This window comes from Pristiophorus japonicus, chromosome 23 (assembly GCF_044704955.1).
Source record: "Pristiophorus japonicus isolate sPriJap1 chromosome 23, sPriJap1.hap1, whole genome shotgun sequence".
Lineage (NCBI taxonomy): Eukaryota > Metazoa > Chordata > Chondrichthyes > Pristiophoridae > Pristiophorus > Pristiophorus japonicus.
The window spans coordinates 1-72,089 of record NC_091999.1 but is presented as its reverse complement, the minus strand read 5'-3'; the positions used below and the strand labels follow the sequence as shown (position 1 = coordinate 72,089).

Here is a 72,089-nt window from a genome sequence, read left to right as displayed (position 1 = left end):
ACATGAACAGGAGGAGGTCATTCAGCTCCTCGAGGATGTTACACAGGAACAGGAGAAAGCCATTCAGCCCCTCGAATCTGTTACACAGGAACAGGAGGAGGCCATTCAGCCCCTCGAGCCTGTTACACAGGAACAGGAGGAGCCCATTCAGTCCCTCGAGCCTGTTACACAGGAACAGGAGGAGGCCATTCAGCCCTTCGAGCCTGTTACACATGAACAGCAGGAGGCCATTTAGCTCCTCGAGTATGTTACACAGGAACAGGAGGAGGCCATTCAGCCCCTCGAGCCTGTTACACAGGAACAGGAGAGACCATTCAGCCCCTCGAGCCTGTTACACAGGAACAGGAGGAGGCCATTCAGGCCCTCGAGCCTTTTACGCAGGAATAGGAGAAGGCCCATTCAGCCCCTCGAGCCTGTACGCAGGAACAGGAGGAGGCCATTGAACCCTTTGAGCCTGTTACACAGGAACAGGAGGAGGCCATTGAACCCCTGGAGCCTGTTACACAGGACAAGGAGGAGGCCATTCAGCCCCTCGAGCCTGTTACACAAGACAAGAGGAGGCCATACAGGCCTTCGAGCCTTTTACGCAGGAACAGGAGGAGGGCATTCAGCCCCTCGAGCCTGTTACATAGGAAGAGGAGAAGGCCATTCAGCCCCTCGAGCCTGTTACATAGGAACAGGAGGAGGCCATTTAGCCCCTCGAGCCTGTTGCACTGGAACAGGAGGTGGCCATTCAGCCCCTCGAGCCTGTTACATAGGAACAGGAGAAGGCCATTCAGCCCCTCGAATCTGTTGCACAGGAACAGGAGGAGGCCATTGAGGGCCTCGGGCCTGTTACACAGGAACAGGAGAAGGCCATTCAGCCCCTCGAGCCTGTTACATAGGAAGAGGAGAAGGCCATTCAGCCCCTCGAGCCTGTTACACAGGAACAGGAGGAAGCCATTCAGCCCCTCGAGGATGTTACACAGGAACAGGAGGAGGCCATTCAGCCCCTCGGGCCTGTTACACAGGAACAGGAGGAAGCCATTCAGCATCCTCGAGCCTGTTACACAGGAACAGGAGAAGGCCATTCAGCCCCTCGAGCCTGTTACACAGGAACAGGAGGAGGCTATTCAGCCCCTCGGGCCTGTTACACAGGAACAGGAGGAGGCCATTCAGCCCCTCGGGCCTGTTACACAGGAACAGGAGGAGGCCATTCAGCCCCTCGAGCCTGTAACATAGGAACAGGAGGAGGCCATTCAGCCCCTCGAGCCTGTAACATAGGAACAGGAGGAGGCCATTCAGCCCCTCGAGCCTGTAACATAGGAACAGGAGGAGGCCATTCAGCCCCTCGGGCCTGTTGCATAGGAACAGGAGGAGGCCATTCAGCCCCTCGAGCCTGTTTCAAAGGAACCGGAGGAGGCCATTCAGCCCCTCGAGCCTGTTACACAGGAACAGGAGGAGGCCATTGAACCCCTGGAGCCTGTTACACAGGACAAGGAGGAGGCCATTCAGCCCCTCGAGCCTGTTACATAGGAACAGGAGGAGGTCATTCAGCCCCTCGAGCCTGTTACACAGGAACAGGAGGAGGCCATTCAGCCCCTCGAGCCTGTTACGCAGGAACAGGAGGAGGCCATTCAGCCCGTCTTGCCTCTTACATAGGAACAGGAGGAGGCCATTCAGCCCCTCGAGCATGTTGCATAGGAACAGGAGGAGGCCATTCAGCCCCTCGAGGTTATTACACAGGAACAGGAGGAGGCCATTCAGCCCCTCGAGGATGTTACACAGGAACAGGAGGAGGCCATTCAGCCCCTCGAGCCTGTTACACAGGAACAGGAGGAGGCCATTCAGCCCCTCTGGCCTGTTATGTAGGAACAGCAGGAGGCCATTTAGCTCCTCGAGAATGTTACATGGGAACAGCATGAGGCCATTCAGTCCCTCGAGCCTGTTACACAGGAACAGGAGGAGGCCATTCAGGCCCTCGAGCCTGTTACATTGGAACAGGAGGCCATTCAGCCCGTCGAGCCTGTTACACGGGAACAGGAGGAGGCCATTCAGCCCCTCGAGCCTGTTACATAGGAACAGGAGGAGGTCATTCAGCCCATCGAGCCTGTTACATCGGAACAGGAGGAGGTCATTCAGCCCCTCGGGCCTGTTACACAGGAACAGGAGAAAGCTATTCAGCCCCTCGAGCCTGTTACACAGGAACAGGAGGAGGCCATTCAGCCCCTCGAGCCTGTTACACAGGAACAGGAGGAGGCCATTCAGCCCCTCGAGCCTGTAACATAGGAACAGGAGGAGGCCATTCAGCCGCTCGGGCCTGTTACATAGGAACAGGAGGAGGCCATTCAGCCCCTCGAGCCTGTAACATAGGAACAGGAGGAGGCCATTCAGCCGCTCGGGCCTGTTACATAGGAACAGGAGGAGGCCATTCAGCCCCTCGAGCCTGTTACATAGGAACAGCATGAGGCCATTCAGCCCCTCGAGCCTGTTACTTAGGAACAGGAGGAGACCATTCAGCCCCTCGAGCCCGTTACACAGGAACAGGAGGAGGCCATTCAGCCCATCGAGGATGTTACACAGGAACAGGAGGAGGCCATTCAGGCCCTCGAGCCTGTTACACAGGAACAGGAGGAGGCCATTCAGCCGCTCGAGCCTGTTACACAGGAACAGGAGGAGGCCATTCAGCCCCTCGAACTTGTTACACAGGAACAGGAGGAGGTCATTCAGCCCCTCGAGGATGTTACACAGGAACAGGAGGAAGCCATTCAGCCCCTCGAATCTGTTACACAGGAACAGGAGGAGGCCATTCAGCCCCTCGAGCCTGTTACACAGGAACAGGAGGAGCCCATTCAGTCCCTCGAGCCTGTTACACAGGAACAGGAGGAGGCCATTCAGCCCTTCGAGCCTGTTACACATGAACAGCAGGAGGCCATTTAGCTCCTCGAGTATGTTACACAGGAACAGGAGGAGGCCATTCAGCCCCTCGAGCCTGTTACACAGGAACAGGAGAGACCATTCAGCCCCTCGAGCCTGTTACACAGGAACAGGAGGAGGCCATTCAGGCCCTCGAGCCTTTTACGCAGGAATAGGAGAAGGCCCATTCAGCCCCTCGAGCCTGTACGCAGGAACAGGAGGAGGCCATTGAACCCTTTGAGCCTGTTACACAGGAACAGGAGGAGGCCATTGAACCCCTGGAGCCTGTTACACAGGACAAGGAGGAGGCCATTCAGCCCCTCGAGCCTGTTACACAGGAACAGGAGGAGGCCATTCAGGCCCTCGAGCCTGTTACATTGGAACAGGAGGCCATTCAGCCCGTCGAGCCTGTTACACGGGAACAGGAGGAGGCCATTCAGCCCCTCGAGCCTGTTACATAGGAACAGGAGGAGGTCATTCAGCCCATCGAGCCTGTTACATCGGAACAGGAGGAGGTCATTCAGCCCCTCGGGCCTGTTACACAGGAACAGGAGAAAGCTATTCAGCCCCTCGAGCCTGTTACACAGGAACAGGAGGAGGCCATTCAGCCCCTCGAGCCTGTTACACAGGAACAGGAGGAGGCCATTCAGCCCCTCGAGCCTGTAACATAGGAACAGGAGGAGGCCATTCAGCCGCTCGGGCCTGTTACATAGGAACAGGAGGAGGCCATTCAGCCCCTCGAGCCTGTAACATAGGAACAGGAGGAGGCCATTCAGCCGCTCGGGCCTGTTACATAGGAACAGGAGGAGGCCATTCAGCCCCTCGAGCCTGTTACATAGGAACAGCATGAGGCCATTCAGCCCCTCGAGCCTGTTACTTAGGAACAGGAGGAGACCATTCAGCCCCTCGAGCCCGTTACACAGGAACAGGAGGAGGCCATTCAGCCCATCGAGGATGTTACACAGGAACAGGAGGAGGCCATTCAGGCCCTCGAGCCTGTTACACAGGAACAGGAGGAGGCCATTCAGCCGCTCGAGCCTGTTACACAGGAACAGGAGGAGGCCATTCAGCCCCTCGAACTTGTTACACAGGAACAGGAGGAGGTCATTCAGCCCCTCGAGGATGTTACACAGGAACAGGAGGAAGCCATTCAGCCCCTCGAATCTGTTACACAGGAACAGGAGGAGGCCATTCAGCCCCTCGAGCCTGTTACACAGGAACAGGAGGAGCCCATTCAGTCCCTCGAGCCTGTTACACAGGAACAGGAGGAGGCCATTCAGCCCTTCGAGCCTGTTACACATGAACAGCAGGAGGCCATTTAGCTCCTCGAGTATGTTACACAGGAACAGGAGGAGGCCATTCAGCCCCTCGAGCCTGTTACACAGGAACAGGAGAGACCATTCAGCCCCTCGAGCCTGTTACACAGGAACAGGAGGAGGCCATTCAGGCCCTCGAGCCTTTTACGCAGGAATAGGAGAAGGCCCATTCAGCCCCTCGAGCCTGTACGCAGGAACAGGAGGAGGCCATTGAACCCTTTGAGCCTGTTACACAGGAACAGGAGGAGGCCATTGAACCCCTGGAGCCTGTTACACAGGACAAGGAGGAGGCCATTCAGCCCCTCGAGCCTGTTACACAAGACAAGAGGAGGCCATACAGGCCTTCGAGCCTTTTACGCAGGAACAGGAGGAGGGCATTCAGCCCCTCGAGTCTGTTACATAGGAAGAGGAGAAGGCCATTCAGCCCCTCGAGCCTGTTACATAGGAACAGGAGGAGGCCATTTAGCCCCTCGAGCCTGTTGCACTGGAACAGGAGGTGGCCATTCAGCCCCTCGAGCCTGTTACATAGGAACAGGAGAAGGCCATTCAGCCCCTCGAATCTGTTGCACAGGAACAGGAGGAGGCCATTGAGGGCCTCGGGCCTGTTACACAGGAACAGGAGAAGGCCATTCAGCCCCTCGAGCCTGTTACATAGGAAGAGGAGAAGGCCATTCAGCCCCTCGAGCCTGTTACACAGGAACAGGAGGAGGCCATTCAGCCCCTCGGGCCTGTTACACAGGAACAGGAGGAAGCCATTCAGCATCCTCGAGCCTGTTAGACAGGAACAGGAGAAGGCCATTCAGCCCCTCGAGCCTGTTACACAGGAACAGGAGGAGGCTATTCAGCCCCTCGGGCCTGTTACACAGGAACAGGAGGAGGCCATTCAGCCCCTCGGGCCTGTTACACAGGAACAGGAGGAAGCCATTCAGCATCCTCGAGCCTGTTACATAGGAACAGGAGGAGGCCATTCAGCCCCTCGAGCCTGTTACACAGGAACAGGAGGAAGCCATTCAGCATCCTTGAGCCTGTTACATAGGAACAGGAGGAGGCCGTTCAGCCCCTCGAGCCTGTTACATAGCAACAGGAGGAGGCCATTCAGCCCCTCGAGTCTGTTACACAGGAACAGGAGGAGGCCATTCAGCCCCTCGGGCCTGTTACATAGGAACAGGAGGAGGCCATTCAGCCCCTCGAGCCTGTTACACAGGAACAGGAGGAGGCCATTCAGCCCCTCGAGCCTGTAACATAGGAACAGGAGGAGGCCATTCAGCCCCTCGAGCCTGTAACATAGGAACAGGAGGAGGCCATTCAGCCGCTCGAGCCTGTAACATAGGAACAGGAGGAGGCCATTCAGCCCCTCGGGCCTGTTGCATAGGAACAGGAGGAGGCCATTCAGCCTCTCGAGCCTGTTACACAGGAACAGGTGAAGGCCATTCAGCCCCTCGGGCCTGTAACATTGGAACAAGAGGAGGCCATTAACCCCCTCGAGCCTGTAACATAGGAACAGGAGGAGGCCATTCAGCCGCTCGAGCCTGTAACATAGGAACAGGAGGAGGCCATTCAGCCCCTCGGGCCTGTTGCATAGGAACAGGAGGAGGCCATTCAGCCTCTCGAGCCTGTTACACAGGAACAGGTGAAGGCCATTCAGCCCCTCGGGCCTGTAACATTGGAACAAGAGGAGGCCATTAACCCCCTCGAGCCTGTTGCATAGGAACAGGAGGAGGCCATTCAGCCCCTTGGGCCTGTTACATAGGAACAGGAGGAGGCCATTCAGCCCCTCTGGCCTGTTATGTAGGAACAGCAGGAGGCCATTTAGCTCCTCGAGAATGTTACATGGGAACAGCATGAGGCCATTCAGTCCCTCGAGCCTGTTACACAGGAACAGGAGGAGGCCATTCAGGCCCTCGAGCCTGTTACATTGGAACAGGAGGCCATTCAGCCCGTCGAGCCTGTTACACGGGAACAGGAGGAGGCCATTCAGCCCCTCGAGCCTGTTACATAGGAACAGGAGGAGGTCATTCAGCCCATCGAGCCTGTTACATCGGAACAGGAGGAGGTCATTCAGCCCCTCGGGCCTGTTACACAGGAACAGGAGAAAGCTATTCAGCCCCTCGAGCCTGTTACACAGGAACAGGAGGAGGCCATTCAGCCCCTCGAGCCTGTTACACAGGAACAGGAGGAGGCCATTCAGCCCCTCGAGCCTGTAACATAGGAACAGGAGGAGGCCATTCAGCCGCTCGGGCCTGTTACATAGGAACAGGAGGAGGCCATTCAGCCCCTCGAGCCTGTAACATAGGAACAGGAGGAGGCCATTCAGCCGCTCGGGCCTGTTACATAGGAACAGGAGGAGGCCATTCAGCCCCTCGAGCCTGTTACATAGGAACAGCATGAGGCCATTCAGCCCCTCGAGCCTGTTACTTAGGAACAGGAGGAGACCATTCAGCCCCTCGAGCCCGTTACACAGGAACAGGAGGAGGCCATTCAGCCCATCGAGGATGTTACACAGGAACAGGAGGAGGCCATTCAGGCCCTCGAGCCTGTTACACAGGAACAGGAGGAGGCCATTCAGCCGCTCGAGCCTGTTACACAGGAACAGGAGGAGGCCATTCAGCCCCTCGAACTTGTTACACAGGAACAGGAGGAGGTCATTCAGCCCCTCGAGGATGTTACACAGGAACAGGAGGAAGCCATTCAGCCCCTCGAATCTGTTACACAGGAACAGGAGGAGGCCATTCAGCCCCTCGAGCCTGTTACACAGGAACAGGAGGAGCCCATTCAGTCCCTCGAGCCTGTTACACAGGAACAGGAGGAGGCCATTCAGCCCTTCGAGCCTGTTACACATGAACAGCAGGAGGCCATTTAGCTCCTCGAGTATGTTACACAGGAACAGGAGGAGGCCATTCAGCCCCTCGAGCCTGTTACACAGGAACAGGAGAGACCATTCAGCCCCTCGAGCCTGTTACACAGGAACAGGAGGAGGCCATTCAGGCCCTCGAGCCTTTTACGCAGGAATAGGAGAAGGCCCATTCAGCCCCTCGAGCCTGTACGCAGGAACAGGAGGAGGCCATTGAACCCTTTGAGCCTGTTACACAGGAACAGGAGGAGGCCATTGAACCCCTGGAGCCTGTTACACAGGACAAGGAGGAGGCCATTCAGCCCCTCGAGCCTGTTACACAAGACAAGAGGAGGCCATACAGGCCTTCGAGCCTTTTACGCAGGAACAGGAGGAGGGCATTCAGCCCCTCGAGTCTGTTACATAGGAAGAGGAGAAGGCCATTCAGCCCCTCGAGCCTGTTACATAGGAACAGGAGGAGGCCATTTAGCCCCTCGAGCCTGTTGCACTGGAACAGGAGGTGGCCATTCAGCCCCTCGAGCCTGTTACATAGGAACAGGAGAAGGCCATTCAGCCCCTCGAATCTGTTGCACAGGAACAGGAGGAGGCCATTGAGGGCCTCGGGCCTGTTACACAGGAACAGGAGAAGGCCATTCAGCCCCTCGAGCCTGTTACATAGGAAGAGGAGAAGGCCATTCAGCCCCTCGAGCCTGTTACACAGGAACAGGAGGAGGCCATTCAGCCCCTCGGGCCTGTTACACAGGAACAGGAGGAAGCCATTCAGCATCCTCGAGCCTGTTAGACAGGAACAGGCGAAGGCCATTCAGCCCCTCGAGCCTGTTACACAGGAACAGGAGGAGGCTATTCAGCCCCTCGGGCCTGTTACACAGGAACAGGAGGAGGCCATTCAGCCCCTCGGGCCTGTTACACAGGAACAGGAGGAAGCCATTCAGCATCCTCGAGCCTGTTACATAGGAACAGGAGGAGGCCATTCAGCCCCTCGAGCCTGTTACACAGGAACAGGAGGAAGCCATTCAGCATCCTTGAGCCTGTTACATAGGAACAGGAGGAGGCCGTTCAGCCCCTCGAGCCTGTTACATAGCAACAGGAGGAGGCCATTCAGCCCCTCGAGTCTGTTACACAGGAACAGGAGGAGGCCATTCAGCCCCTCGGGCCTGTTACATAGGAACAGGAGGAGGCCATTCAGCCCCTCGAGCCTGTTACACAGGAACAGGAGGAGGCCATTCAGCCCCTCGAGCCTGTAACATAGGAACAGGAGGAGGCCATTCAGCCCCTCGAGCCTGTAACATAGGAACAGGAGGAGGCCATTCAGCCGCTCGAGCCTGTAACATAGGAACAGGAGGAGGCCATTCAGCCCCTCGGGCCTGTTGCATAGGAACAGGAGGAGGCCATTCAGCCTCTCGAGCCTGTTACACAGGAACAGGTGAAGGCCATTCAGCCCCTCGGGCCTGTAACATTGGAACAAGAGGAGGCCATTAACCCCCTCGAGCCTGTAACATAGGAACAGGAGGAGGCCATTCAGCCGCTCGAGCCTGTAACATAGGAACAGGAGGAGGCCATTCAGCCCCTCGGGCCTGTTGCATAGGAACAGGAGGAGGCCATTCAGCCTCTCGAGCCTGTTACACAGGAACAGGTGAAGGCCATTCAGCCCCTCGGGCCTGTAACATTGGAACAAGAGGAGGCCATTAACCCCCTCGAGCCTGTTGCATAGGAACAGGAGGAGGCCATTCAGCCCCTTGGGCCTGTTACATAGGAACAGGAGGAGGCCATTCAGCCCCTCGAGCCTGTAACATAGGAACAGGAGGAGGCCATTCAGCCCCTCGGGCCTGTTGCACAGGAACAGGAGGAGGCCATTCAGCCCCTCGAATCTGTTGCACAGGAACAGGAGGTGGCCATTCAGCCCCTCGAGGATGTTACACAGGAACAGGAGTCGGCCATTCAGCCCCTCGAGGATGTTACACAGGAACAGGAGGAGGCCATTCAGCCCCTCGAGGATGTTACACAGGAACACGAGGAGGCCATTCAGCCCCTCGAATCTGTTGCACAGGAACAGGAGGTGGCCATTCAGCCCCTCGAGCCTGTTACATAGGAACAGGAGGAGGCCATTCAGCCCCTCGAGCATGTTGCACAGGAACAGGAGGAGGCCATTGAACCCCTTGAGCCTGTTACGCAGGAACAGGAGGAGGTCATTCAGCCCCTCGAACCTGTTACACAGGAACAGGAGGAGGCCATTCAGCCCATCGAATATGTTACATAGGAACAGGAGGTGGCCATTCAGCCCCTCGAGCCAGTTACGCAGGACCAGGAGGAGGCTATTCAGCCCCTAGCGCCTGTTACACAAGACAGGAGGAGGCCATTTAGCCCCTCGAGCCTGTTGCATAAGAACAGGAGGAGGCCATTCAGCCCCTCAAGCCTGTTACGCAGGAACAGGAGGAGGCCATTCAGCCCCTCGAACCTGTTACACAGGAACAGGAAGAGGCCATTCAGCCCCTCGAATCTGTTACACAGGAACAGGAGGAGGCCATTCAGCCCCTCGAGCCTGTTACATAGGAACAGGAGGGGGCCATTCAGCCCCTCGAGCCTGTTACACAGGAACAGAGGAGGCCATTCAGCCCCTCGGGCCTGTTACACAGGAACAGGTGAAGGCCATTCAGCCCCTCGAGCCTGTAACATAGGAACAGGAGGAGGCCATTCAGCCCCTCGAGCCTGTAACATAGGAACAGGAGGAGGCCATTCAGCCCCTCGAGCCTGTAACATAGGAACAGGAGGAGGCCATTCAGCCCCTCGGGCCTGTTGCATAGGAACAGGAGGAGGCCATTCAGCCTCTCGAGCCTGTTACACAGGAACAGGTGAAGGCCATTCAGCCCCTCGGGCCTGTAACATTGGAACAAGAGGAGGCCATTAACACCCTCGAGCCTGTTACTTAGGAACAGGAGGAGGCCATTCAGCCCCTCGAGCCTGTTACACAGGAACAGGTGAAGGCCATTCAGCCCCTCGGGCCTGTTACATAGGAACAGGAGGAGGCCATTCAGCCCCTCGAGCCTGTAACATAGGAACAGGAGGAGGCCATTCAGCCCGTCGGGCCTGTTGCACAGGAACAGGAGGAGGCCATTCAGCCCCTCGAATCTGTTGCACAGGAACAGGAGGTGGCCATTCAGCCCCTCGAGGATGTTACACAGGAACAGGAGTCGGCCATTCAGCCCCTCGAGGATGTTACACAGGAACAGTAGGAGGCCATTCAGTCCCTCGAGGATGTTACACAGGAACACGAGGAGGCCATTCAGCCCCTCGAATCTGTTGCACAGGAACAGGAGGTGGCCATTCAGCCCCTCGAGCCTGTTACATAGGAACAGGAGGAGGCCATTCAGCCCTTCGAGCATGTTGCACAGGAACAGGAGGAGGCCATTGAACCCCTTGAGCCTGTTACGCAGGAACAGGAGGAGGTCATTCAGCCCCTCGAACCTGTTACACAGGAACAGGAGGAGGCCATTCAGCCCATCGAATATGTTACATAGGAACAGGAGGTGGCCATTCAGCCCCTCGAGCCAGTTACGCAGGACCAGGAGGAGGCTATTCAGCCCCTAGCGCCTGTTACACAAGACAGGAGGAGGCCATTTAGCCCCTCGAGCCTGTTGCATAAGAACAGGAGGAGGCCATTCAGCCCCTCAAGCCTGTTATGCAGGAACAGGAGGAGGCCATTCAGCCCCTCGAACCTGTTACAGAGGAACAGGAGGAGGCCATTCAGCCCCTCGAATCTGTTACACAGGAACAGGAGGAGGCCATTCAGCCCCTCGAGCCTGTTACATAGGAACAGGAGGAGGCCATTCAGCCCATCGAGGATGTTACACAGGAACAGGAGGAGGCCATTCAGCCCCTCGAGGATGTTACATAGGAACAGCATGAGGCCATTCAGTCCCTCGAGCCTGTTACATAGGAACAGGAGGAGGCCATTCAGCCCCTCGAGCCTGTTACATTGGAACAGGAGGAGGCCATTCAGCCCCTCGAGCCTGTAACATAGGAACAGGAGGAGGTCATTCAGCCCGTCGAGCCTGTTACACAGGAACAGGAGGAGGCCATTCAGACCCTCGAGCCTGTAACATAGGAACAGGAGGAGGCCATTCAGCCCCTCGAGCCTGTTACACAGGAACAGGAGGAGGCCATTCAGCCCGTCGAGCCTCTTACATAGGTACAGGAGGAGGCCATTCAGCCCCTCGAGCCTGTTACACAGGAACAGGAGGAGGCCATTCAGTCCCTCGAGCCTGTTACACAGGAACAGGAGAAGGCCATTCAGCCCGTCAAGCCTGTAACATTGGAACAAGAGGAGGCCATTCAGCTCCTCGAGCCTGTTACACAGGAACAGGTGAAGGCCATTCAGCCCCTCGAGCCTGTTACACAGGAACAGGAGGAGGCCATTCAGCCTCTCGAGCCTGTTACACAGGAACAGGTGAAGGCCATTCAGCCCCTCGGGCCTGTTACATAGGAACAGAAGGAGGCCATTCAGCCCCTCGAGCCTGTTACACAGGAACAGGAGGAGGCCATTCAGCCCCTCGAGCCTGTAACATAGGAACAGGAGGAGGCCATTCAGCCCCTCGAGCCTGTAACATAGGAACAGGAGGAGGCCATTCAGCCCCTCGAGCCTGTAACATAGGAACAGGAGGAGGCCATTCAGCCCCTCGGGCCTGTTGCATAGGAACAGGAGGAGGCCATTCAGCCTCTCGAGCCTGTTACACAGGAACAGGTGAAGGCCATTCAGCGCCTCGGGCCTGTAACATTGGAACAAGAGGAGGCCATTAACCCCCTCGAGCCTGTTGCATAGGAACAGGAGGAGGCCATTCAGCCCCTTGGGCCTGTTACATAGGAACAGGAGGAGGCCATTCAGCCCCTCGAGCCTGTAACATAGGAACAGGAGGAGGCCATTCAGCCCCTCGGGCCTGTTGCACAGGAACAGGAGGAGGCCATTCAGCCCCTCGAATCTGTTGCACAGGAACAGGAGGTGGCCATTCAGCCCCTCGAGGATGTTACACAGGAACAGGAGTCGGCCATTCAGCCCCTCGAGGATGTTACACAGGAACAGGAGGAGGCCATTCAGCCCCTCGAGGATGTTACACAGGAACACGAGGAGGCCATTCAGCCCCTCGAATCTGTTGCACAGGAACAGGAGGTGGCCATTCAGCCCCTCGAGCCTGTTACATAGGAACAGGAGGAGGCCATTCAGCCCCTCGAGCATGTTGCACAGGAACAGGAGGAGGCCATTGAAACCCTTGAGCCTGTTACGCAGGAACAGGAGGAGGTCATTCAGCCCCTCGAACCTGTTACACAGGAACAGGAGGAGGCCATTCAGCCCATCGAATATGTTACATAGGAACAGGAGGTGGCCATTCAGCCCCTCGAGCCAGTTACGCAGGACCAGGAGGAGGCTATTCAGCCCCTAGCGCCTGTTACACAAGACAGGAGGAGGCCATTTAGCCCCTCGAGCCTGTTGCATAAGAACAGGAGGAGGCCATTCAGCCCCTCAAGCCTGTTACGCAGGAACAGGAGGAGGCCATTCAGCCCCTCGAACCTGTTACACAGGAACAGGAGGAGGCCATTCAGCCCCTCGAATCTGTTACACAGGAACAGGAGGAGGCCATTCAGCCCCTCGAGCCTGTTACATAGGAACAGGAGGAGGCCATTCAGCCCCTCGAGCCTGTTACACAGGAACAGAGGAGGCCATTCAGCCCCTCGGGCCTGTTACACAGGAACAGGTGAAGGCCATTCAGCCCCTCGAGCCTGTAACATAGGAACAGGAGGAGGCCATTCAGCCCCTCGAGCCTGTAACATAGGAACAGGAGGAGGCCATTCAGCCCCTCGAGCCTGTAACATAGGAACAGGAGGAGGCCATTCAGCCCCTCGGGCCTGTTGCATAGGAACAGGAGGAGGCCATTCAGCCCCTCGAGCCTGTTACACAGGAACAGGTGAAGGCCATTCAGCCCCTCGGGCCTGTAACATTGGAACAAGAGGAGGCCATTAACCCCCTCGAGCCTGTTACTGAGGAACAGGAGGAGGCCATTCAGCCCCTCGAGCCTGTTACACAGGAACAGGTGAAGGCCATTCAGCCCCTCGGGCCTGTTACATAGGAACAGGAGGAAGCCATTCAGCATCCTCGAGCCTGTTACATAGGAACAGGAGGAGGCCATTCAGCCCCTCGAGCCTGTTACACAGGAACAGGAGGAAGCCATTCAGCATCCTCGAGCCTGTTACATAGGAACAGGAGGAGGCCGTTCAGCCCCTCGAGCCTGTTACATAGCAACAGGAGGAGGCCATTCAGCCCCTCGAGTCTGTTACACAGGAACAGGAGGAGGCCATTCAGCCCCTCGGGCCTGTTACATAGGAACAGGAGGAGCCCATTCAGCCCCTCGAGCCTGTTACACAGGAACAGGAGGAGGCCATTCAGCCCCTCGAGCCTGTAACATAGGAACAGGAGGAGGCCATTCAGCCCCTCGAGCCTGTAACATAGGAACAGGAGGAGGCCATTCAGCCCCTCGAGCCTGTAACATAGGAACAGGAGGAGGCCATTCAGCCCCTCGGGCCTGTTGCATAGGAACAGGAGGAGGCCATTCAGCCTCTCGAGCCTGTTACACAGGAACAGGTGAAGGCCATTCAGCCCCTCGGGCCTGTAACATTGGAACAAGAGGAGGCCATTAACCCCCTCGAGCCTGTTACTTAGGAACAGGAGGAGGCCATTCAGCCCCTCGAGCCTGTTACACAGGAACAGGTGAAGGCCATTCAGCCTCTCGGGCCTGTTACATAGGAACAGGAGGAGGCCATTCAGCCCCTCGAGCCTGTAACATAGGAACAGGAGGAGGCCATTCAACCCCTCGGGCCTGTTGCACAGGAACAGGAGGAGGCCATTCAGCCCCTCGAATCTGTTGCACAGGAACAGGAGGTGGCCATTCAGCCCCTCGAGGATGTTACACAGGAACAGGAGTCGGCCATTCAGCCCCTCGAGGATGTTACACAGGAACAGGAGGAGGCCATTCAGCCCCTCGAGGATGTTACACAGGAACACGAGGAGGCCATTCAGCCCCTCGAATCTGTTGCACAGGAACAGGAGGTGGCCATTCAGCCCCTCGAGCCTGTTACATAGGAACAGGAGGAGGCCATTCAGCCCCTCGAGCATGTTGCACAGGAACAGGAGGAGGCCATTGAACCCCTTGAGCCTGTTACGCAGGAACAGGAGGAGGTCATTCAGCCCCTCGAACCTGTTACACAGGAACAGGAGGAGGCCATTCAGCCCATCGAATATGTTACATAGGAACAGGAGGTGGCCATTCAGCCCCTCGAGCCAGTTACGCAGGACCAGGAGGAGGCTATTCAGCCCCTAGCGCCTGTTACACAAGACAGGAGGAGGCCATTTAGCCCCTCGAGCCTGTTGCATAAGAACAGGAGGAGGCCATTCAGCCCCTCAAGCCTGTTACGCAGGAACAGGAGGAGGCCATTCAGCCCCTCGAACCTGTTACACAGGAACAGGAAGAGGCCATTCAGCCCCTCGAATCTGTTACACAGGAACAGGAGGAGGCCATTCAGCCCCTCGAGCCTGTTACATAGGAACAGGAGGGGGCCATTCAGCCCCTCGAGCCTGTTACACAGGAACAGAGGAGGCCATTCAGCCCCTCGGGCCTGTTACACAGGAACAGGTGAAGGCCATTCAGCCCCTCGAGCCTGTAACATAGGAACAGGAGGAGGCCATTCAGCCCCTCGAGCCTGTAACATAGGAACAGGAGGAGGCCATTCAGCCCCTCGAGCCTGTAACATAGGAACAGGAGGAGGCCATTCAGCCCCTCGGGCCTGTTGCATAGGAACAGGAGGAGGCCATTCAGCCTCTCGAGCCTGTTACACAGGAACAGGTGAAGGCCATTCAGCCCCTCGGGCCTGTAACATTGGAACAAGAGGAGGCCATTAACACCCTCGAGCCTGTTACTTAGGAACAGGAGGAGGCCATTCAGCCCCTCGAGCCTGTTACACAGGAACAGGTGAAGGCCATTCAGCCCCTCGGGCCTGTTACATAGGAACAGGAGGAGGCCATTCAGCCCCTCGAGCCTGTAACATAGGAACAGGAGGAGGCCATTCAGCCCGTCGGGCCTGTTGCACAGGAACAGGAGGAGGCCATTCAGCCCCTCGAATCTGTTGCACAGGAACAGGAGGTGGCCATTCAGCCCCTCGAGGATGTTACACAGGAACAGGAGTCGGCCATTCAGCCCCTCGAGGATGTTACACAGGAACAGTAGGAGGCCATTCAGTCCCTCGAGGATGTTACACAGGAACACGAGGAGGCCATTCAGCTCCTCGAATCTGTTGCACAGGAACAGGAGGTGGCCATTCAGCCCCTCGAGCCTGTTACATAGGAACAGGAGGAGGCCATTCAGCCCTTCGAGCATGTTGCACAGGAACAGGAGGAGGCCATTGAACCCCTTGAGCCTGTTACGCAGGAACAGGAGGAGGTCATTCAGCCCCTCGAACCTGTTACACAGGAACAGGAGGAGGCCATTCAGCCCATCGAATATGTTACATAGGAACAGGAGGTGGCCATTCAGCCCCTCGAGCCAGTTACGCAGGACCAGGAGGAGGCTATTCAGCCCCTAGCGCCTGTTACACAAGACAGGAGGAGGCCATTTAGCCCCTCGAGCCTGTTGCATAAGAACAGGAGGAGGCCATTCAGCCCCTCAAGCCTGTTATGCAGGAACAGGAGGAGGCCATTCAGCCCCTCGAACCTGTTACAGAGGAACAGGAGGAGGCCATTCAGCCCCTCGAATCTGTTACACAGGAACAGGAGGAGGCCATTCAGCCCCTCGAGCCTGTTACATAGGAACAGGAGGAGGCCATTCAGCCCATCGAGGATGTTACACAGGAACAGGAGGAGGCCATTCAGCCCCTCGAGGATGTTACATAGGAACAGCATGAGGCCATTCAGTCCCTCGAGCCTGTTACATAGGAACAGGAGGAGGCCATTCAGCCCCTCGAGCCTGTTACATTGGAACAGGAGGAGGCCATTCAGCCCCTCGAGCCTGTAACATAGGAACAGGAGGAGGTCATTCAGCCCGTCGAGCCTGTTACACAGGAACAGGAGGAGGCCATTCAGACCCTCGAGCCTGTAACATAGGAACAGGAGGAGGCCATTCAGCCCCTCGAGCCTGTTACACAGGAACAGGAGGAGGCCATTCAGCCCGTCGAGCCTCTTACATAGGTACAGGAGGAGGCCATTCAGCCCCTCGAGCCTGTTACACAGGAACAGGAGGAGGCCATTCAGTCCCTCGAGCCTGTTACACAGGAACAGGAGAAGGCCATTCAGCCCGTCAAGCCTGTAACATTGGAACAAGAGGAGGCCATTCAGCTCCTCGAGCCTGTTACACAGGAACAGGTGAAGGCCATTCAGCCCCTCGAGCCTGTTACACAGGAACAGGAGGAGGCCATTCAGCCTCTCGAGCCTGTTACACAGGAACAGGTGAAGGCCATTCAGCCCCTCGGGCCTGTTACATAGGAACAGAAGGAGGCCATTCAGCCCCTCGAGCCTGTTACACAGGAACAGGAGGAGGCCATTCAGCCCCTCGAGCCTGTAACATAGGAACAGGAGGAGGCCATTCAGCCCCTCGAGCCTGTAACATAGGAACAGGAGGAGGCCATTCAGCCCCTCGAGCCTGTAACATAGGAACAGGAGGAGGCCATTCAGCCCCTCGGGCCTGTTGCATAGGAACAGGAGGAGGCCATTCAGCCTCTCGAGCCTGTTACACAGGAACAGGTGAAGGCCATTCAGCGCCTCGGGCCTGTAACATTGGAACAAGAGGAGGCCATTAACCCCCTCGAGCCTGTTGCATAGGAACAGGAGGAGGCCATTCAGCCCCTTGGGCCTGTTACATAGGAACAGGAGGAGGCCATTCAGCCCCTCGAGCCTGTAACATAGGAACAGGAGGAGGCCATTCAGCCCCTCGGGCCTGTTGCACAGGAACAGGAGGAGGCCATTCAGCCCCTCGAATCTGTTGCACAGGAACAGGAGGTGGCCATTCAGCCCCTCGAGGATGTTACACAGGAACAGGAGTCGGCCATTCAGCCCCTCGAGGATGTTACACAGGAACAGGAGGAGGCCATTCAGCCCCTCGAGGATGTTACACAGGAACACGAGGAGGCCATTCAGCCCCTCGAATCTGTTGCACAGGAACAGGAGGTGGCCATTCAGCCCCTCGAGCCTGTTACATAGGAACAGGAGGAGGCCATTCAGCCCCTCGAGCATGTTGCACAGGAACAGGAGGAGGCCATTGAAACCCTTGAGCCTGTTACGCAGGAACAGGAGGAGGTCATTCAGCCCCTCGAACCTGTTACACAGGAACAGGAGGAGGCCATTCAGCCCATCGAATATGTTACATAGGAACAGGAGGTGGCCATTCAGCCCCTCGAGCCAGTTACGCAGGACCAGGAGGAGGCTATTCAGCCCCTAGTGCCTGTTACACAAGACAGGAGGAGGCCATTTAGCCCCTCGAGCCTGTTGCATAAGAACAGGAGGAGGCCATTCAGCCCCTCAAGCCTGTTACGCAGGAACAGGAGGAGGCCATTCAGCCCCTCGAACCTGTTACACAGGAACAGGAGGAGGCCATTCAGCCCCTCGAATCTGTTACACAGGAACAGGAGGAGGCCATTCAGCCCCTCGAGCCTGTTACATAGGAACAGGAGGAGGCCATTCAGCCCCTCGAGCCTGTTACACAGGAACAGAGGAGGCCATTCAGCCCCTCGGGCCTGTTACACAGGAACAGGTGAAGGCCATTCAGCCCCTCGAGCCTGTAACATAGGAACAGGAGGAGGCCATTCAGCCCCTCGAGCCTGTAACATAGGAACAGGAGGAGGCCATTCAGCCCCTCGAGCCTGTAACATAGGAACAGGAGGAGGCCATTCAGCCCCTCGGGCCTGTTGCATAGGAACAGGAGGAGGCCATTCAGCCCCTCGAGCCTGTTACACAGGAACAGGTGAAGGCCATTCAGCCCCTCGGGCCTGTAACATTGGAACAAGAGGAGGCCATTAACCCCCTCGAGCCTGTTACTGAGGAACAGGAGGAGGCCATTCAGCCCCTCGAGCCTGTTACACAGGAACAGGTGAAGGCCATTCAGCCCCTCGGGCCTGTTACATAGGAACAGGAGGAGGCCATTCAGCCCCTCGAGCCTGTAACATAGGAACAGGAGGAGGCCATTCAGCCCGTCAAGCCTGTAACATTGGAACAAGAGGAGGCCATTCAGCTCCTCGAGCCTGTTACACAGGAACAGGTGAAGGCCATTCAGCCCCTCGAGCCTGTTACACAGGAACAGGAGGAGGCCATTCAGCCTCTCGAGCCTGTTACACAGGAACAGGTGAAGGCCATTCAGCCCCTCGAGCCTGTTACATAGGAACAGAAGGAGGCCATTCAGCCCCTCGAGCCTTTTACACAGGAACAGGAGGAGGCCATTCAGCCCCTCGAGCCTGTAACATAGGAACAGGAGGAGGCCATTCAGCCCCTCGAGCCTGTAACATAGGAACAGGAGGAGGCCATTCAGCCCCTCGAGCCTGTAACATAGGAACAGAAGGAGGCCATTCAGCCCCTCGAGCCTTTTACACAGGAACAGGAGGAGGCCATTCAGCCCCTCGGGCCTGTTGCATAGGAACAGGAGGAGGCCATTCAGCCTCTCGAGCCTGTTACACAGGAACAGGTGAAGGCCATTCAGCGCCTCGGGCCTGTAACATTGGAACAAGAGGAGGCCATTAACCCCCTCGAGCCTGTTACTTAGGAACAGGAGGAGGCCATTCAGCCCCTCGAGCCTGTTACACAGGAACAGGTGAAGGCCATTCAGCCCCTCGGGCCTGTTACATAGGAACAGGAGGAGGCCATTCAGCCCCTCGAGCCTGTAACATAGGAACAGGAGGAGGCCATTCAGCCCCTCGGGCCTGTTGCACAGGAACAGGAGGAGGCCATTCAGCCCCTCGAATCTGTTGCACAGGAACAGGAGGTGGCCATTCAGCCCCTCGAGGATGTTACACAGGAACAGGAGTCGGCCATTCAGCCCCTCGAGGATGTTACACAGGAACAGGAGGAGGCCATTCAGCCCCTCGAGGATGTTACACAGGAACACGAGGAGGCCATTCAGCCCCTCGAATCTGTTGCACAGGAACAGGAGGTGGCCATTCAGCCCCTCGAGCCTGTTACATAGGAACAGGAGGAGGCCATTCAGCCCCTCGAGCATGTTGCACAGGAACAGGAGGAGGCCATTGAAACCCTTGAGCCTGTTACGCAGGAACAGGAGGAGGTCATTCAGCCCCTCGAACCTGTTACACAGGAACAGGAGGAGGCCATTCAGCCCATCGAATATGTTACATAGGAACAGGAGGTGGCCATTCAGCCCCTCGAGCCAGTTACGCAGGACCAGGAGGAGGCTATTCAGCCCCTAGCGCCTGTTACACAAGACAGGAGGAGGCCATTTAGCCCCTCGAGCCTGTTGCATAAGAACAGGAGGAGGCCATTCAGCCCCTCAAGCCTGTTACGCAGGAACAGGAGGAGGCCATTCAGCCCCTCGAACCTGTTACACAGGAACAGGAGGAGGCCATTCAGCCCCTCGAATCTGTTACACAGGAACAGGAGGAGGCCATTCAGCCCCTCGAGCCTGTTACATAGGAACAGGAGGAGGCCATTCAGCCCCTCGAGCCTGTTACACAGGAACAGAGGAGGCCATTCAGCCCCTCGGGCCTGTTACACAGGAACAGGTGAAGGCCATTCAGCCCCTCGAGCCTGTAACATAGGAACAGGAGGAGGCCATTCAGCCCCTCGAGCCTGTAACATAGGAACAGGAGGAGGCCATTCAGCCCCTCGAGCCTGTAACATAGGAACAGGAGGAGGCCATTCAGCCCCTCGGGCCTGTTGCATAGGAACAGGAGGAGGCCATTCAGCCCCTCGAGCCTGTTACACAGGAACAGGTGAAGGCCATTCAGCCCCTCGGGCCTGTAACATTGGAACAAGAGGAGGCCATTAACCCCCTCGAGCCTGTTACTTAGGAACAGGAGGAGGCCATTCAGCCCCTCGAGCCTGTTACACAGGAACAGGTGAAGGCCATTCAGCCCCTCGGGCCTGTTACATAGGAACAGGAGGAGGCCATTCAGCCCCTCGAGCCTGTAACATAGGAACAGGAGGAGGCCATTCAGCCCGTCGGGCCTGTTGCACAGCAACAGGAGGAGGCCATTCAGCCCCTCGAATCTGTTGCACAGGAACAGGAGGTGGCCATTCAGCCCCTCGAGGATGTTACACAGGAACAGGAGTCGGCCATTCAGCCCCTCGAGGATGTTACACAGGAACAGGAGGAGGCCATTCAGCCCCTCGAGGATGTTACACAGGAACACGAGGAGGCCATTCAGCCCCTCGAATCTGTTGCACAGGAACAGGAGGTGGCCATTCAGCCCCTCGAGCCTGTTACGTAGGAACAGGAGGAGGCCATTCAGCCCCTCGAGCATGTTGCACAGGAACAGGAGGAGGCCATTGAACCCCTTGAGCCTGTTACGCAGGAACAGGAGGAGGTCATTCAGCCCCTCGAACCTGTTACACAGGAACAGGAGGAGGCCATTCAGCCCATCGAATATGTTACATAGGAACAGGAGGTGGCCATTCAGCCCCTCGAGCCAGTTACGCAGGACCAGGAGGAGGCTATTCAGCCCCTAGCGCCTGTTACACAAGACAGGAGGAGGCCATTTAGCCCCTCGAGCCTGTTGCATAAGAACAGGAGGAGGCCATTCAGCCCCTCAAGCCTGTTACGCAGGAACAGGAGGAGGCCATTCAGCCCCTCGAACCTGTTACACAGGAACAGGAGGAGGCCATTCAGCCCCTCGAATCTGTTACACAGGAACAGGAGGAGGCCATTCAGCCCCTCGAGCCTGTTACATAGGAACAGGAGGAGGCCATTCAGCCCATCGAGGATGTTACACAGGAACAGGAGGAGGCCATTCAGCCCCTCGAGCCTGTTACACAGGAACAGAGGAGGCCATTCAGACCCTCGGGCCTGTTATGTCGGAACAGCAGGAGGCCATTTAGCTCCTCGAGGATGTTACATAGGAACAGCATGAGGCCATTCAGTCCCTCGAGCCTGTTACATAGGAACAGGAGGAGGCCATTCAGCCCCTCGAGCCTGTTACATTGGAACAGGAGGAGGCCATTCAGCCCCTCGAGCCTGTAACATAGGAACAGGAGGAGGTCATTCAGCCCGTCGAGCCTGTTACACAGGAACAGGAGGAGGCCATTCAGACCCTCGAGCCTGTAACATAGGAACAGGAGGAGGCCATTCAGCCCCTCGAGCCTGTTACACAGGAACAGGAGGAGGCCATTCAGCCCGTCGAGCCTCTTACATAGGTACAGGAGGAGGCCATTCAGCCCCTCGAGCATGTTGCATAGGAACAGGAGGAGGCCATTCAGCCCCTCGAGGATATTACACAGGAACAGGAGGAGGCCATTCAGCCCCTCGAGCCTGTTACACAGGAACAGGAGGAGGCCATTCAGCCCCTCGAGGATGTTACACAGGAACAGGAGGAGGTCATTCAGCCCCTCGAGCCTGTTACATAGGAACAGGAGGAGGTCATTCAGCCCCTCGAGCCTGTTACATCGGAACAGGAGGAGGTCATTCAGCCCCTCGGGCCTGTTACACAGGAACAGGAGAAAGCTATTCAGCCCCTCGAGCCTGTTACACAGGAACAGGAGGAGGCCATTCAGCCCCTCGAGCCTGTAACATAGGAACAGGAGGAGGGCATTCAGCCTCTCGATCCTGTTACACAGGAACAGGAGAAAGCTATTCAGCCCCTCGAGCCTGTTACATAGGAACAGGAGAAAGCTATTCAGCCCCTCGAGCCTGTTACATAGGAACAGGAGGAGGCCATTCAGCCCCTCGAGCATGTTGCATAGGAACAGGAGGAGGCCATTCAGCCCCTCGAGGATATTACACAGGAACAGGAGGAGGCCATTTAGCCCCTCAAGCTTTTTACACAGGAACAGGAGGTGGCCATTTGGCCCCTCGAGCCTGTTACACAGGAACAGGAGGAGGCCATTGAACCCCTCGAGCCTTTTACGCAGGAACAGGAGGAGGTCATTCAGCTCCTCGAACCTGTTACACAGGAACAGGAGGAGGCCATTCAGCCCCTTGGGCCTGTTACATAGGAACAGGAGGATGCCATTCAGCCCCTCGGGCCTGTTACATCGGAACAGCAGAAGGCTATTCAGCCCCTCGAGCCTGTAACACAGGAACAAGAGTCGGCCATTCTGCACCTCGAGCCTGTTGCATAGGAACAGGAGGAGATCATTCAGGCCCTCGAGCCTTTTATGCAGGAACAGGAGAAGGCCATTCAGCCCCTCGAGCCTGTTACGCAGGAACAGGAGGAGGCCATTCAGCCCCTCGGGCCTGTTACATAGGAACAGGAGGAGGCCATTCAGCCCCTCGAGCCTGTTACATAGGAACAGGAGGAGGCCATTCAGCCCCTCGAGCCTGTAACATAGGAACAGGAGGAGGCCTTCTGCCCCTCGAGCCTCTAACATAGGAACAGGAGGAGGCCATTCAGCCCCTCGGGCCTGTTACATAGGAACAGGAGGAGGTCATTCAGCCCCTCGAGCCTGTTGCACAGGAACAGGAGAAGGCTATTCAGCCCCTCGAGCCTGTTACACAGGAACAGGAGGAGGCCATTCAGCCCCTCGAGCCTGTTACACCGGAACAGGAGGAGGTAATTCAGCCCCTCGGGTCTGTGACACAGGAACAGGAGGTGGCCATTCAGCCCCTCAAGCCTGTAACATTGGAACAAGAGGAGGCCATTCAGCTCCTCGAGCCTGTTACACAGGAACAGGTGAAGGCCATTCAGCCCCTCGAGCCTGTTACACAGGAACAGGAGGAGGCCATTCAGCCTCTCGAGCCTGTTACACAGGAACAGGTGAAGGCCATTCAGCCCCTCGGGCCTGTTACATAGGAACAGGAGCAAGCCATTCAGCCCCTCGAGCCTGTAACATAGGAACAGGAGGAGGCCCATTCAGCCCCTCGAACCTGTAACATAGGAACAGGAGGAGGCCATTCAGCCCCTCGAGCCTGTAACATAGGAACAGGAGGAGGCCATTCAGCCCCTCGGGCCTGTTGCATAGGAACAGGAGGAGGCTATTCAGCCCCTCGAGCCTGTTACACAGGAACAGGAGGAGGCCATTCAGCCCCTCGGGCCTGTAACATTGGAACAAGAGGAGGCCATTAACCCCCTCGAGCCTGTTACTTAGGAACAGGAGGAGGCCATTCAGCCCCTCGAGCCTGTTACACAGGAACAGGTGAAGGCCATTCAGCCCCTCGGGCCTGTTACATAGGAACAGGAGGAGGCCATTCAGCCCCTCGAGCCTGTAACATAGGAACAGGAGGAGGCCATTCAGCCCCTCGGGCCTGTTGCACAGGAACAGGAGGTGGCTATTTAGCCCCTCGAGGATGTTACACAGGAACAGGAGTCGGCCATTCAGCCCCTCGAGGATGTTACACAGGAACAGGAGGAGGCCATTCAGCCCCTCGAGGATGTTACACAGGAACAGGAGGAGCCCATTCAGCCCCTCGAATCTGTTACACAGAAACAGGAGGTGGCCATTCAGCCCCTCGAGCATGTTGCACAGGAACAGGAGGAGGCCATTGAACCCCTTGAGCCTGTTACGCAGGAACAGGAGGAGGTCATTCAGCCCCTCGAACCTGTTACACAGGAACAGGAGGAGGCCATTTAACCCCTCGAGCCTGTTGCATAAGAACAGGAGGAGGCCATTCAGCCCCTCAAGCCTGTTACGCAGGAACAGGAGGAGGCCATTCAGCCCCTCGAACCTGTTACACAGGAACAGGAGGAGGCCATTCAGCCCCTCGAGCCTGTTACATAGGAACAGGAGGAGGTCATTCAGCCCCTCGAGCCTGTTACACAGGAACAGGAGGAGGTCATTCAGCCCCTCGGGCCTGTTACACAGGAACAGGAGAAAGCTATTCAGCCCCTCGAGCCTGTTACACAGGAACAGGAGGAGGCCATTCAGCCCCTCGAGCCTGTAACATAGGAACAGGAGGAGGCCATTCAGCCCCTCGAGGATATTACACAGGAACAGGAGGAGGGCATTCAGCCTCTCGATCCTGTTACACAGGAACAGGTGAAGGCCATTCCGCCCGTCTAGCCTCTTACATAGGAACAGGAGGAGGCCATTCAGCCCCTCGAGCATGTTGCATAGGAACAGGAGGAGGCCATTCAGCCCCTCGAGCCTGTTACACAGGAACAGGAGGAGGCCATTTGGCCCCTCGAACCTGTTACACGGAACAGGAGGAGGCCATTCAGCCCCTCGAGGATGTTACACAGGAACAGGAGGAGGCCATTGAACCCCTCGAGCCTGTTACGCAGGAACAGGAGGAGGCCATTGAACCCCTTGAGCCTGTTATACGGAACAGGAGGAGGTCATTCAGCTCCTCGAACCTGTTACACAGGAACAGGAGGAGGCCATTCAGCCCCTTGGGCCTGTTACATAGGAACAGGAGGAGGCCATTCAGCCCCTTGGGCCTGTTACATCGGAACAGCAGGAGGCCATTCTGCACCTCGAGCCTGTTGCATAGGAACAGGAGGAGATCATTCAGACCCTCGAGCCTTTTACGCAGGAACAGGAGAAGGCCATTCAGCCCCTCGAGCCTGTAACATAGGAACAGGAGGAGGCCATTCAGCCCCTCGAGCCTGTAACATAGGAACAGGAGGAGGCCATTAACCCCCTCGAGCCTGTTACTTAGGAACAGGAGGAGGCCATTCAGCCCCTCGAGCCTGTTACACAGGAACAGGAGGAGTCCATTCGGCCCCTCGGGCCTGTTACATAGGAACAGGAGGAGGCCATTCAGCCCCTCGAGCCTGTAACATAGAAACAGGAGGAGGCCATTCAGCCCCTCGGGCCTGTTGCACAGGAACAGGAGGTGGCTATTTAGCCCCTCGAGGATGTTACACAGGAACAGGAGTCGGCCATTCAGCCCCTCGAGGATGTTACACAGGAACAGGAGGAGGCCATTCAGCCCCTCGAATCTGTTACACAGGAACAGGAGGAGGCCATTCAGCCCCTCGAGCCTGTTACATAGGAACAGGAGGAGGCCATTCAGCCCCTCGAGCCTGTTACACAGGAACAGAGGAGGCCATTCAGCCCCTCGGGCCTGTTACACAGGAACAGGTGAAGGCCATTCAGCCCCTCGAGCCTGCAACATAGGAACAGGAGGAGGCCATTCAGCCCCTCGAGCCTGTAACATAGGAACAGGAGGAGGCCATTCAGCCCCTCGAGCCTGTAACATAGGAACAGGAGGAGGCCATTCAGCCCCTCGGGCCTGTTGCATAGGAACAGGAGGAGGCCATTCAGCCCCTCGAGCCTGTTACACAGGAACAGGTGAAGGCCATTCAGCCCCTCGGGCCTGTAACATTGGAACAAGAGGAGGCCATTAACCCCCTCGAGCCTGTTACTTAGGAACAGGAGGAGGCCATTCAGCCCCTCGAGCCTGTTACACAGGAACAGGTGAAGGCCATTCAGCCCCTCGGGCCTGTTACATAGGAACAGGAGGAGGCCATTCAGCCCCTCGAGCCTGTAACATAGGAACAGGAGGAGGCCATTCAGCCCCTCGGGCCTGTTGCATAGGAACAGGAGGAGGCCATTCAGCCCCTCGAATCTGTTGCACAGGAACAGGAGGTGGCCATTCAGCCCCTCGAGGATGTTACACAGGAACAGGAGTCGGCCATTCAGCCCCTCGAGGATGTTACACAGGAACAGGAGGAGGCCATTCAGCCCCTCGAGGATGTTACACAGGAACACGAGGAGGCCATTCTGCCCCTCGAATCTGTTGCACAGGAACAGGAGGTGGCCATTCAGCCCCTCGAGCCTGTTACGTAGGAACAGGAGGAGGCCATTCAGCCCCTCGAGCATGTTGCACAGGAACAGGAGGAGGCCATTGAACCCCTTGAGCCTGTTACGCAGGAACAGGAGGAGGTCATTCAGCCCCTCGAACCTGTTACACAGGAACAGGAGGAGGCCATTCAGCCCATCGAATATGTTACATAGGAACAGGAGGTGGCCATTCAGCCCCTCGAGCCAGTTACGCAGGACCAGGAGGAGGCTATTCAGCCCCTAGCGCCTGTTACACAGGAACAGGAGGAGGCCATTCAGCCTCTCGAATCTGTTACACAGGAACAGGAGGAGGCCATTCAGCCCCTCGAGCCTGTTGCATAAGAACAGGAGGAGGCCATTCAGCCCCTCAAGCCTGTTACGCAGGAACAGGAGGAGGCCATTCAGCCCCTCGAACCTGTTACACAGGAACAGGAGGAGGCCATTCAGCCCCTCGAATCTGTTACACAGGAACAGGAGGAGGCCATTCAGCCCCTCGAGCCTGTTACATAGGAACAGGAGGAGGCCATTCAGCCCATCGAGGATGTTACACAGGAACAGGAGGAGGCCATTCAGCCCCTCGAGCCTGTTACACAGGAACAGAGGTGGCCATTCAGCCCCTCGGGCCTGTTATGTCGGAACAGCAGGAGGCCATTTAGCTCCTCGAGGATGTTACATAGGAACAGCATGAGGCCATTCAGTCCCTCGAGCCTGTTACATAGGAACAGGAGGAGGCCATTCAGCCCCTCGAGCCTGTTACATTGGAACAGGAGGAGGCCATTCAGCCCCTCGAGCCTGTAACATAGGAACAGGAGGAGGTCATTCAGCCCGTCGAGCCTGTTACACAGGAACAGGAGGAGGCCATTCAGACCCTCGAGCCTGTAACATAGGAACAGGAGGAGGCCATTCAGCCCCTCGAGCCTGTTACACAGGAACAGGAGGAGGCCATTCAGCCCGTCGAGCCTCTTACATAGGTACAGGAGGAGGCCATTCAGCCCCTCGAGCATGTTGCATAGGAACAGGAGGAGGCCATTCAGCCCCTCGAGGATATTACACAGGAACAGGAGGAGGCCATTCAGCCCCTCGAGCCTGTTACACAGGAACAGGAGGAGGCCATTCAGCCCCTCGAGGATGTTACACAGGAACAGGAGGAGGTCATTCAGCCCCTCGAGCCTGTTACATAGGAACAGGAGGAGGTCATTCAGCCCCTCGAGCCTGTTACATCGGAACAGGAGGAGGTCATTCAGCCCCTCGGGCCTGTTACACAGGAACAGGAGAAAGCTATTCAGCCCCTCGAGCCTGTTACACAGGAACAGGAGGAGGCCATTCAGCCCCTCGAGCCTGTAACATAGGAACAGGAGGAGGGCATTCAGCCTCTCGATCCTGTTACACAGGAACAGGAGAAAGCTATTCAGCCCCTCGAGCCTGTTACATAGGAACAGGAGAAAGCTATTCAGCCCCTCGAGCCTGTTACATAGGAACAGGAGGAGGCCATTCAGCCCCTCGAGCATGTTGCATAGGAACAGGAGGAGGCCATTCAGCCCCTCGAGGATATTACACAGGAACAGGAGGAGGCCATTTAGCCCCTCAAGCTTTTTACACAGGAACAGGAGGAGGCCATTTGGCCCCTCGAACCTGTTACACGGAACAGGAGGAGGCCATTCAGCCCCTCGAGGATGTTACACAGGAACAGGAGGAGGCCATTGAACCCCTCGAGCCTGTTACGCAGGAACAGGAGGAGGCCATTGAACCCCTTGAGCCTGTTACACGGAACAGGAGGAGGTCATTCAGCTCCTCGAACCTGTTACACAGGAACAGGAGGAGGCCATTCAGCCCCTTGGGCCTGTTACATAGGAACAGGAGGAGGCCATTCAGCCCCTCGGGCCTGTTACATCGGAACAGCAGGAGGCCATTCTGCACCTCGAGCCTGTTGCATAGGAACAGGAGGAGATCATTCAGACCCTCGAGCCTTTTACGCAGGAACAGGAGAAGGCCATTCAGCCCCTCGAGCCTGTAACATAGGAACAGGAGGAGGCCATTCAGCCCCTCGAGCCTCTAACATCGGAACAGGAGGAGGCCATTCAGCCCCTCGGGCCTGTTACATAGGAACAGGAGGAGGCCATTCAGCCCCTCGAGCCTGTAACATAGGAACAGGAGGAGGCCATTCAGCCCCTCGAGCCTGTAACATAGGAACAGGAGGAGGCCATTCAGCCCCTCGAGCCTGTAACATAGGAACAGGAGGAGGCCATTCAGCCTCTCGAGCCTGTTACACAGGAACAGGTGAAGGCCATTCAGCCCCTCGGGCCTGTAACATTGGAACAAGAGGAGGCCATTAACCCCCTCGAGCCTGTTACTTAGGAACAGGAGGAGGCCATTCAGCCCCTCGAGCCTGTTACACAGGAACAGGAGAAGTCCATTCAGCCCCTCGGGCCTGTTACATAGGAACAGGAGGAGGCCATTCAGCCCCTCGAGCCTGTAACATAGAAAGAGGAGGAGGCCATTCAGCTCCTCGGGCCTGTTGCACAGGAACAGGAGGTGGCTATTTAGCACCTCGAGGATGTTACACAGGAACAGGAGTCGGCCATTCAGCCCCTCGAGGATGTTACACAGGAACAGGAGGAGGCCATTCAGCCCCTCGAGGATGTTACACAGGAACAGGAGGAGGCCATTCAGCCCCTCGAATCTGTTGCACAGGAACAGGAGGAAGCCATTGAACCCCTTGAGCCTGTTACGCAGGAACAGGAGGAGGTCATTCAGCCCCTCGAACCTGTTACACAGGAACAGGAGGAGGCCATTCAGCCCCTCGAATATGTTACATAGGAACAGGAGGTGGCCATTCAGCCCCTCGAGCCAGTTACGCAGGACCAGGAGGAGGCTATTCAGCCCCTAGCGCCTGTTACACAAGACAGGAGGAGGCCATTTAGCCCCTCGAGCCTGTTGCATAAGAACAGGAGGAGGCCATTCAGCCCCTCAAGCCTGTTACGCAGGAACAGGAGGAGGCCATTCAGCCCCTCGAACCTGTTACACAGGAACAGGAGGAGGCCATTCAGCCCCTCGAATCTGTTACACAGGAACAGGAGGAGGCCATTCAGCCCCTCGAGCCTGTTACATAGGAACAGGAGGAGGCCATTCAGCCCATCGAGGATGTTGCACAGGAACAGGAGGAGGCCATTCAGCCCCTCGAGCCTGTTACACAGGAACAGAGGAGGCCATTCAGCCCCTCGGGCCTGTTATGTCGGAACAGCAGGAGGCCATTTAGCTCCTCGAGGATGTTACATAGGAACAGCATGAGGCCATTCAGTCCCTCGAGCCTGTTACATAGGAACAGGAGGAGGCCATTCAGCCCCTCGAGCCTGTTACATTGGAACAGGAGGAGGCCATTCAGCCCCTCGAGCCTGTAACATAGGAACAGGAGGAGGTCATTCAGCCTGTCGAGCCTGTTACACAGGAACAGGAGGAGGCCATTCAGCCCCTCGAGCCTGTTACATAGGAACAGGAGGAGGTCATTCAGCCCCTCGAGCCTGTAACATAGGAACAGGAGGAGGTCATTCAGCCCCTCGAGCCTGTTACACAGGAACAGGAGGAGGCCATTCAGCCCGTCGAGCCTCTTACATAGGAACAGGAGGAGGCCATTCAGCCCCTCGAGCATGTTGCATAGGAACAGGAGGAGGCCATTCAGCCCCTCGGGCCTGTTACATAGGGACAGGAGGAGGCCTCCTCATGTTCCTGTGTAACAGGCTCGAGGGGCTGAATGGCCTCCTCCTGTTCCTGTGTTCCTATTTGTCGCGATCCACTTGCTACACCTGTGTTGACATTCCCAGTGGCGTCAAGGTGTCTGCGTATTGCACATTGGTGGGGGCGGGCGTGGAGGGGGGTTAGAGACAACACATTATAAATATATATGGGATGTTAGGTGTTAACGATGCCTGCAATAACACCCTTGTAATCTCTGCAGTGTCCGGATGTGGAGAATGAGCATTAAATGCTGTTGCCTGGGAAGAGCCAATGGTCACCGTTTATCCTGAATTTCACCGCAGATAACAGGAGCAGTGTGAGCTTTTTCAATCTTTCCTCTTCATAGAATCGTAGAAACATTGAAATTTACAGCACGGTGGGAGGCCATTTCGACCCATCGTGTCCGTGCCGGCCGACCAAGGGCTACCCGGCCTGATCGCGCTCTCCAGCTCTCGGGGCTCAATTTTCCCCGGTTATTTTCGCCATTGAGTTGGCGTGCGCCGCTTTTTTCGGCCTAAATTTAAATCTCCAAGTTTCCCCAAAGTTTGTGCGCCAGCGGTTTGTTGAGGTTTTTTAAAGGTTTTTTTTTTTGACCTGCCACCCACGCCAATTCTGGCCACATCAGCAAGTTTGGCCTGCTCCGATTCACTCCAATTCTTCTTAGATGACACAAAGATTCGTGGGAAAGTGGGTTGTGTAGAGGACACAGAGAGGCTGCAAAGAGATTTAGATAGGTTAAGCGAATGGGCTAAGGTTTGGCAGATGGAATACAATGTCGGAAAGTGTGAGGTCATCCACCTCGGGGAAAAAAACAGTAAAAGGGAATATTATTTGAATGGGGAGAAATTACAACATGCTGCGGTGCAGAGGGACCTGGGGGTCCTTGTGCACGAATCCCAAAAAGTTAGTTTGCAGGTGCAGCAGGTAATCAGGAAGGCGACTGGAATGTTGGCCTTCATTGCGAGAGGGATGGAGTACAAAAGCAGGGAGGTCCTGCTGCAACTGTACAGGGTATTGGTGAGGCCGCACCTGGAGTACTGCGTGCAGTTTTGGTCACCTTACTTAAGGAAGGATATACTAGCTTTGGAGGGGGTACAGAGACGATTCACTAGGCTGATTCCGGAGATGAGGGGGTTACCTTATGATGATAGGTTGAGTAGATTGGGTCTTTACTCGTTGGAGTTCAGAAGGATGAGGGGTGATCTTATAGAAACATTTAAAATAATGAAAGGGATAGACAAGATAGAGGCAGAGAGGTTGTTTCCACGGGTCGGGGAGACTAGAACTAGGGGGCACAGCCTCAAAATACGGGGGAGCCAATTTAAAACCGAGTTGAGAAGGAATTTCTTCTCCCAGAGGGTTGTGAATCTGTGGAATTCTCTGCCCAGGGAAGCAGTTGAGGCTAGCTCATTGAATGTATTCAAGTCACAGATAGATAGATTTTTAACCAATAAGGGAATTAAGGGTTACGGGGAGCGGGCGGGTAAGTGGAGCTGAGTCCACGGCCAGATCAGCCATGATCTTGTTGAATGGCGGAGCAGGCTCGAGGGGCTAGATGGCCGACTCCTGTTCCTAATTCTTATGTTCTTATGTTGGGACGGCCCATGTCACCGCTGCGGAAAAACCTTGCGCTGATCTCCTGACCGCTGCAGGTCAGGGGATCAGCGCAACAGATGCAGTTTCTGGGCTCGGACAGCAGCAGCAGAGAGCGGGGGAGACGGGAGGGCGGGTGGGGGAGGCCTTTCGGCCTAGGATAGGAGCAGGGGGCGGGGGGGGGGAGAGAGGCGGAGATCGACTTTGGTCATAAACACTTCAATAATGTAATGGTGGTAAGTTGCTGCAATGTATAAGCTGCTTGTGCAGGTTGCTTTGAGCTGGCTGTTGCATGTGTCGCTTTTTCCAGCCTCGGCCGGCCGTGTGTCCCTGGTTACCCTGGCAACCCCATCTATTTGCCGCACATCTTTGGCTCCACCCCCCCCCCCCCCCCCCTAAAGGGCAGGCCCGGTGGCGGCAAATTTAACCATGCAAATGGGGAAAATTGGATGTTTTTTTTTGGCGTGGTTGGGCCCCAAGAAAACGGACGTAACTCTTCAAGTACGCAAAGAAAACAGCTTTGGCGAAAATTGAGCCCTCGGTCCGTAGCCCTGTGGGTTACGGCACTTCAGGGGCACATCCAGGTACTTTTTAAATGTGGTGAGGGTTTCTGCCTCTACCACCCTTTCAGGCCGTGAGTTCCGCCCCAGACCCCCACCACCCTCTGGGTGAAGACATTTCCCTCAAATCCCCTCTAAACCTCCCCCCAATTACTTTCAATCTATGCCCCCTGGTTGTTGACCCCACTTCAAGGGAAACAGGTCCGTCCTATCCACTCTATCCAGGCCCCTCATCATTTTATACACCTCAATCAGGTCTCCCCTCAGCCTCCTCTGTTCCAAAGAAAACAACCCCAGCCTATCCAATCTTTCCCCATCGCTAAAATTCTCCAGTCCCGGCAACATCCTCGTAAATCTCCTCTGTACCCTCTCCAGTGCAACATCCTGGTAAATCTCCTCTGTACCCTCTCCAGTGCAACATCCTGGTAAATCTCCTCTGTACCCTCTCCAGTACAAACATCCTGGTAAATCTCCTCTGTACCATCTCCAGTGCAACATCCTGGTAAATCTCCTCTGTACCCTCTCCAGTGTAACATCCTGGTAAATCTCCTCTGTACCCTCTCCAGTGCAACATCCTGGTAAATCTCCTCTGTACCATCTCCAGTGCAACATCTGGTAAATCTCCTCTGTACCCTCTCCAGTGCAACATCCTGGTAAATCTCCTCTGTACCCTCTCCAGTGCAACATCCTGGTAAATCTCCTCTGTACCCTCTCCAGTGCGACATCCTGGTAAATCTCCTCTGTAACCTCTCCAGTGCAACATCCTGGTAAATCTCCTCTGTACCCTCTCCAGTGCAACATCCTGATAAATCTCCTCTGTGCCCTCTCCAGTGCAATCACATCCTTCCTGTAATGTGGTGACCAGACCTGTGCACGCAGTACTCCAGCTGTGGCCTAACCAGTGTTTTATACAGTTCAAGCATAACCTCCCTGCTCTTGTATTCTATACCTCGGCTAATAAAGGCAAGTATTCCGTCCGCCTTCTTAACCACCTTATCCACCTGGCCTGCTACCTTCAGGGATCTGTGGACCTGCACTCCCAAGTCCCTCTGTTCCTCGACACTTCTCAGTGTCCTACCATTTAATGTGTATCCCCTCGCCTTGTTAGCCCCTCCCCAAATGCATTACCTCACACTTCTCTGGATTAAACTCCATTTGCCACTGCTCTGCCCACCTGACCAGTTGAGTGATATCTTCCTGCGGTCCACAGCTTTCTTCTTCATTATCAACCACACGGGCGATTTTAGTATCATCTGCAAACTTCTTCATCATACTCCCCACATTCAAGTCCAAATCATTGATAGATACCACGATATATCTGTCCACGAAACCATGTAATGCAACAACCGTGGCCTTAGGGTTTTAGGCTTCTCTGTTATCGGGGCGAAAACAGAGGCGGGGTGGGAAAGTTAGCGGCTGGGAATAGTTAGCGCTTTGGGAAGGAAGTTTCGGCATCTGGGCCCTGCATCAGGCGAGATGCCTGCGCTCCTCTAATTCTGCCCTCCTGAGCAACCCTGATTAGAATCGCTTCACCATCGGTGGCCGTGCCTTCTGTTGCCTGGGCCCCAAGCTCTGGAACTCCCTCCCTAAACCTCTCCGCCTCTCTCTCCTCCTTTAGGATGCTCCTTAAAACCGATCTCTTTGACCAAGCTTTTGGTCACCTGCGATAATTTCTCCTTACGTGGCTCGGTGTCAAATATAACACTCCTGTGAAGTGTCTTGGGACATCTTACTGCGGTACAGAGGGACCTGGGGGTTCCTTGTGCCTGAAACACAAAAAGTTAGTATGTAGATACAGCAAGTGATCAGGAAGGCCAATGGAATGTTGGCCTTTATTGCAAGGGGGATGGAGTATAAAAGCAGGGAAGTCCTGCTACAACTGTACAGGGTATTGGTGAGGCCACACCTGGAGTACTGCGTGCAGTTTTGGTCTCCGTATTTAAGGAAGGATATACTTGCTTTGGAGGCAGTTCAGAGAAGGTTCACTCGGTTGATTCCGGGGATGAGGGGGTTGACTTATGAGGAAAGGTTGAGCAGGTTGGGCCTCTACTCATTGGAGTTCAGAAGAATGAGAGGTGATCTTATCGAAACATATAGCATTATGAGGGGGGCTCAACAAGGTGGATGCAGAGAGGATGTTTCCACTGATGGGGGAGACTGGAACTAGGGGGCATGGTCTTAGAATAAGGGGCCGCCCATTTAAAACTGAGATGAGGAGGAATTTCTTCTCTCAGAGGGTTGTAAATCTGTGGAATTCTCTGCCCCAGAGAGCTGTGGAGGCTGGGTCATTGAATATATTCAAGGTGGAGATAGACAGATGTTTGAGCGATAAGGGAGTGAAGGGTTATGGGGAGCGGGCGGGGAAGTGAAGCTGAGTCCATGATCGGATCAGCCATGGTCGTATTGAATGGCGGAGCAGGCTCGAGGGGCCGAATGGCCGACTCCTGCTCCTGTTTCTGATGTTCTTGTATAAATACAAGTTGTTGTTGTATGTAGATTTTATGAGAAATCATGAAGCTGGCTTCTCCAAGCCTCCCAGAATCCCCCTCCTTCTCTCCTCTTTCTCCCCTGACTAAGTGTTGTGTATGTAATAACTCGACAGACTGAATACTGTCAACTCCGAACAGGAACAAACCGGACTCTGCTTTATTAGGGCCCAAAGTGATCACATTACAAGATGGCTGGCCTTTTATCCCTGGGCCACACACACACACACAATGACCTCCGACACTGGCGCCACTTGGTGGCTAGTAACCCCAAGCGTACATACATGACGCTAAGTTAAAAATGGCTTCTGTCTTATACCGTTCTGGTCTGTGGTCCTCTTCCTGCTGAAAGCACGCTTGCTGCAAGTCTTACAACTCCCCATTTGTTTCAAATAGTTTACCAAATGGAGATGAGAGGCCTCATTCCTGTACCCTTTTCACACCACAGTGTCACCTCGTATTTATTGGCCCTCTCAAACCATCCTCTGATATGAACCATCCTCTGCTCTGAGCAGTGATAAAACCCTGTGTTTCCAAAGCCTCTCTTTATCTGCAGTTTGGAGAAGGGCCTTTTGCGAAGGTGACAACTTGTATTTATACAGCGCCTTTAACGCAGTTAAACGTCCCAAGGGGCTTCACAGCAGAGCTATGAGGCCACATTGTCCGCACGCCCCCAGACACGAGACTCCCCAAAGCGAGCGCTCTACTCGGAACTCCTACACGGCAAGCGAGCCCCAGGTGGGCAGAGGAAACGTTACAGGGGGACCACCCTCAAAGCCTCCCCTGATAAAGTGCAACATCCCCCACCGACACCTGGGAGTCCCTGGCCCAAAGACCAGTCCGCCCTCAGTGGAGGAAGTGCATCCGGGAGGAGCGCTGAGCACCTCGAGTCTCGTCGCCGAGAGCGTGCAGAAAGCAAGCGCAGGCAGCGGAAGGAGCGTGCGGCAAACCAGTCCCACCCTCCCCTTCCCTCAAACACTGTCTGTCCCACCTGTGACAGGGACTGTGGTTCCTGTATTGGACTGTTCAGTCACCTGAGAACTCACTTTTAGAGTGGAGGCAAGTCTTCCTCGGCTCCGAGGGACTGCCTATGATGATGATACAAGACAAAGCAAATAAATTTGATACCGAGCTGTATGAGGAGATATTAGGGCAAGCTTGGTCAAAGAGGCAGGTTTTAAGGAGCGTCTTGAAGGAGGAGAGAGAGGTAGAGAGGTGGAGAGGTTTAGGAAGGGAGTTCCAGAGCTTGGGGCCCAGGCAACAGAAGGCACGGCCACCGATGGTGGAGCGATTATAATCAGGGATGGTCAGGAGGGCAGAATTAGAGGAGTGCAGACATCTCGGGGAGTTGTGGGGCTGGAGGAGATTACAGAGATAGGGAGGGGGCGAGGGGCCATGGAGGGATTTGTAAACAAGGATGAGAATTTTGAAATCGAGGCATTGCTTAACCAGAAGCCAATGTAGGTCAGTGAGCACAGGGGGTGATGGGTGAGTGGGACTCGGTGCGAGTTAGGACACGGAGCAGTGAGCACAGGGGGTGATGGGTGAGCGGGACTCGGTGTGAGTTAGGACACGGGGCAGCGAGCACAGGGGGTGATGGGTGAGCGGGACTCGGTGCGAGTTAGGACACGGGGCAGTGAGCACAGTGGGTGATGGGTGAGTGGGACTGGGTGTGAGTTAGGACACGGGGCAGTGAGCACAGGGGGTGATGGGTGAGCGGGACTGGGTGTGAGTTAGGACACGGAGCAGTGAGCACAGGGGGTGATGGGTGAGTGGGACTCGGTGTGAGTTAGGACACGGGGCAGTGAGCACAGGGGGTGATGGGTGAGCGGGACTGGGTGTGAGTTAGGACACGGGGCAGTGAGCACAGGGGGTGATGGGTGAGTGGGACTGGGTGCGAGTTAGGACACGGGGCAGTAAACACAGGGGGTGATGGGTGAGTGGGACTCGGTGCGAGTTAGGACACGGGGCAGTGAGCACAGGGGGTGATGGGTGAGTGGGACTGGGTGTGAGTTAGGACACGGGGCAGTGAGCACAGGGGGTGATGGGTGAGTGGTACTGGGTGTGAGTTAGGACACGGGGCAGTGAGCACAGGGGGTGATGGGTGAGCGGGACTGGGTGTGAGTTAGGACACGGGGCAGTGAGCACAGGGGGTGATGATGTGAGCGGGACTGGGTGTGTGTTAGGACACGGGGCAGTGAGCACAGGGGGTGATGGGTGAGTGGGACTGGGTGTGAGTTAGGACACGGGGCAGTGAGCACAGGGGGTGATGGGTGAGCGGGACTGGGTGTGAGTTAGGACACGGGGCAGTGAGCACAGGGGGTGATGGGTGAGCGGGACTCGGTGCGAGTTAGGACACGGGGTTCGGGGGATCCACGATGGGGCAGGTGATTGAACTGGTAATGTGTCGTGTGATCGTTAAACCTTTTGCTAATAAACCAACTAGTTCTTAATAGCAATGTGTCGCTATGGATTCTTAAGCAAAGAACCCATGAAGCAAATACATTACACCCCCTCTCATCGTTATCTATTAAAATGTAAATACCTATCGATTTTTTGCACCATGAATCAGGGTAAATCAGTCTCAGCTGTGTCTCAGTGGGCAGCACTCGCGCCTCGGAGTCAGAAGGTTTGTGGGTTCAAGTCCCACTCCAGGGATAAATCTCGGCTGACACTCCAGTGCAGTACTGAGGGAGTACCACACTGTCGGAGGGGCAGTACTGAGGGAGTACCACACTGTCGGAGGGGCGGTACTGAGGGAGTACCACACTGTCGGAGGGGCAGTACTGAGGGAGTACCACACTGTCGGAGGGGCAGTACTGAGGGAGTACCACACTGTCGGAGGGGCGGTACTGAGGGAGTGCCGCACTGTTGGAGGGGCAGTACTGAGGGAGTACCACACTGTCGGAGGGGCAGTACTGAGGGAGTGCCGCACTGTTGGAGGGGCAGTACTGAGGGAGTACCGCACTGTCGGAGGGGCAGTACTGAGGGAGTGCCGCACTGTTGGAGGGGCAGTACTGAGGGAGTACCACACTGTCGGAGGGGCGGTACTGAGGGAGTACCACACTGTCGGAGGGGCAGTACTGAGGGAGTACCACACTGTCGGAGGGGCAGTACTGAGGGAGTACCACACTGTCGGAGGGGCGGTACTGAGGGAGTGCCGCACTGTCGGAGGGGCAGTACTGAGGGAGTGCCGCACTGTCGGAGGGGCAGTACTGAGGGAGCGCCGCACTGTCGGAGGGGCAGTACTGAGGGAGTGCCGCACTGTCGGAGGTGTCGTCTTTCGGATGAGACGTTAAACCGAGGCCCCGTCTGCTCTCTCAGGTGGATGTAAAAGATCCCACGGCCACTATTTGGAAGAAGAGCAGGGGGAGTTATCCCCGGGGTCCTGGGGCCAATATTTATCCCTCAATCAACATAACAAAAAACAGATTATCTGCTCATTATCACATTGCTGTGTGTGGGAGCTTGCTATGCGCAAATTAGCGTTTCCCACATTACAACAGTGACTACACTCCAAAAGTACTTCATTGGCTGTAAAGCGCTTTGAGACGTCCGGTGGTCGTGAAAGGCGCTACATAAATGCAAGACTTTCTTTCAAAAACACTCCTTAGGTTCATTTATCAGGTCAAAAGGCAAAGTTGGGCTCAGTGGAATATTTTGGGTTGGCCCTGTGTACACCAATAGAACATTAGAAAGAAGTGGATATCAACGTTGGTGTGGATTAACGTCACACAGGTCCTCATAACCGGAATATAGAAAGAGGAGGAGGCCGTTCAGCCCCTTGAGCCTGCTCCCCATTCAATACGATCATGGCTGATCCAATCATAGACTCAGCTCCACTTCCCCGCCCGCTCCCCATAACCCTTGATTCCCTTATCGTTTAAGAAACTGTCTATTTCATAGAAACATAGAAAATAGGTGCAGGAGCAGGCCATTCGGCCCTTCGAGCCTGCACCGCCATTCAATAAGATCATGGCTGATCATTCCCTCAGTACCCCTTTCCTGCTTTCTCTCCATACCCCTTGATCCCTTTAGCCGTAAGGGCCATATCTAACTCCCTCTTGAATATATCCAATGAACTGGCATCAACAACTTTCTGTGGCAGGGAATTCCACAGGTTCACCACTCTCTGAGTGAAGAAGTTTCTCCTCATCTCGGTCCTAAATGGCTTACCTCTTATCCTTAGATTGTGACCCCTGGTTCTGGACTTCCCCAACATCGGGAACATTCTTCCCACATCTAACCTGTCTAACCCCGTCAGAATTTTATATGTTTCGATGAGATCCCCTCTCATCCTTCTAAACTCCAGTGGATACAGGCCCAGTCGATCCAGTCTCTCCTCATATGTCAGTCCTGCCATCCCGGGTATCAGTCTGAACCTTCGCTGCACTCCCTCAATAGCAAGAATGTCCTTCCTCAGATTAGGAGACCAAAACTGAACACAATATTCCAGGTGTTAAATATATTCAATGACCCAGCCTCCACAGCTCACTGGGGCAGAGAATTCCACAGATTTACAACCCTCTGAGAGAAGAAATTCCTCCTCGCCCCATTTCTGTGACCTCAGCCCAATTCCCCATCTTTGCCCCATATCCCTGATTCCCTTTGGACAGGAATCCATCAATCTCACATTTGTTAAAGAGTTGACTCAACGGTGACCTCCAGCCTCTGGGGGCGCTGTCACTGGAACTGAGTGACCTCCCAGCCTCCGGGGGCGCTGTCACTGGGTCTGAGTGACCTCCCAGCCTCTGGGGGCGCTGTCACTGGAACGGAGTGACCTCCCAGCCTCTGGGTGGCGCTGTCACTGGGTCTGAGTGACCTCCCAGCCTCCGGGGGCGCTGTCACTGGGTCTGAGTGACCTCCCAGCCTCTGGGTGGCGCTGTCACTGGGTCTGAGTGACCTCCCAGCCTCCGGGGGCGCTGTCACTGGGTCTGAGTGACCTCCCAGCCTCTGGGGGCGCTGTCACTGGAACGGAGTGACCTCCCAGCCTCTGGGTGGCGCTGTCACTGGGTCTGAGTGACCTCCCAGCCTCCGGGGGCGCTGTCACTGGGTCTGAGTGACCTCCCAGCCTCTGGGTGGCGCTGTCACTGGGTCTGAGTGACCTCCCAGCCTCTGGGGGCGCTGTCACTGGGTCTGAGTGACCTCCCAGCCTCTGGGTGGCGCTGCCGGAAGGAGCAGTGTTGGGTTTGGTGACACACTTCCGGGAGTAGTGAGAGAGAGAGAGAGAGAGAATGAGAGAGAGAGAGAGAGAGTGAGTGTGTAACACTGAGAGGGAGGTGAGCGGACACACAGAGAGAGACAGACCCAGAGCCGGGCACAAAGTGAAAGACAGACTGGAAACGGACAGGTAAGTGACGTCAATATCAGAGGGTGAGGGAGAGGGGAGAGAGAGAGGGAGAGGGAGAGAGAGGGAGAGGGGGAGAGGGTGATGCAGGGGGAAGGGGTACATGGGGGGAGGGGCATACAAGGAACTGGGTACCGGGGGTATACGTGCGATATATGGGGTACCGGGGGTATACGTGCGGTATACGGTGTACCGGGGGTATACGTGCGGTATACGGGGTACCGGGGGTATACGTGCGGTATACGGTGTACCGGGGGTATACGTGCGGTATACGGTGTACCGGGGGTATACGTGCGGTATACGGGGTACCGGGGGTATACGTGCGGTATACGGGGTACCGGGGGTATACGTGCGGTATACGGTGTACCGGGGGTATACGTGCGGTATACGGGGTACCGGGGGTATACGTGCGGTATACGGGGTACCGGGGGTATACGTGCGGTATACGGTGTACCGGGGGTATACGTGCGGTATACGGGGTACCGGGGGTATACGTGCGGTATACGGGGTACCGGGGGTATACGTGCGGTATACGGGGTACCGGGGGTATACGTGCGGTATACGGGGTACCGGGGGTATACGTGCGGTATACGGGGTACCGGGGGTATACGTGCGGTAAACAGGGTACCGGGGGTATACGTGCGGTATACGGGGTACCGGCTGTATACGGGGTACCGGCGGTATATGTGCGATATATGGGGTACCAGCGGTATACGGGCGGTATACGGAGTACCAGGGGTATACGGGCGGTATACAGAGTACCAGGGGTTTACAGGATACCGGGGGTATACGTGCGGTATACAGGGTACCAGGGGTATACGTGCGATATACGGGATACCAGGGGTATACGGGTGGTATACGGGGTACCAGGGGTATACGGGTGGTATACAGGGTACCAGGGGTATACGTGCGGTATACGGGGTACCGGGGTATACGTGCGGTATACGGGGTACCAGGGGTATACGTGCGGTATACGGGGTACCAGGGGTATACGTGCGGTATACGGGGTACCGGGGGTATACGTGCAGTATACTGGGTACCGGGGGTATACGTGCGGTATACGGGGTACCGGGGGTATATGTGCGGTATACGGGGTACCGGGGGTATACGTGCGGTATACGGAGTACCAGGGGTATACGGGTGATATACGGGGTACCAGGGGTATACGGGCAGTATACAGGGTACCAGGGGTATACAGAGTACCGGGGGTATACGTGCGGTATACGGAGTACCAGGGGTATACAGGCGGTATACGGAGTACCAGAAGTATATGGGGTACCAGGGGTATACGGGCGGTATACGGGGTACCGGGGGTATATGTGCGGTATACGGGGTACCGGGGTATATGTGCGGTATACGGGGTACCGGGGTATACGTGCGGGAAGCGGGGTACCAGGGCTATACGTGCGGTATACAGGGTACCAGGGGTATACGTGCGGTATACGGGGTACCAGGGGTATACGAGTGGTATACGGGGTACCAGGGATATACGTGCGGTATACGGGGTACCGGGGGTATACGTGCAGTATACTGGGTACCGGGGGTATACGTGCGGTATACGGGGTACCGGGGGTATACGTGCGGTATACGGAGTACCAGGGGTATACGGGTGGTATACGGGGTACCAGGGGTATACGGGCAGTATACAGGGTACCAGAGGTATACGGAGTACCGGGGGTATACGTGCGGTATACGGAGTACCAGGGGTATACGGGTGGTATACGGGGTACCGGGGGTATACGGAGTACCAGGGGTATACAGACGGTATACGGAGTACCAGGGGTATATGGGGTACCAGGGGTATACGGGCGGTATACGGGGTACCGGGGGTATACGTGCGGTATACGGGGTACCGGGGGTATACGTGCGGTATACGGGGTACCGGGGGTATACGGGGTACCAGAGGTATACGTGCGGTATATGGGGTACCGGGGGTATATGTGCGGTATACAGGGTACCAGGGGTATATGTGCGGTATACGGGGTACCAGGGGTATATGGGGTACCAGGGGTATATGTGCGGTATACGGGGTACCGGGGGTATACGTGCGGTATACGGGGTACCGGGGGTATACGTGCGGTATACGGGGTACCGGGGGTATACGGGGTACCAGAGGTATACGTGCGGTATATGGGGTACCGGGGGTATATGTGCGGTATACAGGGTACCAGAGGTATACGTGCGGTATATGGGGTACCGGGGGTATATGTGCGGTATACAGGGTACCAGGGGTATATGTGCGGTATACGGGGTACAGGGGATATGTGCGGTATACAGGGTACCAGGGGTATATGTGCGGTATACGGGGTACAGGGGATACGCGCTCTGTCCCCTCGACTCCAATGTTGAGGGAGCTGCTCTCAGTTTGCCAAGTTCAGACTTTCGCCCCACTCCCTCTCCTCCGGTGAGCCACAAGGAGCTGTTTAAGCTGAAGAGGAAAAGTGCTTTTGGGAGAGAAATACAAATCACTTTGGAAATGGAAACTGAAAGCTGCCGGTAGCAGAGTCTTAAAGGGGCAGGCTCTTAAAGGGGCAGCGTCCCCCTGGTAAAAATGCCCGGCCACACTTTTTCCTCCACCTCCCCCCCCCCCCCCCCCCCCCGGTTCTGTGAAGCTGTGAGGTTGTTGCTATGGCGATACACTTCGGAGGCGGAGGGTTTGTGTGGTAGTGAAAGGCAAGTGGGGGGTGGGGAGGAGTCACTGTGCTGGCTATGGGTCGGGGAGGGACAGAGAGTGTTGTCGGTCCGGGCTCAGACTGGGGAGTGGGACAATTATAGATCCCTGCCAGGATGGGGGGGGGGGGTGGGGTGTGTGGGGTGCGCAGGGGCTGCCGATTTTGACCAGAGGCCGGCTCCGAGGTGAGCCTGTCGGAGTTTTCCGGCTCCATGGGGGTCTCGTGACTGATCGTAGACTCTGCCCACCCCAGCTCTTCCCCATTCAGGGCCAGCCGCGGCTCAGTAAGCAGCACTCTCGCCTCTGTCAGAAGGTTGAGGGTTCAAGTCCCACCCCCCCCCCGGGAACTTGAGCACATAAGTTTCTAGGCTGACATTCCAGTGCAGTGCTGAGGGAGCGCCGTCTTTCCGATGAGGCGTTAACATGGAAACATAGAAAATAGGTGCCGGAGTAGGCCATTCGGCCCTTAGAGCCTGCACCACCATTCAATAAGATCATGGCTGATCATTCACTTCAGTACCCCATTCCTGCTTTCTCTCCATACCCCTTGATCCCTTTAGCCGTAAGGGCCTCATCTAATTCCCTCTTGAATATATTTAGTGAATTGGCATCAACAACTCTCTGCGGCAGGGAATTCCACAGGTTCACAACTCTCTGAGTGAAGACGTTTCTCCTCATCTCGGTCCTAAATGGCTTACCCCTTATCCTTAGACTGTGTCCCCTGGTTCTGGGACTTCCCCAACATCGGGAACATTCTTCCTGCATCTAACCTGTCCAATCCCGTCAGAATTTTATATGTTTCTATGAGGTCCCCTCTCATCCTTCTAAATTCCAGTGAATATAAGCCCAGTCGATCCAGTCTTTCTTCATATGTCAGTCCTGCCATCCCGGGAATCAGTCGGGTGAACCTTCGCTGCACTCCCTCAGTAGCAAGCACGTCCTTCCTCAGCTTAGGAGACCAGAAATAGCAGCGAACCCGGGGACTGGGAGAAATTTAGAACTCAGCAGAGGAGGACAAAGGGTTTGATTAGGGCAGGGAAAATGGAGTACGAGAAGAAGCTTGCAGGGAACATTAAGGCGGACTGCAAAAGCTTCTATAGATGTGTAAAGAGAAAAAGGTTAGTAAAGACAAATGTAGGTCCCCTGCAGTCAGAATCAGGGGAAGTCATAACTGGGAACAAAGAAATGGCAGACCAATTGAACAAGTACTTTGGTTCGGTATTCATTAAGGAGGACACAAACAACCTTCCGGATATAAAAGGGGTCAGAGGGTCTAGTAAGAAGGAGGAACTGAGGGAAATCCTTATTAGTCGGGAAATTGTGTTGGGGAAATTGATGGGATTGAAGGCCGATAAATCCCCAGGGCCTGATGGACTGCATCCCAGAGTACTTAAGGAGGTGGCCTTGGAAATAGCGGATGCGTTGACAGTCATTTTCCAACATTCCATTGACTCTGGATCAGTTCCTATGGAGTGGAGGGTAGCCAATGTAACCCCACTTTTTAAAAAAGGAGGGAGAGAGAAAACAGGGAATTATAGACCGGTCAGCCTGACATCGGTAGTGGGTAAAATGATGGAATCAATTATTAAGGATGTCATAGCAGCGCATTTGGAAAGAGGTGATATGATAGGTCCAAGTCAGCATGGATTTGTGAAAGGGAAATCATGCTTGACAAATCTTCTGGAATTTTTTGAGGATGTTTCCAGTAAAGTGGACAAGGGAGAACCAGTTGATGTGGTATATTTGGACTTTCAGAAGGCTTTCGACAAGGTCCCACACAAGAGATTAATGTGCAAAGTTAAAGCACATGGGATTGGGGGTAGTGTGCTGACGTGGATTGAGAACTGGTTGTCAGACAGGAAGCAAAGAGTAGGAGTAAATGGGTACTTTTCAGAATGACAGGCAGTGACTAGTGGGGTACCGCAGGGTTCTGTGCTGGGGCCCCAGCTGTTTACACTGTACATTAATGATTTGGACGAGGGGATTAAATGTAGTATCTCCAAATTTGCAGATGACACTAAGTTGGGTGGCAGTGTGAGCTGCGAGGAGGATGCTATGAGGCATCAGAGTGACTTGGTTAGGTTAGGTGAGTGGGCAAATGCATGGCAGATGCAGTATAATGTGGATAAATGTGAGGTTATCCACTTTGGTGGTAAAAACAGAGAGACAGACTATTATCTGAATGGTGACAGATTAGGAAAAGGGGGAGGTGCAACGAGACCTGGGTGTCATGGTACATCAGTCATTGAAGGTTGGCATGCAGGTACAGCAGGCGGTTAAGAAAGCAAATGGCATGTTGGCCTGCATAGCGAGGGGATTTGAGTACAGGGGCAGGGAGGTGTTGCTACAGTTGTACAGGGCCTTGGTGAGGCCACACCTGGAGTATTGTGTACAGTTTTGGTCTCCTAACTTGAGGAAGGACATTCTTGCTATTGAGGGAATGCAGCGAAGGTTCACCAGACTGATTCCCGGGATGGCAGGACTGACATATCAAGAAAGACTGGATCAACTGGGCTTGTATTCACTGGAGTTCAGAAGAATGAGAGGGGATCTTATAGAAACGTTTAAAATTCTGACGGGTTTAGACAGGTTAGATGCAGGAAGAATGTTCCCAATGTTGGGGAAGTCCAGAACCAGAGGTCACAGTCTAAGGATAAGGGGTAAGCCATTTAGGACCGAGATGAGGAGAAACTTCTTCACCCAGAGAGTGGTGAACCTGTGGAATTCTCTACCACAGAAAGTTGTTGAGGCCAATTCACTAAATATATTCAAAAAGGAGTTAGATGAAGTCCTTACTACTCGGGGGATCAAGGGGTATGGCGAGAAAGCAGGAATGAGGTACTGAAGTTGCATGTTCAGCCATGAACTCATTGAATGGCGGTGCAGGCTAGAAGGGTCGAATGGCCTACTCCTGCACCTATTTTCTATGTTTCTAAAACTGAACACAATATTCCAGGTGAGGCCTCACCCAGACCCTGTACAACTGCAGTAAGACCTCCCTGCTCCTATACTCAAATCCCCTAGCTATGAAGGCCAACATACCATTTGCCTTCACCGCCTGCTGTACCTGCATGCCAACCTTCAATGACTGATGTACCATGACACCCAGGTCTCATTGCACCTCCCCTTTTCCTAATCTGTCACCATTCAGATAATATTCTGTCTTCCTGTTTTTGCCACCAAAGTGGATAACCTCACATTTATCCACATTATACTGCATCTGCCATGCATTTGCCCACTCGCCTAACCTGTCCAAGTCACCCTGCAGCCTCATAGCATCCTCCTCACAGCTCACACCGCCACCCAGCTTAGTGTCATCTGCAAACTTGGAGATATTACACTCAATTCCTTCATCTAAATCATTGATGTACATTGTAAATAGCTGGGGTCCCAGCACTGAGCCCTGCGGCACCCCACTAGTCACTGCCTGCCATTCTGAAAAGGACCCGTTTAACCCGACTCTCTGCTTCCTGTCTGACAACCAGTTCTCTATCCACGTCAGTACATTACCCCCAATACCATGTGCTTTAATTTTGCACACCAATCTCTTGTGTGGGACCTTGTCAAAAGCCTTTTGAAAGTCCAAATACACCACATCCACTGGTTCTCCCTTGTCCACTCTGCTAGTTACATCCTCAAAAAATTCCAGAAGATTTGTCAAGCAGGATTTCCCTTTCATAAATCCATGCTGACTTGGACCGATCCTGTCACTGCTTTCCAAATGCGCTGCTATTTCATCTTTAATAATTGATTCCAACATTTTCCCCACTACTGATGTCAGACTAACCGGTCTATAATTACCCGTTTTCTCTCTCCCTCCTTTTTTAAAAAGTGGTGTTACATTAGCTACCCTCCAGTCCATAGGAACTGATCCAGAGTCGATTGACAGTTGGAAAATGATCACCAATGCATCCACTATTTCTAGGGCCACTTCCTTAAGTACTCTGGGATGCAGACTATCAGGCCCCAGGGATTTATCGGCCTTCAACCCCGTCAATTTCCCTAACACAATTTCCCGACTAATAAGGATATCCTTCAATCCTTCAGACCGAGGCCCCGTCTGCTCTCTCGGGTGGATGTAAAAGATCCCACGGCCACTATTTTGAAGAAGAGCAGGGGGAGTTATCCCCGGTGTCCTGGGGCCAATATTTATCCCTCAATCAACATAACAAAAAAACAGATTATCTGGGTCATTATCACATCGCTGTGTGTGGGAGCTTGCTGTGCGCACATTGGCATTTCCCCACATTACAACAGTGACCGCATATCCAAAAGTACTTCATTGGCTGTAAAGCGCTTTGTGACGTCCGGTGGTCGTGAAAGTCGCTATATAAATGCAAGTCTTTCTTTCTCTGCACATAACCGAAGTCCTTGCTCCCTCCTCTCTACCCTGTCCCAGGCCTCGACAGCCTTGCTAAAGTGTGGTGCCCAGAGTTGCCCGCAGTATTCCAGCTGATGCCCGACCAGTATGGGTTTAGCATGACTTCCTTGTTTTTGTGCTCAGAGCCCTTATTTATAAAGCAAAGAATCCCATACGCTTTCTCAACCGCCTTAACCCAAACAAAACGAGCGGGAACTATCAGCCCGAGTGAAAAGTCTCCAACGCACCTCATAAAGAAAGATTTGGATTTATATAGCACCTTTCACCACCTCCGAACGTCTCAAAGCGCTTTACAGCCGATGAAGGTGCGATATAAAATGAGGGGGTTGTCTTATGAGGAACGGTTGAGCAGGTTGGGCCTCTACTCATTGGAGTTCAGAAGAATGAGAGGTGATCTTATTGAAACGTGTAAGATTCTGAGGGGGCTCGACAGGGTGGATGCAGAGAGAATGTTTCCCCTCGTGGGGGAATCTAGAACTAGGGGGCATAGTCTCAGAATAAGGGGCCGCCCATTTAAAACTGAGATGAGGAGGAATTTCTTCTCTCAGAGGGTTGTAAATCTGTGGAATTCTCTGCCCCAGAGAGCTGTGGGGGCTGGGTCATTGAATATATTTAAGGTGGAGATAGACAGATTTTTGAGCGATAAGGGAGTGAAGGGTTATGGGGAGCGGGCGGGGAAGTGGAGCTGAGTCCATGATCGGATCAGCCGTGATCGTATTGAATGGCGGAGCAGGCTCGAGGGGCCGAATGGCCGACTCCTGCTCCTGTTTCTGATGTTCTGAGTCCGTGCTGTGTCTGTATGTCAGGGGTCGGGTGAGAATGGGATCGGCCCATGAACCTTTAATGGTGGCCCCCTGTCTAATTCGCTCTGTTTTTTTTCCTTTGCAGGGAGGCTCCTGTTGGGGACTCGGGTCGGACGTTAGCCGAGGCCTGGCTCGGCGGGGGCGGGGGCGGGGGGGGGGTGGTGTGCGATTAATTGAGGGCCCGGTCCGTGGATCAGGGGGCGACTGCACCCGTGTGTGTGTGTGGGCCTGCGGGACTTGCTTGCCCCCCCGGACCCGAGGATACCAGGAGAGAGGGCGGAAGGGGGGGGCTGCCCTCCCCGGGACCATGAGCGAGGACGAGGGCCACCGTGTGCTTGACCTGCGGGAGCGGGCGATCCAGGCCCTGACTGCCGCCTCGGCCCAGCCCCCGACCGGCCTGCTGCAGGACATCATCGCCATGGCTCAACCGCTGGAGGACAAGTACCACCAGGTGGATGTGACCCGCGTCCTGCGGGAGAACGTGACAGTCAAGGTGAGGGGCGGGCGGGGGGGCGGGGGAAACACGGCGGAACGTTCTGGAGTCGCGCGCTCTGGGCGCGGAACGTTCCGGAGTCGCGCTTTCACCGCCAACGCGCGCCGCCCCGCCCCGCCCCCGTCCCGCCATGGTGCCCGACGACGGCTAGCGGTGTTCCGTTGCTGAGCGAGGGAGAAAGGGATCGATCGAGCGATGGCAGGCCCGTCGGGCCGAACCTCGCTGCTGGGAAAATTACTGGGAAAACCTTCTGCCGGACGGGATAAATCTTCATTTTGGATTAATCGGGGGCGGGGGGGCAGACAGACGCAGAATACCGTGGACGCTGGAACCGGGAATATAAAAAAAAAACCAAATCTCAGCGGGCCAGGCAGCGCCCCTGTGGCGAGGGATCAGCGTTAACCTTTGGGGTCAGCAGCCCTCGGTCGGAACAGGAGCGTGTTGGGGAAAGCACAGACCCTGAAGGAGGGGCACTGACCGGGAGAAGGGGCTGAATTCAAACGGTCGTGACCGAGGTTGGAAAGACAGTGGTCGGGATAGGGTGTGAATGGTGGGATCATGCCCGGCGGCCATGACAGACAAGGAGAGAAAAAAACAAACAGGCTCTGAGGGGGGGGGGGGGAGAAGGGAGCTAATGGTGGGCTCCGAATTGTTGAACTCGATGTTGAGTGCCGGAGGCTGTCGAGTGTCTAATCGAAAGATGAGGTGCTGTTGCGTTGAGCTACGTTGGAACAGTGTCGGAGACCGAGAGGGAGTGGAGTGAGGAATTAAAGTGACGAACTCCCGCCATTACCATTTGAATTTGGCCCATTCTCCCTGTTCGAAACATCGAAAATAGGTGCAGGAGTCGGCCATTCGGCCCTTCTAGCCTGCACCGCCATTCAATGAGTTCATGGCTGAACATGCAACTTCAGTACCCCCTTCCTGCTTTCACGCCATACCCCTTGATCCCCCGAGTAGTAAGGACTTCATCTAACTCCTTTTTGAATATATTTAGTGGATTGGCCTCAACAACTTTCTGTGGTAGAGAATTCCACAGGTTCACCACTCTCTGGGTGAAGAAATTCCTCCTCATCTCGGTCCTAAATGGCTTGCCCCTTATCCTCAGACTGTGACCTCTGGTTCTGGACTTCCCCAACATTGGGAACATTCTTCCTGCATCTAACCTGTCTAAACCCGTCAGAATTTTAAACGTTTCTATGAGGTCCCCTCTCATTCTTCTGAACTCCAGTGAATACAGGCCCAGTTGATCCAGTCTTTAGTGATAGGTCAGTCCCGCCATCCCAGGAATCTGTCTGGTGAACCTTCGCTGCACTCCCTCAATAGCAAGAATGTCCTTCCTCAAGTTAGGAGACCAAAACTGTACACAATACTCCAGGTGTGGCCTCACCAATGCCCTGTACAACTGTAGCAACACCTCCCTGCCCCTGTACTCAAATCCCCTTGCTATGAAGGCCAACATGCCATTTGCTTTCTTAACCGCCTGCTGTACCTGCATGCCAACCTTCAATGACTGATGTACCATGACACCCAGGTCTCTTTGCACCTCCCCTTTTCCGAATGTCACCATTCAGATAATAGTCTGTCTCTCTGTTTTTACCACCAAAGTGGATAACCTCACATCTATCCACATTATACTTCATCTGCCATGCATTTGCCCACTCACCTAACCTATCCAAGTCGCTCTGCAGCCTCATAGCATCCTCCTCGCAGCTCACACTGCCACCCAACTTAGTGTCATCCGCAAATTTGGAGATACTACATTTAATCCCCTCGTCTAAATCATTAATGTACAGTGTAAACAGCTGAGGCCCCAGCACAGAACCTTGTGGTACCCCACTAGTCACTGCCTGCCATTCTGAAAAGTACCCATTTACTCCTACTCTTTGCTTCCTGTCTGACAACCAGTTCTCAATCCACGTCAGCACACTAACCCCAATCCCATGTGCTTTAACTTTGCACATTAATCTCTTGTGTGGGACCTTGTCGAAAGCCTTCTGAAAGTCCAAATATACCACATCAACTGGTTCTCCCTTGTCCACTCTACTGGAAACATCCTCAAAAAATTCCAGAAGATTTGTCAAGCATGATTTCCCTTTCACAAATCCATGCTGACTTGGACCTATATTGTCTCTCTAATCTCTCCTGTCTTTCCCCCCCCCCCCCCCCCCCCTATCACAGACCTTCCCTGTTGTCCTGCCCTCCCCTCCCCCTTTCAGTGCTCCCTCAGGATCTGTTCTTTTCCCAACGGAGGGCCGCTGACCCAGAACGTTAACGCTGCTTCCCCTCCACAGATGCTGCCTGATCAGCGGAAATCCACAGTTCCCTGAAGGTAGCAGGCCAGGTGGATAAGGTGGTTACGAAGGCAGACGGAATACTTGCCTTTATTGGCCGAGGCACAGAATACAAGAGCAGGGGGGTTATGCTTGAACTGTATAAAACACTGGTTAGGCCACAGCTGGAGTACTGCGTGCACAGTTCTGGTCACCACATTACAGGAAGGATGTGATTGCACTGGAGAGGGTACAGAGGAGATTTACCAGGATGTTGCCTGGACTGGAGAATTTTAGCGATGAGGAAAGATTGGATAGGCTGGGGTTGTTTTCTTTGGAACAGAGGAGGCTGAGGGGAGACCTGATTGAGGTGTATAAAATGATGAGGGGCCTGGATAAAGTGGATAGGACGGACCTGTTTCCCTTAGCAGGGGGGTCAACAACCAGGGGGCATAGATTGAAAGTAATTTGGGGGGAGGTTTAGAGGAGATTTGAGGGGAAATGTCTTCACCCAGAGGGCGGTGGGGGTCTGGGGTGGAACTCACGGCCTGAAAGGGGGGGTAGAGGCAGAAACCCTCACCACATTTAAAAAGTACCTGGATGTGCCCCTGAAGTGCCGTAACCCACAGGGCTACGGACCCAGAGCGGGAAAGTGGGATTAGGCCGGATAGCTCTTGGTCGGCCAGTGTGGACACGATGGGCCGAATGGCCTCCCTCCGTATGGTAAATTTCTGTGATTCTATGCTCTCAGTGGAACTGCACTCACCTGGTTCCGTCCCTCCTATCTCCCATCTACATGTTGGCCCTTGGTGTCATTATCCGAAAACACAGCCTCAGTTTCCACATGTACGCTGAGACACCCAGCGCTACCTCACCCTCCCTTCTCTCCACCCCTCCTCGGTCTCTCAATTGTCAGGCTGCCTGTCCCACATCCAGTTCTGGGCGAGCAGAAATTTCTTCCAATTCAATATTGGGAAGACCGAAGCCATTGTTTTCAGTCCCCGCCACAAACTCCGTTCCCCAGCCTCCGACTCCATCCCTCTCCCCAACTCCCGTCTGAGGCTGAACCAGACTGTTCGCAACCTTGGCATCATATTTGACCCTGAAATGAGCTTCGGACCACATAATCCGCAGCATCACTAAGACCGCCTATTTCCACCTCCGTAACACCGCCCGTCTCCGCCTCCTGCCTCAGCTCATCCGCTGCTGAAACCCTCATCCGTGCCTTTGTTACCGCTAGACTTGACTATCCCAACGCACTCCTGGCTGGCCTCCCACATTGTACCCCACGTAAACTCGAGGTGATCCAAAACTCGGCTGCCCCGTGTCCTAACTCGCACCAAGTCCCGCTTACCCATCACCCCCTGTGCTCACTGCCCCCGTGTCCTAACTCGCACCGAGTCCCACTCACCCATCACCCCCTGTGCTCGCTGCCCCGTGTCCTAACTCACACCAAGTCCCACTCACCCATCACCCCCTGTGCTCGCTGCCCCGTGTCCTAACTCACACCAAGTCCCACTCACCCATCACCCCCTGTGCTCACTGCCCCGTGTCCTAACTCGCACCAAGTCCCGCTCACCCATCACTCCCTGTGCTCGCTGCCTCGTGTCCTAACTCACACCCAGTCCCGCTCACCCATCACCCCCTGTGCTCACTGCCCCGTGTCCTAACTCACACCCAGTCCCACTCACCCATCACCCGCTGTGCTCACTGCCCCGTGTCCTAACTCGCACCAAGTCCCGCTCACCCATCACCCCCTGTGCTCACTGCTCCGTGTCCTAACTCACACCAAGTCCCGCTCACCCATCACCCCCTGTGCTCACTGCTCCGTGTCCTAACTCGCACCGAGTCCCGCTCACCCATCACCCCCTGTGCTCACTGCTCCGTGTCCTAACTCACACCCAGTCCCGCTCACCCATCACCCCCTGTGCTCACTGCTCCGTGTCCTAACTCACACCAAGTCCCGCTCACCCATCACCCCCTGTGCTCACTGCTCCGTGTCCTAACTCACACCCAGTCCCGCTCACCCATCACCCCCTGTGCTCGCTGACCTACATTGGCTCCCGGTTAAGCAATGCCTCGATTTCAAAATTCTCATCCTTGTTTACAAATCCCTCCATGGCCCTCGCCCCCTCCCTATCTCTGTAATCTCCTCCAGCCCCACAACCCCCCGAGATGTCTGCACTCCTCTAATTCTGCCCTTCTGAGCATCCCTGATTATAATCGCTCCACCATCGGTGGCCGTGCCTTCTGTTGCCTGGGCCCCAAGCTCTGGAACTCCCGCCCTAAACCTCTCCGTCTCTCTACCTCTCTCTCCTCCTTCAAGACGCTCCTTAAAACCGACTTCTTTGACCAAGATTTTGGTCATCGGTGCTAATATCTCCTTATGTGACTCGGGTGTCAAATTTTGACCAATTGAAACTCCTTGGGATGTGTTTACTGTATTAAAGATGCTGTTTAAATGCAAGTTGTTAGTTGATGGGACAGTGTAGAGGGAATTTTACTCTGTATCTAACCCCGTGCTGTACCTGCCCTGGGAGTGTTTGATGGGACAGTGTAGAGGGAATTTTACTCTGTATCTAACCCCGTGCTGTACCTGCCCTGGGAGTGTTTGATGGGACAGTGCAGAGGGAGCTTTACTCTGTATTTAAAATAGAAAAGCAGAGTATTTTTAAATGGTGAGAGATTGAGAAATGTTGGTGTTCAGAGGGACCTGGGTGTCCTTGTACACCAATCACTGAAAGTTAACATGCAGGTACAGCAAGTGATTAAGAAAGCAAATGGTATGTTGGCCTTTATTACAGGAGGATTTGAGTCTAAGAGTAAAGACGTCTTACTGCGATTATATCGGGCCCTGGTGAGACCACACCTGGAGTATTGTGTACAGTTTGGGTCTCCTTACCTAAGGAAGGATATACTTGCCATAGAGGGAGTGCAGCGAAGGTTCACCAGACTGATTCCTGGGATGGGGGGATTGTCCTATGAGGAGAGATTGAGCAGACTTGGCCGATATTCTCTGGAGTTTAGAAGAATGAGGTGATCTCATTGAAACATACAACATTCTTACAGGGTTTGACAGGGTAGATGCAGGGAGGGTGTTTCCCCCGGGCTGGGGAGTCTAGAACCAGGGCCTACTCCTGCTCCTAATTCTTATGTTCTTATGTTTCTGTTCTGAGTGCAGCCGAGTCAGGGGCTGGAGGCTGTCAGTAGGGCCTTCAACATCCTGGACAAGTACGGGCGGAACCTACTCTCGCCAACAAAGCCCAAGTTCTGGAGGGCAGTGAAGTTTAACAACCCTGTCTTCAAAACCACCGTGGATGGAATCCAGGTAAAGTACTGAGAGACACCAGTCAGTGTACAGATATCTCCCTGAGGGAGAGGGACTGAGAGACACCAGTCAGTGTACAGATATCTCCCTGAGGGAGAGGGACTGAGAGACACCAGTCAGTGTACAGATATCTCCCTGAGGGAGAGGGACTGAGAGACACCAGTCAGTGTACAGATATCTCCCTGAGGGAGAGGGACTGAGAGACACCAATCAGTGTACAGATATCTCCCTGAGGGAGAGGGACTGAGAGACACCAGTCAGTGTACAGATATCTCCCTGAGGGTGAGGGACTGAGAGACACCAGTCAGTGTACAGATATCTCCCTGAGGGAGAGGGACTGAGAGACACCAGTCAGTGTACAGATATCTCCCTGAGGGTGAGGGACTGAGAGACACCAGTCAGTGTACAGATATCTCCCTGAGGGAGAGGGACTGAGAGATACCAGTCAGTGTACAGATATCTTCCTGAGGGAGAGGGACTGAGAGACACCAGTCAATGTACAGATATCGCCCTGAGGGAGAGGGGACTGAGAGACACCAGTCAGTGTACAGATATCTCCCTGAGGGAGAGGGACTGAGAGACACCAGTCAGTGTACAGATATCTCTCTGAGGGAGAGGGGACTGAGAGACACCAGTCAGTGTACAGATATCTCCCTGAGGGAGAGGGACTGAGAGACACCAGTCAGTGTACAGATATCTCCCTGAGGGAGAGGGACTGAGAGATACCAGTCAGTGTACAGATATCTCCCTGAGGGAGAGGGACTGAGAGATACCAGTCAGTGTACAGATATCTCCCTGAGGGAGAGGGACTGAGAGACACCAGTCAGTGTACAGATATCTCCCTGAGGGAGAGGGGACTGAGAGGCACCAGTCAGTGTACAGATATCTCCCTGAGGGAGAGGGACTGAGAGACACCAGTCAGGGTACAGATATCTCCCTGAGGGAGAGGGGACTGAGAGACACCAGTCAGTGTACAGATATCTCCCTGAGGGAGAGGGGACTGAGAGACACCAGTCAGTGTACAGATATCTCCCTGAGGGAGAGGGGACTGAGAGACACCAGTCAGTGTACAGATATCTCCCTGAGGGAGAGGGGACTGAGAGACACCAGTCAGTGTACAGATATCTCCCTGAGGGAGAGGGACTGAGAGACACCAGTCAGTACACAGATATCTCCCTGAGGGAGAGAGGGACTGAGAGACAGCAGTCAGTACACAGATATCTCCCTGAGGGAGAGGGACTGAGAGACACCAGTCAGTGTACAGATATCTCCCTGAGGGAGAGGGGACTGAGAGACACCAGTCAGTGTACAGATATCTCCCTGAGGGAGAGGGACTGAGAGACACCAGTCAGTACACAGATATCTCCCTGAGGGAGAGGGGACTGAGAGACACCAGTCAGTGTACAGATATCTCCCTGAGGGAGAGGGACTGAGAGACACCAGTCAGTGTACAGATATCTCCCTGAGGGAGAGGGACTGAGAGACACCAGTCAGTGTACAGATATCTCCCTGAGGGAGAGGGGACTGAGAGACACCAGTCAGTGTACAGATATCTCCCTGAGGGAGAGAGGCCCAGAAAGTCGGCCAGGTTTTACCTCTGCGTTGCGTGGTTTCCAGGGCAGCCGGGACATCTTGCGGCAGTACGGATATACCGTGGAGCAGAGCGACGGGATGTGTTTCCCGGAGGACGTGCCGGAGCCTGACCGGAGGAAAGTGGCCGCTGTGACCATCGAGGTGGCCATGCTTCAGCTCGAACTGGAGCTGCTTCACAAGGTGAGGCTCGAGTGGCTGGCATTCTGATGCATAATGGTGGGGTGGGTTACCAGGGCCCAGGAATGACACTCGGGTTAGTGACTGTCAAGTGCTGGCGACTGGCCACGTTGCTTCACTCAGAAGTGGAGGGGCGACAACATCGCATGCGCCTCGAGGTGTAACTCGGCAAAGCCTGCCCAGAGGGCCTCACATCTCTACTCTTCGGTGTGGAGAAAAGCCAACGTTTGAAGGCCAGTGAGTTGCTCCTGAGTTGAGGCCTGATTGGGTAGGCCTCAAACGCTGAACCTGCCTCCTTTGCAGTTGGTATTTGCTGGAAACCCTTGCAAAATTATCAGCAGTTGGACCACACGCACCTATCAGCTCCTCCATCACCTTTTTCCTTCCAAGGCCGTCCCTCGGAGTCGAGGATGACTTGCTTCCACACTGATATGAGTTCTCAGGTGACAGACCAATGCGGGACCGACAGTGTCTCTGTCACGGTGAAGGGCAGACGTGGGTTGAAGGGACGGGTGGCTGGGAAGCTTGGGTTTGTCGTGTGCTCTTTCCGCTGCCTGCGCTTGGTTTCCGCTTGCTCCTGACGAAGAGATGCGAGGTGCTCAGCGCCTTCCTGGATTCTTCTCCTCCACTTAGGGCGGACTGGTCTTTGGCCAGGGATTCCCAGGAGTCGGTGGGGATGTAGCATTTTTATCAGGGAGGCTTTGAGGGTGGTCCCTTGCAACGTTTCCTCTTCCCACCTGGAGCTCACTTGCCGAGTGGGAGTTCCGAGTAGAGCGCTTGCTTTGGGAGTCTCGTGTCAGACATGCGGACACTGTGGCCCCGCCCAGCCGAGCTGGTCGAGTGTGTGTGGTCAGTGCGTTGATGTTGGCCTGGTCGAGGACGCTAACGTTGGTGCGTCTGTCCTCCCAGGGGATTTGCAGGATCTTGTGGAGACATCGTTGGTGGTATTTCTCCAGTGATTTGAGGTGTCTGCTGTACATGGTCCATGTCTCTGAGCCACACAGTGTATCCCACTCTCAGATAGCAGCTCGTCCATCACCCACAGACAGTGTGTCCCACTCTCAGATACCTGCTCCATCACCCACACACAGTGTGTCCCACTCTCAGATACCTGCTCCATCACCCACACACAGTGTGTCCCACTCTCAGATACCTGCTCCATCACCCACACACAGTGTGTCCCACTCTCAGATACCTGCTCCTCCATCACCCACACACAGTGTGTCCCACTCTCAGATACCTGCTCCATTACCCACACAGTGTGTCCCACTCTCAGATACCTGCTCCTCCATCACCCACACACAGTGTGTCCCACTCTCAGATACCTGCTCCTCCATCACCCACACACAGTGTGTCCCACTCTCAGATACCTGCTCCCCCATCACCCACACACAGTGTGTCCCACTCTCAGATACCTGCTCCTCCATCACCCACACAGTGTGTCCCACTCTCAGATACTTGCTCCATTACCCACACAGTGTGTCCCACTCTCAGATACCTGCTCCATCACACACACACAGTGTGTCCCACTCTCAGATACCTGCTCCTCCATCACCCACACACAGTGTGTCCCACTCTCAGATACCTGCTCCCCCATCACCCACGCACAGTGTGTCCCACTCTCAGATACCTGCTCCTCCATCACCCACACACAGTGTGTCCCACTCTCAGATACCTGCTCCTCCATCACCCACACACAGTGTGTCCCACTCTCAGATACCTGCTCCTCCATCACCCACACAGTGTGTCCCACTCTCAGATACCTGCTCCTCCATCACCCCCACACAGTGTGTCCCACTCTCAGATACCTGCTCCTCCATCACCCACACACAGTGTGTCCCACTCTCAGATACCTGCTCCCCCATCACCCACGCACAGTGTGTCCCACTCTCAGATACCTGCTCCTCCATCACCCACACACAGTGTGTCCCACTCTCAGATACCTGCTCCTCCATCACCCACACACACTGTGTCCCACTCTCAGATACCTGCTCCTCCATCACCCACACACAGTGTGTCCCACTCTCAGATACCTGCTCCTCCATCACCCACACAGTGTGTCCCACTCTCAGATACCTGCTCCTCCATCACCCACACACAGTATGTCCCACTCTCAGATACCTGCTCCTCCATCACCCACACAGTGTGTCCCACTCTCAGATACCTGCTCCTCCATCACCCACACACAGTATGTCCCACTCTCAGATACCTGCTCCTCCATCACCCACACAGTGTGTCCCACTCTCAGATACCTGCTCCTCCATCACCCACACAGTGTGTCCCACTCTCAGATACCTGCTCCTCCATCACCCACACAGTGTGTCCCACTCTCAGATACCTGCTCCTCCATCACCCACACAGTGTGTCCCACTCTCAGATACCTGCTCCTCCATCACCCACACACAGTGTGTCCCACTCTCAGATACCTGCTCCCCCATCACCCACACACACTGTGTCCCACTCTCAGATACCTGCTCCTCCATCACACACACACAGTGTGTCCCACTCTCAGATACCTGCTCCTCCATCACCCACACAGTGTGTCCCACTCTCAGATACCTGCTCCTCCATCACCCACACACAGTGTGTCCCACTCTCTGATACCTGCTCCTCCATCACCCACACACAGTGTGCCCCACTCTCAGATACCTGCTCCTCCATCACCCACACACAGTGTGTCCCACTCTCTGATACCTGCTCCTCCATCACCCACACAGTGTGTCCCACTCTCAGATACCAGCTCCTCCATCACCCACACAGTGTGTCCCACTCTCAGATACCTGCTCCTCCATCACCCACACACAGTGTGTCCCACTCTCAGATACCTGCTCCTCCATCACCCACACACAGTGTGTCCCACTCTCAGATACCTGCTCCTCCATCACCCACAAACAGTGTATCCCACTCTCAGATACCTGCTCCATCACCCACACACAGTGTGTCCCACTCTCAGATACCTGCTCCATTACCCACACAGTGTGTCCCACTCTCAGATACCTGCTCCATTACCCACACACAGTGTGTCCCACTCTCAGATACCTGCTCCTCCATCACCCACACAGTGTGTCCCACTCTCAGATACCTGCTCCTCCATCACCCACACACAGTGTGTCCCACTCTCAGATACCTGCTCCTCCATCACCCACACACAGTGTGTCCCACTCTCAGATACCTGCTCCTCCATCACCCACACAGTGTGTCCCACTCTCAGATACCTGCTGCTCCATCACCCACACAGTGTGTCCCACTCTCAGATACCTGCTCCCCCATCACCCACACAGTGTGTCCCACTCTCAGATACCTGCTCCTCCATCACCCACACACAGTGTGTCCCACTCTCAGATACCTGCTCCTCCATCACCCACACACAGTGTGTCCCACTCTCAGATACCTGCTCCATCACCCACACACAGTGTGTCCCACTCTCAGATACCTGCTCCTCCATCACCCACACACAGTGTGTCCCACTCTCAGATACCTGCTCCATTACCCACACAGTGTGTCCCACTCTCAGATACCTCCTCCATCACCCACACACAGTGTGTCCCACTCTCAGATACCTGCTCCTCCATCACCCACACACAGTGTGTCCCACTCTCAGATACCTGCTCCCCCATCACCCACGCACAGTGTGTCCCACTCTCAGATACCTGCTCCTCCATCACCCACACACAGTGTGTCCCACTCTCAGATACCTGCTCCTCCATCACCCACACACAGTGTGTCCCACTCTCAGATACCTGCTCCTCCATCACCCACACTGTGTGTCCCACTCTCAGATACCTGCTCCTCCATCACCCACACACAGTATGTCCCACTCTCAGATACCTGCTCCTCCATCGCCCACACACAGTGTGTCCCACTCTCAGATACCTGCTCCTCCATCACCCACACAGTGTGTCCCACTCTCAGATACCTGCTCCTCCATCACCCACACAGTGTGTCCCACTCTCAGATACCTGCTCCTCCATCACCCACACAGTGTGTCCCACTCTCAGATACCTGCTCCTCCATCACCCACACATAGTGTGTCCCACTCTCAGATACCTGCTCCCCCATCACCCACACACACTGTGTCCCACTCTCAGATACCTGCTCCTCCATCACCCACACACAGTGTATCCCACTCTCAGATACCTGCTTCATCACCCACACACAGTGTGTCCCACTCTCAGATACCTGCTCCATTACCCACACAGTGTGTCCCACTCTCAGATACCTGCTCCATTACCCACACACAGTGTGTCCCACTCTCAGATAGCTGCTCCTCCATCACCCACACAGTGTGTCCCACTCTCAGATACCTGCTTCTCCATCACCCACACAGTGTGTCCCACTCTCAGATACCTGCTACTCCATCACCCACACAGTGTGTCCCACTCTCAGATACCTGCTCCTCCATTACCCACACACAGTGTGTCCCACTCTCAGATACCTGCTCCTCCATCACCCACACACAGTGTGTCCCACTCTCAGATACCTGCTCCTCCATCACCCACACAGTGTGTCCCACTCTCAGATACCTGCTCCTCCATCACCCACACAGTGTGTCCCACTCTCAGATACCTGCTCCTCCATCACCCACACAGTGTGTCCCACTCTCAGATACCTGCTCCTCCATCACCCACACACAGTGTGTCCCACTCTCAGATACCTGCTCCTCCATTACCCACACACAGTGTGTCCCACTCTCAGATACCTGCTCCATCACCCACACACAGTGTGTCCCACTCTCAGATACCTGCTCTTCCATCACCCACACACAGTGTGTCCCACTCTCAGATACCTGCTCCTCCATCACCCACACACAGTGTGTCCCACTCTCAGATACCTGCTCCTCCATCACCCACACACAGTGTGTCCCACTCTCAAATACCTGCTGCTCCATCACCCACACAAGTGCGTCCCACTCTCAGATATCTGCTCCCCCATCACCCACACACAGTGTGTCCCACTCTCAGATACCTTCTCCTCCATCACCCACACACAGTGTGTCCCACTCTCAGCTACCTGCTCCTCCATCACCCACACAGTGTGTCCCATTCTCAGATACCTGCTCCTCCATCACCCACACAGTGTGTCCCACTCTCAGATACCTGCTCCCCCATCACCCACACACACTGTGTCCCACTCTCAGATACCTGCTCCTCCATCACCCACACACAGTGTATCCCACTCTCAGATACCTGCTTCATCACCCACACACAGTGTGTCCCACTCTCAGATACCTGCTCCATTACCCACACAGTGTGTCCCACTCTCAGATACCTGCTCCATTACCCACACACAGTGTGTCCCACTCTCAGATACCTGCTCCTCCATCACCCACACAGTGTGTCCCACTCTCAGATACCTGCTTCTCCATCACCCACACAGTGTGTCCCACTCTCAGATACCTGCTCCTCCATCACCCACACACAGTGTCCCACTCTCAGATACCTGCTCCTCCATCACCCACACAGTGTGTCCCACTCTCAGATACCTGCTCCCCCATCACCCACACACAGTGTGTCCCACTCTCAGATACCTGCTCCCCCATCACCCACACAGTGTGTCCCACTCTCAGATACCTGCTCCTCCATCACCCACACACAGTGTGTCCCACTCTCAGATACCTGCTCCTCCATCACCCACACACAGTGTGTCCCACTCTCAGATACCTGCTCCTCCATCACCCACACACAGTGTGTCCCACTCTCAGATACCTGCTCCTCCATCACCCACACAGTGTGTCCCACTCTCAGATACCTTCTCCTCCATCACCCACACACAGTGTGTCCCACTCTCAGCTACCTGCTCCTCCATCACCCACACAGTGTGTCCCATTCTCAGATACCTGCTCCTCCATCACCCACACAGTGTGTACAACTCTCAGATACCTGCTCCTCCATCACCCACACACACTGTGTCCCACTCTCAGATACCTGCTCCTCCATCACCCACACACAGTGTGTCCCACTCTCAGATACCTGCTCCTCCATCACCCACACAGTGTGTCCCACTCTCAGATACATGCTCCCCCATCACCCACACAGTGTGTCCCACTCTCAGATACCTGCTCCTCCATCACCCACACAGTGTGTCCCACTCTCAGATACCTGCTCCCCCATCACCCACACAGTGTGTCCCACTCTCAGATACCTGCTCCTCCATCACCCACACACAGTGTGTCCCACTCTCAGATACCTGCTCCTCCATCACCCACACACAGTGTGTCCCACTCTCAGATACCTGCTCCATTACCCACACAGTGTGTCCCACTCTCAGATACCTGCTCCATTACCCACACAGTGTGTCCCACTCTCAGATACCTGCTCCTCCATCACCCACACAGTGTGTCCCACTCTCAGATACCTGCTCCATTACCCACACAGTGTGTCCCACTCTCAGATACCTGCTCCATTACCCACACAGTGTGTCCCACTCTCAGATACCTGCTCCATTACCCACACAGTGTGTCCCACTCTCAGATACCTGCTCCATTACCCACACAGTGTGTCCCACTCTCAGATACCTGCTCCATTACCCACACACAGTGTGTCCCACTCTCAGATACCTGCTCCTCCATCACCCACACAGTGTGTCCCACTCTCAGATACCTGCTCCATTACCCACACAGTGTGTCCCACTCTCAGATACCTGCTCCATTACCCACACAGTGTGTCCCACTCTCAGATACCTGCTCCATTACCCACACACAGTGTGTCCCACTCTCAGATACCTGCTCCTCCATCACCCGCACAGTGTGTCCCACTCTCAGATACCTGCTCCATTACCCACACACAGTGTGTCCCACTCTCAGATACCTGCTCCTCCATCACCCACACACAGGAAATGTTGGTGTTCAGAGGGACCTGGGTGTCCTTGTACACCAATCACTGAAAGTTAACATGCAGGTACAGCAAGTGATTAAGAAAGCAAATGATATGTTGGCCTTTATTACAGGAGGACTTGAGTCTCAGAGTAAAGACGTCTTACTGCGATTATATTGTGAGACCACACCTGGAGTATTGTGTACAGTTTGGGTCTCCTTACCTCAGGAAGGATATACTTGTCATAGAGGGAGTGCAACGAAGGTTCACCAGACTGATTCCTGGGATGGGGGGATTGTCCTATGAGGATTGTCCTATGAGTAGGTGCCTTTGCCATCGGAAATGCCCGTCAACAAGGTCGATATTCTCTAGAGTTTAGAAGAATGAGAGGTGATCTCATTGAAACAGACAAAATTCTAACAGGGCTTGACAGGGTAGATGCAGGGAGGGTGTTTCCCCCGGGCTGGGGGGTCTAGAACCAGGGGTCACAGTCTCAGGATAAGGGGTCGGCCATTTAGGACTGAGATGAGGAGAAACTTCTTCACTCAGAGGGGGGTGAATCTTTGGAATTCTCTGCCCCAGAGGGCTGTGAAGGCTCAGTCTTTGAGTATAGTCAAGGCCGAGATCGCTAGATTTTTGGATAGTGAGGGAATCGAGGGATATGGGGACAGTGCAGGAAAGTGGGGTTGAGGTCGAAGGTCAGCCGTGATCTCGTTGAATGGTGGAGCGGGCTCGAGGGGCCGAATGGCCGACTCCTGCTCCTGGATCTTGTGGTGTTGTGACCCGCCTGTTTTGATTTCTCCTTGACACCACTTTCCTTGTTTGTCTGCAGGATGTGCATCCTCACCCGGAGCTCTTCAGCCCATTCCTTCCCGGTGGGGGAGTGTCATCCCAGCCACAGGTACGTCGTCCAAAGCCGCAGGGAGAGTCGGAGAGAGCCTGTGTCGACACAACACCTTCCACCTCCTCGGGAGATCACACAGTGCCTGGCCGCCTGCACATCACTTTGGATATCGTCGTGCAGGGGAACCGCGGCCGCCATTTTGTGGCACAGTGAGATCCCACAAACCGCGCGCGATGACCTGGTTAAACTGCTCTTGTCGTTCTGCTGGCGGAGAGATAAATATTGGCCCCAGGACACCGGGGAAGAACTCCCCGTGCTCTTCTTCAAAATGGTGTTCCGTGGGATCTTTTATCTCCGGCTGAAAAGGCAGTACTGCCCCTCCGACAGTGCGGCGCTCCCTCAGTACTGCCCCTCCGACAGTGCGGCGCTCCCTCAGTACTGCCCCTCCGACAGTGCGGCACTCCCTCAGTACTGCCCCTCCAACAGTGCGGCACTCCCTCAGTACCGCCCCTCCGACAGTGCGGCACTCCCTCAGTACCGCCCCTCCGACAGTGCGGCACTCCCTCAGTACTGCCCCTCCGACAGTGCGGCACTCCCTCAGTACTGCCCCTCCGACAGTGCGGCACTCCCTCAGTACCGCCCCTCCGACAGTGCGGCGCTCCCTCAGTACTGCCCCTCCGACAGTGCGGCACTCCCTCAGTACCGCCCCTCCGACAGTGCGGCACTCCCTCAGTACCGCCCCTTCGACAGTGCGGCACTCCCTCAGTACCGCCCCTCCGACAGTGCGGCGCTCCCTCAGTACTGCCCCTCCGGCAGTGCGGCGCTCCCTCAGTACCGCCCCTCCGACAGTGCGGCACTCCCTCAGTACCGCCCCTTCGACAGTGCGGCACTCCCTCAGTACCGCCCCTCCGACGGTGCGGCGCTCCCTCAGTACCGTCCCTCCGACAGTGCGGCACTCACTCAGTACTGCCCCTCCGACAGTGCGGCGCTCCCTCAGTACTGCCCCTCCGACAGTGCGGCGCTCCCTCAGTACTGCCCCTCCGACAGTGCGGCGCTCCCTCAGTACCGTCCCTCCGACAGTGCGGCGCTCCCTCAGTACTGCCCCTCCGACAGTGCAACGCTCCCTCAGTACAGCCCCTCCGACAGTGCGGCGCTCCCTCAGTACTGCCCCTCCGACAGTGCGGCGCTCCCTCAGTACTGCCCCTCCGACAGTGCGGCGCTCCCTCAGTACTGCCCCTCCGACAGTGCGGCGCTCCCTCAGTACTGCCCCTCCGACAGTGCGGCGCTCCCTCAGTACTGCCCCTCCGACAGTGCGGCGCTCCCTCAGTACTGCCCCTCCGACAGTGCGGCGCTCCCTCAGTACTGCCCCTCCGACAGTGCGGCGCTCCCTCAGTACTGGCGCTGGGTGTGTCAGCCCTGGTTTGTGGGGCTCGAGTCTCTGGAGTGAGGGACTCGATCTCATGACCTTCTGACTTGGAAGGGAGCTTAAGAGTGACCGAGTCAAGGCCCAGAAGGAAGCCATTTAGCCCGTCGCCCTAGCTCTCTCTCTGAAAGAGCCCCAATACCGTGCCCTTTCCCCATCGGCACTGTGTCCTCTCTCTGGAAGAGGCCCTGTGCCCCCTCTCTGGAAGAGCCCCAATACCGTGCCCTTTCCCCATCGGCCTGTGTCCTCTCTCTGGAAGAGGCCCTGTGCCCCCTCTCTGGAAGAGCCCCGATCCCTTGCCCTTTCCCCATCGCCCTGTGTCCTCTCTCTGGAAGAGGCCCTGTGCCCCCTCTCTGGAAGAGCCCCAATACCGTGCCCTTTTCCCATCGCCCTGTGTCCTCTCTCTGGAAGAGGCCCTGTGCCCCCTCTTTGGAAGAGCCCCGATCCCTTGCCCTTTACCCATCGCCGCTGAGTCCTCTCTCTGGAAGAGGCCCTGTGCCCCCTCTCTGGTAGAGGCCCTGTGCCCCCTCTCTGGAAGAGCCCCAATCCCGTGCCCTTTTCCCATCGCCCTGTGTCCTCTCTCTCGAAGAGGCCCTGTGCCCTTTCCCAAGACTTTTCAGACCTCTCCTTCCCTTTCAAGATCTCGTCTGAAAACTAGGCCCAAAAGCCTAGTTGGCTGAACCGCTGCTGTGCTCGGGTGAACGTCTCCATTTGCTGTTGTTCTCTGCGCCGCTGTTCACATCATTACATCGAGTTTACAGCACAGAAACAGGTCATTCAGCCCAACTGGTCTGTGCACCAGCCTCCTCCCAGCCCTTCCTCATCTCACCCCAGCAACAATCCTCCTATTCCTGTCTGCCTCGTGCACTTATCTCGCCTCCCCTCAAGTGTATCAATGGCTGATTGCCTCAACCACTCCCTGTGGCAGCCAGTTCCACATTCTCACCACTCCCTGGGTAAAGGCATTCCTTCTGAATTCCCCATTGGATTTATTCGTGACTGTCCTGTATTTACGGCCGCTGAGAACGTAAAAAATAGGAGCAGGAGTCGGCCATTCGGCCCCTCGAGCCTGCTCCACCATTCAATAAGATCATGGCTGATCCGATCATGGACTCAGCTCCACTTCCCCGCCCGCTCCCCATAACCCTTCACTCCCTTATCGCTCAAAAATCTGACTATCTCCACCTTAAATATATTCAATGACCCAGCCTCCACAGCTCTCTGAGGCAGAGAATTCCACAGATTTACAACCGTCTGAGAGAAGAAATTCCTCCTCAGCTCAGCTTTAAATGGGCGGCCCCTTATTCTGAGACTATGCCCCCTAGTTTTAGTTTCCCCTATGAGTGGAAACATCCTCTCTGCATCCACCCTGTCGAGCCCCCTCATTATCTTATATGTTTCAATAAGATCACCTCTCATTCTTCTGAACTCCAATGAGTAGAGGCCCAACCTCTTCAACCTTTCCTCATAAGTCAACCCCCTCATCCCCGGAATCAACCGAGTGAACCTTCTCTGAACTGCCTCCAATGCAAGTATATCCTTTCGTAAATACGGAGACCAAAACTGCACGCAGTACTCCAGGTGTGGCCTCACCAATACCCTGTGCAGTTGCAGCAGGACTTCCCTGCTTTTATACTCCATCCCCCCTGGCAATAAAGGGGGACTCGCCCACCAGTGGAAACATCTTCTCCACGTCTACCCTATCAAACCCTGGCATCATTTTAAAGCCTCGATCGGGTCACCCTTTAGTCCTGTTTTCTCGAGAATTGAGCCACGGCCAGTTCATCCTCTCCTGATGGTGATCACTCTCAGTTCTGGTCTCACCCTTGTGAATCTGTTTTGCACCTTCTCCAGTGCCCCTGTATCCTTTGGATAATCTGGAGACCAGAACCACGCAAAGTACCGCCAAATGTGCTCTAACCAAGCATCAATACAACTTTAACATGACTTCTCTGCTTTTCAACTGCATCCCTCCAGCAACGATCCCCCCGTGCTTCATTGCTGTTTTTCACGGCCTTGTTAATCTGCCTCGCTACTTTTGGTAATTTGTGTCTAAGACCGAGGATCCATTGGCTTTTTGTAACCTGCTTTTTATTCTAAATTGTAATTTTTTTATTGCAAGCCCTCATCCGTGCCTTTGTTACCTCCAGACTCAACTATCCCAACGCACTCCTGGCTGGACTCCCACGTTCTCCCCGACGTAAACTGGAGGTGATCCAAAACTCGGCTGCCCCCATGTCCTAACTCGCACCCAGTCCCGCTCACCCATCACCCCCTGTGTTCGCTGACCCCGTGTCCTAACTCACACCGGGTCCCACTCACCCATCACCCCCTGTGCTCACTGTCCCATGTCCTAACTCGCACCCAGTCCCGCTCACCCATCACCCCCTGTGCTCACTGTCCCATGTCCTAACTCACACCAAGTCCCGCTCACCCATCACCCCCTGTGCTCGCTGCCCCGTGTCCTAACTCGCACCCAGTCCCGCTCACCCATCACCCCCTGTGTTCGCTGACCCCGTGTCCTAACTCACACCGGGTCCCACTCACCCATCACCCCCTGTGCTCACTGTCCCATGTCCTAACTCGCACCCAGTCCCGCTCACCCATCACCCCCTGTGCTCACTGTCCCATGTCCTAACTCACACCAAGTCCCGCTCACCCATCACCCCCTGTGCTCACTGCCCCGTGTCCTAACTCACACCCAGTCCCGCTCACCCATCACCCCCTATGCTCACTGCCCCGTGTCCTAACTCGCACCCAGTCCCGCTCACCCATCACCCCCTGTGCTCACTGCCCCGTGTCCTAACTCGCACCCAGTCCCGCTCACCCATCACCCCCTGTGCTCACTGCCCCGTGTCCTAACTCACACCAAGTCCCGCTCACCCATCACTCCCTGTGCTCACTGCCCCGTGTCCTAACTCGCACCAAGTCCCGCTCACCCATCACCCCCTGTGCTCACTGTCCCATGTCCTAACTCACACCTAGTCCCGCTCACCCATCACCCCCTGTGCTCACTGCCCCGTGTCCTAACTCACACCAAGTCCCACTCACCCATCACCCCCTGTGCTCACTGTCCTGTGTCCTAACTCGCACCAAGTCCCGCTCACACATCACCCCCTGTGCTCGCTGCCCCGTGTCCTAACTCGCACCAAGTCCCACTCACCCATCACCCCCTGTGCTCACTGCCCCGTGTCCTAACTCGCACCAAGTCCCGCTCACCCATCACCCCCTGTGCTCACTGCCCCGTGTCCTAACTCGCACCGAATCCCACTCACCCATCACCCCCTGTGCTCACTGCCCCGTGTCCTAACTCACACCCAGTCCCGCTCACCCATCACCCCCTGTGCTCACTGCCCCGTGTCCTAACCCGCACTGAATCCCACTCACCCATCACCCCCTGTGCTCACTGCCCCATGTCCTAACTTGCACCGAATCCCACTCACCCATCACCCCCTGTGCTCACTGCCCCATGTCCTAACTTGCACCGAATCCCACTCACCCATCACCCCCTGTGCTCACTGCCCCGTGTCCTAACCCGCACTGAATCCCACTCACCCATCACCCCCTGTGCTCACTGCCCCATGTCCTAACTTGCACCGAATCCCACTCACCCATCACCCCCTGTGCTCACTGCCCCGTGTCCTAACTCGCACCGAATCCCACTCACCCATCACCCCCTGTGCTCACTGCCCTGTGTCCCAACTCGCACCGAGTCCCGCTCACTGCCCCATGTCCTAACTTGCACCAAGTCCCGCTCACCCATCACCCCCTGTGCTCGCTGCCCCGTGTCCTAACTCGCACCAAGTCCCGCTCACCCATCACCCCCTGTGCTCGCTGCCCCCGTGTCCTAACTCACACCGAGTCCCACTCACCCATCACCCCTTGTGCTCACTGCCCCATGTCCTAACTTGCACCAAGTCCCGCTCACCCATCACCCCCTGTGCTCACTGCCCCATGTCCTAACTCACACCGAGTCCCGCTCACCCATCACCCCCTGTGCTCACTGCCCCATGTCCTAACTTGCACCAAGTCCCGCTCACCCATCACCCCCTGTGCTCGCTGCCCCGTGTCCTAACTCGCACCGAGTCCCGCTCACCCATCACCCCCTGTGCTCACTGCCCAAGGTCCTAACTCGCACCCAGTCCCACTCACCCATCACCCCCTGTGCTCGCTGCCCCGTGTCCTAACTCACACCGAGTCCCACTCACCCATCACCCCCTGTGCTCACTGCCCCGTGTCCTAACTCACACCGAGTCCCGCTCACCCGTCACCCCCTGTGCTCGCTGCCTCCGTGTCCTAACTCGCACCGAGTCCCACTCACCCATCACCCCCTGTGCTCGCTGCCCCGTGTCCTAACTCGCACCGAGTCCCGCTCACCCATCACCCCCTGTGCTCGCTGCTCCCATGTCCTAACTCTCACTGAGTCCCGCTCACCAATCACCCCCTGTGCTCGCTGCCCCGTGTCCTAACTCGCACCAAGTCCTAATCACCCATCACCCCCTGTGCTCGCTGCCCCGTGTCCTAACTCGCACCGGGTCCCGCTCACCCATCACCCCCTGTGCTCTCTGCCCCGTGTCCTAACTTGCACCGAGTCCCGCTCACCCATCACCCCCTGTGCTCACTGCCCCGTGTCCTAACTCGCACCCAGTCCCACTCACCCATCACCCCCTGTGCTCGCTGCCTCGTGTCTTAACTCGCACCCAGTCCCACTCACCCATCACCCCCTGTGCTCACTGCCCCGTGTCCTAACTCACATCAAGTCCTGCTCACCCATCACCCCCTGTGCTCACTGCCCCGTGTCTTAACTCGCACCCAGTCCCACTCACCCATCACCCCCTGTGCTCGCTGCCCCGTGTCTTAACTCGCACCCAGTCCCACTCACCCATCACCCCCTGTGCTCACTGCCCCGTGTCCTAACTCGCACCCAGTCCCGCTCACCCATCACCCCCTGTGCTCACTGCCCCGTGTCCTAACTCGCACCGGGTCCCGCTCACCCATCACCCCCTGTGCTCACTGCCCCGTGTCCTAACTCGCACCGGGTCCCGCTCACCCATCACCCCCTGTGCTCACTGCACCGTGTCCTAACTCGCACTGGGTCCCGCTCACCCATCACCCTCTGTGCTCACTGCCCCATGTCCTAACTCGCACCAAGTCCCGCTCACCCATCACCCCCTGTGCTCACTGCCCCATGTCCTAACTCGCACCCAGCCCCGCTCACCCATCACCCCCTGTGCTCACTGCCCCGTGGCCTTACTAGCACCGAGTCCCGCTCACCCATCACTCACTGCCCCCGTGGCCTAACTCGCACCCAGTCCCACTCACCCATCAGCCCCTGTGCTCACTGCCCCCATGTCCTAACTCGCACCCAGTCCCACTCACCCATCACCCTCTGTGCTCACTGGCCTACATTGGCTCCCGGTTAAGCAACGCCTCGATTTCAAAATTCTCATCCTTGTTTGCAAATCCCTCCATGGCCCTCGCCCCTCCCTATCTCTGTAATCTCCTCCAGCCCCACAACCCTTCCCCCCCCCCCACCCCCCGAGATGTCTGCGCTCCTCTAATTCTGCCCCCCTGAGCATCCCTGATTATAATCGCTCCACCATCGGTGGCCGTGTCTTCTGTTGCCTGGGCCCCAAGCTCTGGAACTCCCTCCCTAAACCTCTCCACCACTCGACCTCTCTCTCCTCCTTCAAGACGCTCCTTAAAACCTACCTCTGTGACCCAGCTTTTGGTCACCTGTCCCAATTTCTCCTTGTGGGTCTCGGGGTCAAACTGTTTTGTCTCCTGTGATGCACCTTGGACGTTTCACTACGTTAAAGGCGCTATTTCAATACAGGTTGTTTGTAAAGACTGTAACCATTTTGCTCTGCCACCGTTGCAGACTGACGGATCTGTGTGTCTCTCTCTCCCCAGTCAGTGGAGCAGGCCCCATCACTCACAGACTCTGATTCACAGGAACCCTCGCAGGCTGCAGTCACAGCAGGTAAGAGGCAGAGACCCGTTTAATTCTCACACCCCCCCTCCCCCTCTCGTGTCCCCCTCTCGCCCCCCCCCACCTCCCTCTCGCCCCCCTCCCCCCTCTCGCCCCCCCTCCCCCCTCTCGCCCCCCCTCCCCCCTCTCGTCCCCCCTCTCGCCCCATCTCCCCCCTCTCGCCCCCCCTACCTCCCTCTCGCCCCCCCTACCTCCCTCTCGCCCCCCTACCTCCCTCTCGCCCCCCCTACCTCCCTCTCGCCCCCCCTACCTCCCTCTCGCCCCCCCTACCTCCCTCCCTCTCGCCCCCCCTACCTCCCTCTCGACCCCCTACCTCCCTCTCGCCCCCCCTACCTCCCTCTCGCCCCCCCTACCTCCCTCTCGCCCCCCCTACCTCCCTCTCGCCCCCCCTACCTCCTCTCGTGTCCCCTACCTCCCTCTCGCTCCCCCCTCTCGCGCCCCCCTACCTCCCTCTCGCCCCCCCACCTCCCTCTCGCTCCCCCTCTCGCGCCCCCCTACCTCCCTCTCGCCCCCCCTACCTCCCTCTCGCCCCCCTACCTCCCTCTCGCCCCCCCTACCTCCCTCTCGTGTCCCCCTCTCGCCCCCCCACCTCCCTCTCGCTCCCCCCCTCTCGCGCCCCCCACCTCCCTCTCCCCCCCCCCTCTCGCGCCCCCCTCCCCCCCTCTCGCGCCCCCCTCCCCCCCCTCTCGCGCCCCCCTCCCCCCCTCTCGCGCCCCCCTCCCCCCCCTCTCGCGCCCCCCTCCCCCCCTCTCGCGCCCCCCTCCCCCCCTCTCGCGCCCCCCTCCCCCCCCTCTCGCGCCCCCCTCCCCCCCCTCTCGCGCCCCCCTCCCCCCCCTCTCGCGCCCCCCTCCCCCCCCTCTCGCGCCCCCCCTCTCGCCCCCCCTACCTCCCTCTCGCCCCCCCCACCTCCTCTCGTGTCCCCCTCTCGCGCCCCCCTCCCTCCCTCTCGCGCCCCCCCACCTCCCTCTCGCGCCCCCCCACCTCCCTCTCGCGCCCCCCCTCCCTCCCTCTCGCGCCCCCCCACCTCCCTCTCGCGCCCCCCCACCCCGCTCTCGCGTCCCCCCTACCTCCCTCTCGCCCCCCTCCCCCTCTCGTGTCCTCCTCTCGCGCTCCCCCCTCCCCCTCTCGCCCCCCCACCTCCCTCTCGTGTCCCCCCCTCTCGCGCTCCCCCTCCCCCTCTCGCCCCCTCCCCCTCTCGCCCCCTCCCCCCTCTCGCCCCCCTCCCCCTCGTGTCCCCCCTCTCGCGCCCCCCTACCTCCCTCTCGCGCCCCCCTACCTCCCCCTCGCGCCCCCCTACCTCCCTCTCGCGCCCCCCCTACCTCCCTCTCGCGCCCCCCTACCTCCCTCTCGCGCCCCCCCTACCTCCCCCTCGCGCCCCCCCTACCTCCCTCTCGCGCCCCCCTACCTCCCTCTCGCGCCCCCCTACCTCCCCCTCGCGCCCCCCCTACCTCCCCCTCGCGCCCCCCCTACCTCCCCCTCGCGCCCCCCCCTACCTCCCTCTCGCGCCCCCCCTACCTCCCCCTCGCGCCCCCCCTACCTCCCTCTCGCGCCCCCCTACCTCCCTCTCGCGCCCCCCCTACCTCCCCCTCGCGCCCCCTACCTCCCTCTC

At 56.0% G+C, this 72,089-nt stretch overlaps 1 protein-coding gene across 1 annotated transcript; it reads left to right on the top strand.

Moving 5' to 3' along the window:
* Positions 1 to 47,695: 47,695 nt before the first annotated feature.
* LOC139235673 (E3 ubiquitin-protein ligase RNF31-like) lies at positions 47,696 to 70,471 on the top strand (the record flags this gene model as incomplete). The annotated part of the gene is made up of 5 exons (XM_070866713.1): positions 47,696 to 48,038; positions 53,493 to 53,639; positions 55,257 to 55,412; positions 63,054 to 63,122; positions 70,402 to 70,471. Coding segments are annotated over exons 1-5 (628 nt in total), but the record flags the coding sequence as incomplete, so codon positions are not given.
* Between the last annotated feature and the right edge of the window lie 1,618 nt (positions 70,472 to 72,089).